This window comes from Lycium ferocissimum, chromosome 2 (genome assembly GCF_029784015.1).
Source record: "Lycium ferocissimum isolate CSIRO_LF1 chromosome 2, AGI_CSIRO_Lferr_CH_V1, whole genome shotgun sequence".
In the NCBI taxonomy this organism is placed as follows: Eukaryota; Viridiplantae; Streptophyta; class Magnoliopsida; order Solanales; family Solanaceae; genus Lycium; species Lycium ferocissimum.
Window position 1 is genome coordinate 41,660,753 of NC_081343.1, and position 72,089 is coordinate 41,732,841.

Consider the following 72,089-nt stretch of genomic DNA (forward strand, 5'->3'; position numbering starts at 1 on the left):
CAAAGTTAATTCCTGTTTGAGATTGCAAAGCTAGTTTAGTGAATATTAATTAGACTACAATCAAAGATTTTAAATAAGCATACGAATTTAGGTTTATAATATTTCTAAGAAGGAATATATATGAATACTGTTGAAATATTATAAAGGCAGAAGGTTTGCGTCACTAGTATCTTTCAACCAGGTACACCTGGTAATCCTATTTACCAAGATTGTGACCGAATGGAAGAAATCACCCTAATATTTTTTTTCTCCATTAGAATTTGAACCACCTTATAATTGTCAACCCACTTTATTGTCTATTGGGTCACACTCTTATGGGCAACATCTCCCACCGGATCAAAAAAGAGTCCACTTAACTATTTGTACGCCTCTTAAAAAAATACTAACTCCTAGACAAAAATAGGTAATTTGACTAAACTACCCCTAATTAAATATGCATTGAGATTTGATCATATAACACTTAATAGGAGCAGATATGGAAAAACAAGATTAATTCTTTCTTAATTTGATAAGTGGACACTTTTTTTGACCCAAAAAAGGGCTAAGTGGACACTTTTTTTTATCTGGAGGGAGTAATTGCTAAGATTTGGGCTCATGATATTACAATTTACAATGAATTACATACATTTAGTATTTGCATTGAGTTAATTTGATTTAGTTCTATTAGAAATATTAATTTCGAAGTATAGTACACAATACAATGTTATTCATTACTTTATCTTTAATGAGTGTTTTGCTTTGTGATTATTTAATGCTTTATTAATTGGAACTGATGTTGATGTTTGGTTTGGGTTCTTAGGTTTTGGTTGTTTTTGTTATTTGGCAGGTGGTGTAGATAATAAAACAACATAAGTTTTGTGTAAAAAAAAAAAAAAAAAAAAAAAAAACTATTTTCCAACTACTATAATTGAAAAATTCATCTATTTTCTGGTCGTTTGGTAATTTAAATTGACCGACTACCGTAGTCAGAAACTATTTTCCGATCTACGTTTTTTCGACTACTTGAAAATGGTCGGAAAGTAATTGGAAAACTCCAACTACTTTCCGACTGTTTTGGTAGTCCAAAAAACACAATTTTCCGATAGTACTGTCTCTTCATTTTAGTTTAAGCATATTAGTTTGATTTGACATCAGATCTAAGAATATAACGGAGACTACTAAATTTTTTTAGTGTTAAATTCCAGATGTGCTTAGCGTACACAAATACTCTTTAAATTTTGTTTTCAAAACATATCACATGGAATGTTGAAATTAAAAGTTACCAAATATTACCATAAAAAATCTATTTTTCAAAAAACAAATTAAAAAAAAAAAACATAAATTAAATCGAGGAAGGCACTATATATATTGGTCTGTCGGACAAATAGATGTCCTCTCTCGCTCTCTCTCTCTCTCTCTCACACACACTCTTTGAAGTTGTTTAGTTCTTCTTGGAAACTGAAACAGTTATCTAATTAACTGCTCGAATCAGCTTTTAAGAATCTTAATTAAGCTAATTCCACAAGTGATTATGGGAATATTACGGCCAGATGAGAGCAAAAGGATAGAGATTGAGGAATTTCGCCGCATGCTTCTTGATAATTATGTAGAGGTGCATACCAATTATAAGGCCAAATTAGTTGAGGAAGAATTTATTAATAATCAAGGAGTTGTGATGCCGGCAGTACAACAAGTTGAAGAGAAGAAAGTGTGTGTCACAAGTGGCGTATCTTTCCTTGGTATTGCTATTGTTAATCAACTCTTACTCCGAGGCTACTCTGTACGTGTTATTGTCGACAATCAAGGTGCCATTTCTGCTCTAATTTTCTTCCTTCTTCATCCGTTTGTTGTTGTTATTTTCATTTCACTGCTGCTTTGATTACTTCTTTTGGACCGGTGGATTATCGGAAATAGTCCCTCTACTCTACAAAAGTAGGAGTAAGGTCGGCATACATTCTAATTTTTCCAGACCCTACTTGTGAACTTTCACGTTGTTGTTGTCCTCGTCACCGTTTATTGCCATATTATTTAACTATCTTATCTAAAATTTAAGTTATTAAAAGACATTATATATTTTATTTATTTAATTCTATCTTCAGCCCACCCCTCAAGTGGGGGTGAGCCACGCAATCTTTTTTCTTTCTATAGTAGGTAGCAATGAGATTTGAATTCATATCTTTACCGGCTTTAATATCATATTGAATTGTATGACCTTCAAATATTAATAAGTTCAGTATAAGAAAGTACGAAGGAGGAGACGTATTAATGTCGTATTTTGATGACATTAATTAGTGGAAGAATGGTGATATTTCTACTACACTTGTTTAATTTATGATATGATTAAAAAAAAGTTATGATGAGTACTGTTGTATTTTTTTAATTACAATGAGTTACAGGGGTACGGTCAGTTTCTAGACGAATGCCCCACCGAGAAAGGTGATGGTTGGTCGTAGATCTTTGTTTTTCATTGTTAGCTTATCCTAGTGCGTTTAAAGCTACATTTTTATTTTTAAATTTTTTGTAACACTGTAGCCATTGAAAAGGGGAGAGGGGGGGGGGGGGATTTATTATAAATATACATTACTACTACTATACATGATCTTATTCGTCTAAATATTTATCCGCACTGAGTGTATACATTATTATACCACAGTAATAGTATTGATCATGATCAGTAAAAGCTGATTTTGCAGAGGATTTGGAAAAGTTAAGAGATATGGAAAATTCTGGTGAAATGAGAGAGTCCAGCAACAGCATAGAAGCAGTTATGGCAAGTCTTACACAAGTTGAAACCTTATCGGAAGCTTTCAGAGATTGCTGTGGCGTCTTCCACACCGCTGCCTTTGTCGACCCTGCTGGCCTTTCTGGTTATACTGTGAGTGTTCGTTACTTCCTCTCCCAGGCCTAGTCGATATTGCTAGAAACCCATAAACTTCAAATTCTTGATCCGTCTCTGCTCTCAATCGGATATGTTTTTGTCTGCATCGACTAAATTACAAGTTACCACTTAATATTCCACGTTACCACATAATATAGAAAGATATCACTATTTCGCTTGGTTTTTTTCCATGTGAACAAAGAGTGAGTTGTTAAAACTATATATATATATATATAGAGTGAGTTGTTAAAATCTTAATATAGGCCCCAGGCAATAACAATATGATACGGTTCTTCTTGCATGTCATTATCTAATTGCTTGGCGGATGGACCAAAAGTCCGTAACATATACGCAATTATTAACGCTTTGGTTTACCAAATATGACTATTGCGTGTATCATGTTGTTGCCGTTGAACTGATAATTTTGTTAAAACTCTTTAGAAAGTTTAGTACCAACAAACACCAAATGAGATTTGAAAAAAATTCTAGTGTAGAGCCTTACACAGTGCTTATTCAGATTTGTCGGATCCCAAAGTTAGTATTGAACATCGGATGAGAAATAAAAAGAAGATAGATATATTATTAACATCGGATGAGAAATAAAAAGAAGATAGATATATTATTCTTTTTTCATTTTTTCGTTCTTCAGTACGTGCCGAATTTTATCAGACCTTTTTCGTATAGTTCGTTATTTTGCTACATATTTAAACTCTGCAAATTATTTTGTAGAAATCAATGGCGGAAATAGAAGTTACAGTAAGCAAGAATGTAACGGAGGCATGTGCAGCTACATCTTCAGTTAGAAAATGCATCCTCACGTCTTCACTTGTAGCCTGTATATGGCAAAATATTGGCTCTAATTCACGTACAATTGATCATGATTGTTGGAGTGATGAGTCTATCTGCACAAATAAGAAGGTACGTAATACGTAGTCATCAATTACATGCTGCTCATTTTGTTTTCTAGGGTGTTTTTGGTATGAAATAAAATAATTTTGAAAAATAAGGGACTTTTATTTACTTTCTTGTGTTTTGTAAGTAAGTCAAAAATATTATATCAAGATAATTTATACCCCTCCGTTTCAATTTGTTTGTCTGGTTTTAACTTGAAACGGAATTGAAAGTAAATAAAACCTTTGAATCATATGATCTTAAATTAAAGATATTAAGAATGTACTAAAATGCCCTTTAGTCTTGTGGTCTTAAACATGTCATGTGGGAAGTTGAAATTAAAGAGTTATTAAAAAAGAAAAGATACATTCTTTTTTAAATGGACTAAAAAGGAACGTAAGACAAACAAATTGAAATATATAATCTAGGCAAATACTAAGGGATTTAATGTTACTTATGAAACTTTGTTTTGAAAATAATTTCTTCTGATTTCTGAAAACTTACTATTTTGCTAAAGACTATTTTTCAAACGGTAAAGTTGAACCAACTTTCTCAGCTGTTATACTTTTCTACATAGTAGGAATTTATTCCCGTCTCTTTCCAATTCTTCCAACAATAAATTGAAATACGTCCTTTATTCAAAAGGAGAAGTCATAACGCATCCTGATATTGATAACGGATTGGAATTGTGACTAACACCTAAATTAGTTATCATTAGCGTGGGAACACAAATGAAAACGTTATACGAGGTAGGAAAAAAAAACTATAATGATCTTATCAGTACATAACTACTACTCAAAAATTGAAAATAAAAAGCTCCTACTGTACTACTTATCCAGAGAGACTAAACAACTCATAAATAGGACTTGCATTATATCTAAGATCCTAAGCTGCTCTGTTTTCACTAATTTCTTTGCTTTTAGCGTTTGGATTTGATCACTTGGTTTAATTTAGTATTAACAAAACTAATATTCAAAAATAAAAATAAAAACATTTGCAGTTATGGTATGCTCTGGGCAAGCTGAAGGCAGAAAAAGTTGCATGGAATGTAGCTGAGAAGAGTGGATTTAAGCTGGCCACCATTTGTGCTGGTCTAGTAACTGGCTCTGCATTCTTCACCAGGAATCCCACCTCTACAATAGCTTATCTTAAAGGTAATTTTGCAACTTATTTTAAATGCCTGTTGTTAATTTCACCCGTGGTGACTACTTTTTTTGTCAATATAATACTAAATTTACAAAATTATTCTTGAACTTTACCTATTAGAATAAAAGAATTATGGTAGTAATTTATCACATTAAAGAAATTGCACTATTGCAAGTTGCTCAGAAAAATACAAACGATTGAATTGTAAATTTTTTAGCATAGAAAATAAAAATGATGGAAAACATTAAATAAATCGACCATGGGAAAACTTTTACCCCCCTATATTATGAAATAAAAAGAGTCAATGAAAAACATTTTAAATGAAACAAGAAAATAATAATAATAATAATAACCCACTACCTGGTGCTTTGACCTACCAGTCATTGGCACACATTTTTGTTATTTTAATACAAAATCTTTTATGACATCATTGTTATAGTGTGTAAAGTTAAGTTATTGTAAGGTAACAAAAAATATTTTTATGACTTTACTGTTATAGTAAAAAGAAAAAATAGTTACTTTGAGTCAAATTAGACCCCTGAACCAAGATGAATCTTTTCTTTTTCTTTCTGATTGCAATAAGATGGATTCTGATTTCCTAATATGTGAACAAATACAGGAGCTCAAGAAATGTTCAAAAATGGACTACTGGCGGCAGTTGATGTCAACAGATTAGCCAAGGCACATGTAATGGTGTTTGAAGAAATGAACAAAACAGCTTTTGGGAGATATGTCAGCTTTGATAAAGTAATTAAGAGTGAGGATGAATTTGAAAAATTAGCAAGAGAGACGGGTATAGAAATTGGGGTAAACTCCTTCACAGTCACTAGAAATGATATTAAGTTGTCAAATGTTAAGCTTTCCCGTTTAATGTCCACAACATTTAGGTGTATTAGTGAGCACTAGCTCGTAGCTCCTATAGAAGGAAAAAAACTCGTTGAATTTGCCTCTAGTGAATTTATAGTCTTTTTTTTCCGTAGTGAATTTATAGTCTTTAAGTTACAAAATTTTGCACTACTAAGTTTAAAATGTCATAGCAGGTTAATTATCATTTTAATTACATTACCAATTTTCTTTATGATAAAGTTTTATATATAACTACCTTACAGGTGAATTAATTGTATAACTATGTTTACATTACGTATTAATTGATGCTTAGAACACAAACTAAGATATATAAACCAATGTCCATAGTTGCGAGAAGTATTCCTTAACGTCATTTACCACTACAATCAACAAATTATTTATTTAGTAGGCGTTTGAACATGAGCTTACAATCATGATTTGAAATTATTGATTTGGACAGAGGTTAGTTTGAAGTTGATTTTTTTTTTTTGGACAAGCAATTTGAGTTTTAAAGGTTGTACATTTTATTATAAACATGAAAACCCACAATTTGGGAGAACTATCAAAATCGAAAAATGAACGAATATTCCAACCCAACAACAAATCGATGAAAAACATGAAAAATGAATAAATAGTTCAAGCCAACAACGAAATCGTTTAAATGAAGAACGAAAAAAAAATTGGCACTACAACACGAAATTGATGAAGAATTAATGAAGATTTCTTAGCCGAGAAAAGAAAATATAGAGATTTCGGGACTAGATTTGAGGAAAGCGATTGGATTAAATTTTCAGAAGAGATAGGGAATTTAAAAATTTAATGATATTTTAACAGAAGATTTTTCAGTTATGAGATATAAATTCTGCAGCCTAAAACGTGGGTATGCAGTACCGGGAGCCTTATTTGTTATCTTGGGCTGTTTTATGCCAATGGACCAACTTGTACATTTTTTTGCGCGGAGTGCCCTTCGTTTGGGGTGGTCTTTAAATTTTGCCCTCATATTTAAAATCTTTAAAATTTCTTCTTCGGCTAACACCCATAGGTTCCGGTTCAACCTATCACGCGCGGTAAAATTTTAAAAAAAAATTCGCAAGGCAAGTTTAAATTTCGCTTATGCCGGACTCCGCATACATTTTTGTTAAGGAATTAGTAAAATGTTAGGTTGACCAGATACTTATGCCTTGTGGGCGACTTGGCTAGATAGACATGGGGTCCTGTATAACTTTGATAATTCTTCACAAAGTTATGCCGGTCCCAGATAAAAGTTTGCCCATTGTGTATGCCCCCACCGCATAACTTTTAGAAGGAATTATCCGTTATGCACGGACTCGCATACACATGCCGAGGGCGCACTTGGCATAATACGGGGTCCCGAGATAACTTTGATAATTCCTTCACAAAGTTACGGTCCCCGTATAAAAGTTTGCTCATTAAAAGTATGCGCCCCCCCCACCCATAACTTTGTGAAGGAATTATCAAAGTTATGTCAATCTCGCATACTTATGCCAAGTCCGGGCGCAATAAGGCGTAGTATGCCGGTCCGCATAAATGTAATTCCTTCAATGTCAGACAAGTTTTCGCAACATAGCGAAATTTAAACCGTCTTGCGAATTTTTTTTAAAATTTTGATCGCGCGTGGGTTCGAACCGGAACCTATGGGTGTTAGCCGAAGGGCAAAATTTAAACATTTCAAATATGAAAGAAAATTTAAAGTTAACCACCCCAAAGAAGTGGCACCCGCGAATTGCCCCAACTTGTATACAGTGCTAAAGTATAGGCCGGCCCATAAAAGAGGTTTGCGTTATGCCACGAGGCTACGGGCCATTTTTCTTGATTAAAAAAGACATCTAAAGTATTTGTCTATATATTTTTCTCTTCCTTGGATACAAAAGATATTTAGAATAATATAAAGCATATCACATATATTGTAACTTATTACCTTCAATAATGAAGGCATAATAAATAAAAAGCCCTCAAACTTGGCCTCGCTAGCTGAGTGGCTTAACACACTATGCCGAGGGTGTTCATCCGAACCCCGTCAAAAACATCGTTTTACAAGGTTAAAAAATTATTTCTTATGTATATATAGTAGATGTTGACACCCTTAGGCTTCTTCGTATGTTTATTTTTTAATATTTTGAACCTGGAGGTCGGCTCCGCCCATTAGAATAGCATTAACATGTCTTGGATTAAGTTGAAAGCGGTTGTGAAATGGAATTTCTTCTTTGAATTGAAAATACATCATTGGAATTGAAAATACTTTCGATTTTGGCACTATTAGGCTCAATAGATAGAGTCCCTCTCTACTTCACCAAAAGCTTGAGGACTCTTCATTGAAAGGTCTCGCAACAAACATCCAGTTGTGAATAGGACATCATATGGCTTGGACACAAAATTTGACGGACCGACAGTGAGATTATACGCAAATCAGCACGAAGCACATCGATTATGACATGACACGGTAAGATAGAGACACTCCTATGTGAGTCATACTTACCTTGAAAGAATTAGGCAAATTGATATTCAAAGGCATAGGAGAGGAATTAAAAATAGGAAAGAATTGGGATCAAAACACATGTGTTACCAAGCTCTGAATCAATGATCCAAGTATTTTGTTTAAGGCTAGTGAACACGTAACTTGAGTATTTAAGAATGGTACCGATACGCATTTGCATTGATTCCCATTTTTCAAGCTTGTGTCAATTTACTTTGCTTGTACGTTTGCATCATTTAACATTTCCTTGCTAAATTGCTCTTGAAAATTGCCATCATTGACTCCAAAATCTTGTCCTCCCATGTTTTCCTCTGCCTCGTAGTTAGACTTGCATTTGCTTTAATCCTGGCCGATAGTTCTGGGATTAGTGAACTCAAAATCTGCAGGAAATCCGCGATTCGTAGCAATCATCATGCACATGTCCTATTTTTCCCTGATATGTGCAAGATACATTTGGATCATATTTCTTCTTGCCTCTAAATTTGTTACTGTGGCTTGGCGGTCCTGCGATTTGAGTTATTATATTTACGATATGTGCTTGGCCTCTCATTGCTTGACTTTTAAATTTATGTGCATTTCTTCCACGTCCTCCATTAGCCATGAATGCCGCAACTCGGCAAATAATATGTTGTTTGGTTGTTTTGCTTGTCCAAGCGCCATAAATGATCCGGAATCGAGGAGGTGAAGTGTGCATTTGCATATACTTCCCTCTGGTTCTCATCCTGCAAAAGCAAGGAATATGCAACATCTATTCCAGGCAAAGGATTCATCATAAGTATGTTTCCCCTTGCCTGAGCATACACATCATTTAGTCCCATTAGGAATTGAATTAACCTCTGATCTTCCAGGGATTTTGTTAATTTTGCTTTCCCCTCACAAGTGCATTCACATGAACAAGAAACAATCACATTTATCCCATCTAATTCATCCCATAATCTCTTAAGTTTGGTGAAGTACCCGGCAATGTCCTATTACCTTGTACCAGTCTGTCAATTCCTTTTGTAGATGGTAGAGTTTGGCACCTTTGACTTGCCAAATCTCTCGTTGCTCAGCTCGTCCCAAAGTTCTTTTGCGGTCTTGGAATTCATCACACCGTCCGCAATATCTTTAGATAATGCATTTGATATCTGAGATATAACCATATCATTGACACAACCTAATCGCTCAAATTCTGTAGACTTCGTATCCGGTGCTTTACAAGCTCTGATTGATAAAACCAAGTTCCTCTTGGGCGTAGAGAGAGGAGGATAGATCTCTTCCAACCCGGGTATCCCCTTCCATCAAAAACGGTGTTGACTAGAGAGTCATACTGTGTGAATGCAATTGTTTAGGTGATAAGGATGTCCATTTTCATATGTGATTCCTTTCTCTCCATTGCACGATTCCTCGTTTCATTTTGTTTCGTGCATTTTGGTTTACCCAAAATTTGAAGATGGTTTTGATGTTTTGACACAGATCTGGATTGAGAGCTTAGAGATGCTCTGATACCATGTTAGAAATTGAAGATGAAGACACTGTATTTGGGAATTTTCTCTGTGTGATTTATTCATCAGTCTATACATCTATTTATATACAATGCTATGTAATAGAAACAAGAAGGAAATGGACAAAACTAATTACACTTGTCCTATTCTAACTTGTCCAATATGTAACAAACTTTGATTCTTTCACGTGTTGGTCACATGACCAGATTTGAATCTGTTATAATTTTAATCTAATGGTGGAGAATTAATCTATCAAGTGTGTGTGTTGTGTGGCTGAGATGAATCCGGTGGAAATTTGATCATTTTTTGTTTCTTGTTTCAGTCAAAGTAAGAGTTGAATCCCTTATTTTCAAAGCAACACCAACACACACATCCGTCTTCTTCCTTCTCTCTCTCTTTACCCTTGTGTTTGCAAGTCGTCTTAACCTTCATTGCTCTTTCTCTTTCCCCTTGTGTTTTCATGGGGGTTACGTATCCAACATCCCCCTCAAGTTGGAGGGAGGGTCAGCGGCCCCAACTTGTTCAAAATCGTCCGTGAGAAACCCCGAAAGAGCTTAGTAAATAGATACGCAAGTGCATCTTTAGATGGAACAAATGAAAGAGTAATCGAAATAGGATTGGAATTGTTGGCGCACAAAATGACGGTCAATTCGACATGTTTGGTGCGTTCGAAGACCGGATTACGGGCTATATGGATGGGACTTGCTATACGAGTGAGCGGAATGGGGAGTGAAATCGGAGCGAAGGTCCTCGAAGAAGACGAGTGTCGTAAGCTCAGCAGTAACACGACGCATGGACCGATATTCCGCCTCCGCGGAAGACAAAGAGATCGAGATTTGTTTCTTCGATTTCCACGAGATCGGAGCACCGCCAAGGGTAATGAAAAACCCACTAACCGACTTGCGAGAATCTTTACACGATGCCCAGTCCGCATCGCAAAAAAAAGATAAAGAAAGATGGATCGGAAGATAGTAAGATGCCTTGACTCGGATCTCGAGCTCGCATCGTAAAATTAAAAGCAATAAAAAATGTGACAAACAAGGTCGCTAACATGTATCGACATCGGCAAGAACTAAGAAAGGATAGATCTGGGCGAGTATTGGTCAAATAATTCAACTTTCCGACCAAGTGACGACGAAGCATGGGTTATCATTGCGAGGACCGGCTATCCGCTCGAAGTTTGGAAGAGGGATCCAACGGAGAGCCAACCTTGAGTAAAATGAGAAACATCGAATTCGAGAAGCTGTATCCGAGGCAAACTTTCTTTGATTAACAATAAAACCATGTTCTTCTCGTAAAATTTCCATACCAAGTTAAAATAGTCAGGAATTTCCTCTCAAGTTCTTAACTTTAAACTCGTATTGAGAAACATTTCGATATTCTCGAGTTCACTCAAATCATCCCTGTTAGAGAATATCGTCGACATAAAATGCTGTGGATGGAAATTAGTGGCCCGTTTGCTTAAAAACGAGAATAGTCGTTTAAGGAAGAGGAATAACCTTTTAAAAACTCAATGCTCCTCGCAAGCCGAGAATACCATTGTCGCGAAGCTTGCTTCTAAACTACGTAGAGATTTTCTTAGAGACAGATATGATTAGGACTAGGAGGTATCATTCTTACTGGAAATTTCATAAAAACTCTTCTGGAGGTCACCATGCAAAAACGCATTATTGACATCTAGTTGTAGAAACCGCACCACTTCTTCTTAGCCGCAATGGTAAATAGACGTGATAGTGGTCATTTTCACAACAAAGAAAATGTTTCTCCATAGTCTATACCCTCTCTTTGGATATTCCCCCTCACTACAAGCCTTGCCTTAAGTCTCTCTATATCGGCCATTCGAAGAAGCTTTTACCTTGTAAACCCATTTGCAAGGTAAAAGCTCTCTTCCCACTGAGCAACATCACAACTTTCCATTTACCCAGGTAAAGCTCTCTTCCCTTAGGCAACATCACAACTTCCTGTGTCCGATTGTTTTCTAAGGCCTAAATTCTACGTAGTTCATGGCCTCTCTCCACCGCGCTGAAGCTCGGTCAGTAGCAATCCAGTTCGGCATTGGCTAGAAAGTGAACCGAGAAGTCATGATCATACGTATGCTTAAGAGAAAGCATAACTCCTAGGCTTAGCGAGGGTGATCAAAGCAAGTTTTCCCTTGAACAACAAGATCACACTATCGCAAATGTAGTCCTTTAGATAAACAAAAGTTCACGAGAGATCCCGCTAGACCCTTCGTGGATTTGTTGCGAATGTATATGTATGGAGAAATCAAAGGGTAGGAGAACCCGGGGCAAGTAGCTCAAGTCGTGGTAATAGAGGCTGGTCTTCTGCATCCATTTGGCGAGGAGAACTTAAGGGTGATGAGAGAGAGTGTAGAATCAAAACTTCTCCAATGATCAAGCAGTACGCAGGTCGAGGGTGCAACTTGGGTGAAAAGGATCATTAACTGTGCGGCGTCGATTGAATCGAAACGGAAAATCGTAATGATCATCTAAGGAAGAAGGGGAATTGAGAAAATAAAGGTGAGTTATCGTATGAGCTGAAAGGAAAGTGTGATTCATGAAATCTCACATCTCTCGAATACAAACACTTTCTTTGTATCAAGGGGACAATAATTTTTTATATCCTTTCGTCGTAAAGGATAGCCTAGTAAAACACAAGCGTAGCTCTTTCATCAAACTTGTTCCTTCCTCGTCTAGGGGTGGGCGCATAGCACAAACACCCAAAATTCCTCAAATGATCATGGGCAGGCTTTTGTCTAAACACCATAAGGTGTTTGCCCCCGAGCACACTCGTACGGCGTCGTATTAATAACGCGTGTAACATTTATCGTACTCTCAGACATAGGCAATTTGGATTGGAGCATCAATCCCTTCTAGCAATCTCTAAAAGGTGTTTATGCTTCCTCTCAACAATTCCATTTTGTTTAGGGCAGCCACACAAGACAACTGATGCAAAATCCTCATGAGGCAGAAAAGCTTTATTCGCGTGCCTTTTTCCCAACCTCCAAGGCATTGGCCGACCTCGATCATTTTAACTCTCACATTGAATTGTCTTCTACCATATGAAAGCTCTTTAAGACAGAAAACATTACTCTTAGTGCTTAGTAAGAATGTCCATGTTCCTCTCGAAATCATCTACTATGCAGGTTAACTCCGAATCCATTATATATTACACTTGTGGTCTCCAAGCGCCTATACGGACGAGATTGCACGGTGTGGACTTTATGCTACTAGTAGAAAAAGGTTGTCAGCTTGTTTAGCTCTGTGTGATGACATCACAAATAAAATCGAATTGAAATCACAAGGAAGAAAACTTAAATGTTTCATTTGGTCTGAAACAAGGCGTATAACCTAACCTTACGCCAAAGCTTTACATTAGGAATAGCATTAACATGTAGACTGATTAAGTCGCAAATCGATCGTGAAACGGAATTTCTTCCTTTTGGAATTGAAAATACATCATCGGAATTGAAAATACTTCTAGATTTGGCAATTTATTAGGCTCCAATGTCAGTGCAGTCCCTCTCTAACTTCACCAAAAGCTTCGAGGACTCTTTCATTGAAAGGTCCCGCAACAAACATCCGGTGCGAATTATGAATGGGGACATCATATTGAAACTAGACACAAAAATTGTGGACCGACAGGAGATTATACTTAAAAATCTGCACTAAGCACATCAGCTATGACATGACTCGGTAAGACAGAGACACTCCCTATGTGAGTCACACTTTCACTGTTAATTAGGCAAATCGATATTCAAAGGCATGGACATAGAATTAAAAATAGAAAGAATCGGGATAAAAAACACACGTTGTTTCGAAGCTCCCGAATCATCAATGATCCAAGTATTTTGTTTAAGGCTAGTGAAACACGTAACTTGAGTATTTAAGAATGGTACCACCATCGCATTTGCATTGATTCCCATTTTTCCCGCTTTGTGTCAATTTACTTTGCTTGTACATTTGCATCATTTCTCGCAACTGCTCCTTGCTAAATTGCTCTTGAAAATTGCCATCATTGACTCCAAAATCTTGTCCTCCCATGTTTTCTCCCTTCGCCACGAGTTAGACTTCACATTTGCTTTAATCGGGGCCGATAGTTCCGGGGATTAGTGAACTCAAAATCTACAGGAAATCCATGTACCGTAGCAATCATCACATATGTCCTATTTTTCCACAATATGTGAAAGACACATTTGGATCATATTTCTTCTTGCCTCTAAATTTGTTCTCGTGGCTCCCTTCCGATTTGAGTTATTATATTTCCGATACGTGCTTGGCCCTCTCATTGCTTGACTTTTAAATCGTGCATTTCTTCCCCGTCCATTAGCTACGAATGGCCGTAAACTCGCAAATAATGTGTTGTTTGGTGGATTTGCTCGTCCAACCGCCATAAATGATCCGTAATCGTAGTGATGCGTGCATTTGCACATACTTCTCCCCTGGTTCTCATCCCGCAAAAGCAAGGAATATGCAACATCTATTCCGTGCAAAGGATTCATCATAAGTATGTTTCCCCTCGCTCGAGCATACACATCATTTAGTCCCATTAGGAACCGAATTAACCTCCGATCTTCCAAAGATTTTGTTAATTTCGCTTTTCCCTCACAAGTGCATTCACAACAAGAAACAATCACATTTATCCCATCTAATTCATCCCATAATCTCTTAAGTTTGGTGAAGTACCTTAATGTCACTATTACCTTGTACTAGTCTTGTCAATTCCTTTTGTAGATGGTAAAAGTTCGGGCACCATTCGACTTACAAATCTCTCGTTCTAGACCGTCCCAAAGCTCTTTTGCTCTTGAATTCATCAATCGTCACAATATCTTTAGATAATGCATTTGATATCCAAAGATATAACCATATCATCGACACAACTCCATTGCTCAAATTCTCAGACTTCGCATCCTGGGTGCTTTACAAGCTCCATTGATAAAGCCAAGTTTCCTCTTGGTCGATATTGTGGGGAGATAGGCAGGATAGATCTCCTCCAACTCCGGTATCCTCTTCCATCAAAAACAAAGTGTCGACTGTAGAGTCATACCAGAATCCAATTGTTTGCAGTGATAAGGATGTCCATTTTCATATGTGATTCCTTTCTCTCCATTGCCCGATCTCTGTTTATTTGTTTCGTGCATTTTTGGTTTACCCAAACCTCTAAGATGGTTTTGATGTTTTGACACGTATCCGGATCGAGAGCCAGAGACGCTCCGATACCATGTTAGAAATCAAGACGAAGACACCGAGATTTGGGAATTTTCCTGTGATTTATTCATCGCCCATACATCTATTTATATACAATGCTATGTAATAGAAACAAGAAGGAAATGGGCAAAACTAATTACACTCGTCCTATTCTAACTTGTCTCAATATGTAACAAACTTCGATTCTTTCACGTGTTGGTCATAGCATGACCGATTTGAACTGCTATAATTTTAATCTAATGGTGGAGAATTAATCTATCAAGTCGTGTGCTGCATATGTGGCCGAGATGAATCCAAATTGGCCGATCATTTTTGTTTCTTGTTTCTTACCAAAGAAGAGTTGAATTTTTATTTTCAAAGCAACACCAACACACACATCCGTCTTCTTCACTTCTCTCTCTCTTTACCCTTGTGTTTGCAAGTCGTCTTCTTCATTGCTCTTTCTCTTTTCCTTTGTGTTTTCATGGGGGTTCTGTACTCCAACATATGAATGTGTATGTGTGTACTCACGAGGATGTATATATACTTTTCATGATGAGTCACGTAGTTGATGTGAAGTGGGGTGGAGGTGTCAAACAATATAAGTCATTGCCGACTCTACATGTGATTTATAATCCTTCACGTCACGTGGGGATATTTTACATTGGTTGATTTTCACCATTAGAAACATGTGCGTAAAATAAACGAGTGGCCCAAAAATTGAGGGAGTTTGTTTCGTATAACTGTTTTCCTATGAAAGTGCATACGTATTTTCCATTTTTTATTTTTTCCCCCTCTGCAAAGTCCTTTCAAGATTCCTAACCTTTCTAACTCTTCGAATTCGTACATCCCTCTTTTGTTAGTGTGTGTGTGTCAGTGTGTGTCTCTATGTTTTTCTGCTGTGAGCTTAGATTTGGTTTTGGATAATTGTTAGAAGGGATTTCGGCATACTCCCTCCGTATCAATTTATGTGGCAGTTTTCTCTTTTAGAGAGTTAAATTTGATTAAATTTTAATGCTAAATTGGATAAGATTAACTCAATATTTTAACATTAAAATTTATATATTCAAAAATTACATGAGAAGTAATATAAGTTACAATTTTTCTCATATCAATTTGGAGAAAAAATACATCTTAAAATGTCAAGCAAAATTCATGCAGTTGGTACCCCGAAAAGCAGGAATAGAGGAGGCACATGGCAAGTCGGGATATTCTACGTTTAATGATGAACTCAAGCTAGCAAAAAACTGCCTGAAAAAGGAATTGCAATGATCTTGAATAGGGATCCTATAGTGATAAATAGAATCCCCTTAAAAATATCACTAGATCGAGCACGACCGTCGTGTAACTCCTCGAGAATTATGTCATTCACTTGCCACGTGTTACCACCAGAGTCATAAATACTTTAGATGAGCTAACTGGGCCGACTAAAGATGGGCCAAGTCAAACTTGGATCGGGTTGGATGTGTTATCTTTTCATGTGCTAATTTTTCACGCTTAGTATCACTGCAATAATTATTACCTAATTATAAACATTTTATAAAAATGGGGTTTCCTCAATTATTAGCCCAGCCTACAAGTTATTAATTAACGCTTATTATCACATTTATCATTAATTACATTATAATTAAATTTACATAAAACATCCATATATGGTGGAAGGGAATCCACAAATCAAATTCAGCTTCTACTACCAGCCATCCAATATAATTCTGATAGCTCTACACCTATTGACAATAATGACAAAAGCAATTAAAGAACTTTAGACAATTGTCCAACAACGAAATCTGTTTACAATATTGCATCACACGAGACAATGACATAACATGGTAACGATACCTGGCCTTCCTAAACGAGGGTCATGGCCTAACACTATGTTTATGAAATGCTAAATTAGGGTTGTTTTGAAAATTGATTCTTTGCTCGCAAGTAACTCACACTAAGGGAAATAAAGTACTCCATAATTAAAAAGATGAATTAATTAATATGATGAAAAAGGTGGAAGTGTATTGATAGGGACCATGTGGAGACTTCCCTAGGGGGACTCAAGAGTTGGGCTTACGTCGAACATCAAACATGCAACGCCATGCACAAATATAGTTAAATATGGAAAGCAACACTTAAATTTTCCAAAAATAGATATACTGCCTTTCCATGTGTCCAATTTCCATTAATTTAGTTCGGTATATGCCGGAAGATGAATATTTGATTCGTATTTTATTATCTATCACTATGTGCATGCCTCATATTCTCGTCATGCATGTCCCATATATATCTTTTTCGGAAAAGGCTCAAATATGCCATCCAACTATCTAAATTGCTCATTTTTTTCATTTATGATGCATTTACTTATCGAACTATAGGAAATGGCTCATTTACGCCACTCATTAATATTTTTGAAATTTAATCTTTGTTATCTAAAATGACTATCCATGCCATTTTTTATTAACGCCTGCTTATAATACCGTATATGATACGCTTCCAACTAGATTAAAAAGTATGGGTTTGATTTTTATTAATTTGGTATTTAAAATTGGTCAACTATTAGACCTCTAATTGGAGGCCACGTGTCATATCTAGTATTATAAAATCTGCAAGTAATAAAAATGGCATGATGAGTCATTTTATAGATAAATGAGTCAAAATATTGATGAGTTGCATAAATGACACTGCATATAAAAGTAAACTATGTGGCATAAATGAGCCATTTCCGATAGTTGATAAGATATTTGAGCCTTTTCCGTATCTTTTTCATGATGCATTCCAGTGTAAAAAATCATTTATATTATCGAGTCATATTAAAAGTAATTAAAGATAACTATTAACACTAAATGAAATGAATAATATGAAAGATCAGACAAGTAATAAAACGAGTTAAATTGCACTGATTGTATAAAATTAAAATTCATTTACTAATAGTGGATTATTAGATAACGAAAAATTTGCATTGACCCGAAAAGTTAATCTTATAGGATACGCATGGAAGATTAATGTTCCAATAAATTGTGAAAGTACCAAATTCCTTAATACGATGTAGCACTTCAATTGTCTAATCACATTGGTGTCTTTGTCAAACTGACTTAATTCCCATCTACAAAGTACTTAACTTAATTGGATGAGTGGTTGGTGAGATGCACTTTCCTCAAATGATTAACTGCAAGTACAGTAACTTTTTTAAGTCGGCTAACATCGGATTATATGTTAGAAAGCAGATTAAGACACATAATCATTTGCTTGACCACGACTTTGTTTTAGTACACTAACTAGAAAGCTTTGAAAAGTGCTTATTCGATGGATGATTAGGTAAGTGTCATCTCTCCTTAATTAGTTGAATTCGGCATTTTCACTGCGCATATATTCGTGAATTTATTTTTAGATATATATTGATTGTTGATTCCAATAATACAACGGAAACTTCTAGTACTATAGTAGTAATTAAAAAATTTAAAATATAATTCTAGGTCATGTGTTCGAGTAGCAGAATGACTCGACTATATATGTTCATAGAATCATAGGCACCTCCATGCACATCTATATATATATATATTAATAATATGAACAGGGTTATATTAAGAGTTCGTCATATTACACATTGAACACTTAGGAACCAGCATATGGGAGGATATATCATGCGGAATTTTTAGCACTATATATATATATATATATATATGGTAGCTGTATATCTAGCAGCTTAGTTTTTATAGCACTTACTAAGTGGGTTCAATCTAAGGTTTAATTACTCAAATAAAAATTCCAACATACTTAGTCTCCATTGAGCAATTGCATAGACCAGATATCCTCCATGCTCCAAATGTTGTCATTTGTTTCAGGGAGAAAATTAGGGGCTTGAAAATTGGTGTCCATATTTCCTACATTGTATGAAGTTGGAGAGTAAGTCTCTATGGTATCTGTTACACCAGCAGAGGACATTTGGCTACTGCTTCCTTCTTGATGATCCATATTTTGCTCTGAAGATCCTTGTCCATTCATGTTTTCTCCTTGCTTAATGTGCTTCTGAATCCTAGTCCTCCAATAGTTCTTTATCTCATTATCTGTTCTTCCAGGCAAATGCTTCGCAATTTTTGACCACCTATATCAAAAACGAATTTAGAATTTAGTTAGTGAATTTATAATGAATGTCATCTATCTAATATATATATATATATATATATATATATATTTTTGTGTATGTATGTCTCCATAACCAAATAAAAGTAATAGCTTAAGTTAATCCGACCTAAATCTGTATCACCATCTATAAGAACACTAGAGTTGTAAACACTAAGCATAATGTTATAACATACTACACCAATAATGAGATAATGTAAAGTAGTTGTTCCCTGAGATACTGGTAAGTGTATCAATATGGTGATGGCCCACGGAAGTTAGATTACAGGTTTTATTCACAATTGAAAGTATTTCAATCACGTTTTGTAGTTGAAAAAGATGCTTGCCACGTTCTATGGTTGTAATTCAAAGTCCCATTTGCTTCCTTCTCCTATTTATTTAAACTCAACTTCCAAGACGTTGAAACTAGAGAAGCTCCTCCAATTATACACACTTACTTCCAATACTCACCAATATAATGTCTCCAAAAGAGCTACAAGTTGCAAGAGACCACCAATAGAGTAAGCTGAAGATAGTGAGCCATGCAGTAAGAATTCAGAAATCTTTGCAATGCTCAATCGACGGCAACTAATGTTTGGTAGCGGTGTATCACTAGCAACATTATATGGTACGTTTTATTGTTACACCTATATAAGCTATTGCTCCAATATCATAAAAAGATTTTCAATTTTGATAATCGTCACATTTGTATACTCAGTCACTCATCAAAACCTCCACACACACACACACACACACACAAAAAAAAAAAAAAACAGAGGAAAAATCTCTTTTCCTTTCAGGTCTTGTAATTAGGCAGTTAGCAATTGACGAGCACTCTCAATTGATTAGCAGCTGATGACTTCATAAATAAAAAGAAGAAGAATAAAAAGAAATAATAGTTAACCACATCATTGATACATTGACATTCACTTAATAATCTCTGCTATCACTTTCGAAAATGCAATTTGTCCCCCTTGTAAAACTTCCGTGTATTATTATTTAGTGAATAATTTTGTGCGCGAAACTAGCCAGTGTCTTCTTTTTGTTTATAATTCACAACCAAAAAAAGCATGCACATATAAGAAGGGAAAGTGCAATGTGTTTTTAACTTTAATTGCTTGAGGAGTCTAAAACCCCACAAATTGTAACTTTCAACCTCCACAAATTATATTTTTTTGAGTTATGCCCCTCACGATTTTGGGTTTAGCATGCACAAGTAAGAAGGGAAAGTGGTTATAGCTTTTCCTGAAATGTGAGATTATCTCATCTAAAATTTTAGATTGAGCATATTTTTGCTGAGTTATGCCCCTCACGTGTGGGTTTACTCTCTTTTTATGAGTCAATCACGTGATTTTTTTTTAAAATTTCATATAAAAGGTGACAGTGACTTATTTTCAACCCAAAACGGTTGTCTGTTCTAATTTTTGTTAAAACACTGATGATCATCTAACAGAATAATTTTTAAACTATCAAAGTACTTACACGTTTGTTTTCACATATTATATCTTTAATGATCTTAATTAATAATATTTAAATTGTCATATAAAGTACGCTGTTAATTGCTATATTTTCAACACCGAATAACGGTATCTCACTGGGTTCTAATTTTTGTTAAAACACTGATGATCATGCTTTAACAGAATAATTTTTAGTTACTCATGTAGTAATAAGTATTATATACGGTTAATATTATTGTACGGAAAGGGGCCCATAGTGCAGAAAGAAAAATAAGGTGGCTGTCCATTTCAAAAGCAAGTTGGAGGTGGGATAACAAAAGGCATTGACATGTGACTGAAATGAAATCGGTTCTCCTTAAAATGGAAACTTCTATCTTTCTAGCTCTCTTTGACAACGTGTTTTATATCCCACTGCTATCATGTAATACCGAATCCTTGTCTCACCACTGTCCTTTTTCTTCTTAGTTTGGAGAACGAATGAACATGCTTTCTTTGCTTTCTAATAATTGTGGAAGTGACTTTGTTATCACTTTATACAAGTTAATCAACATCATCAGACCACCTTTAATGTGATAATTAGTATAAAGATATCTTAGATTGTCAAACTCAAGTAATAAACCCCAAAAATGGTTTCAAAAGATAATTTTCGTCACCTAAAGATAGAAACTAAACAGAAAACATACCTTATCTTTAATATAAAAAATATTTGAACATGATTTGCTTCTTGTATGAGAGATAAATTATCGGTAAACTAAAGATAATTTCCGTCACCTAAAGATAGAAACTAAACAGAAACATACCTTATCTCTAAGATAAAAAATATTTGAACATGATTTGCCTCTTGTATGAGAGATAAATTATCGGAAAACTATATTCCTTATTATAAGGGTAGTTTCTTTACTATATAGCTAGATAAGTGATCTGAAAAATAGTTTAAGAAAAGGAAAAATATTCTTTAAAATTTTATTCATGGAAGAAATAAAGAAGATGAGAGGTTTTGGAAGAAGAATTTAAAAAAAAAAAAAAAAAAAAAAATCAAACTTGTTTGGAACACAAATTAAGCTGCCGTAGCAGCTATAGATTATATTCCTCACGTTTCAATTCTAAGATCCTCTTCAGTACGTGCCATACTATCACGTTTTAAATGTTCCTTGTTATCTCTCATTCCAAATCTAGTACTATGAACAGATATGGAGCGGCTCTCTTTGTCCATTCAACAATAAAACACATAGGAGAATCCAATACTTGATGGAGAAGATTGCACACCAATTTGTCCTATTTTCTCTTGCAATGAATATTACTTTAATTTATTATGTGTACTTTTTAGAATAATACTCACCTGTTTCCCCACTTAGCATGCAGTTCCATAATCAAAAGTTGTTCTTCAGGTGTAATATTGCCCCTCCGGACATCAGGCCGGAGATAATTAAGCCAACGGAGTCTACAACTTTTTCCGGTACGTTTGAGACCTAAAGAAAGAAGAGAGAGAGAGAGTTAATATTTAAGAAAAATGTTTGAACATATAACAAAAATGATGTATACAGGGGTTGAGGGCTAGTTCACTTGGTGAACTCTCGATCTTTCACAGTTGAGATGAAATGCTCAAACCCTATTAGTAGCGTAGCATCTCATCCCTTTTCCCCTCTCCTTCTCTTTTAATGTAATAAATATAATTTTTAATTAAAAAAAAAAAAGTTTATATCTAGGGTTTCACTTACAAAGGGAAGAAAAATTACCAGCAGATTTAGCTAGGGAGTTCCAAACACCTTCACCATGATTAGCAATGTAGTTAATGAGAATCAAATCTTCTTCCATAGTCCAAGGTCCTTTCCTCACTTCAGCATCTTGAGAGTTGCATGGTTTTTTATCCATCTTTTTTTTTTTTTTTTTTTTAAAATAAAAAATAAAATAAAAGGGAGATAAAGAGAGAGAACAAAAAAAAAAGGAGAGAGGAAGATGAGATTGGGATAGGAGTGAAGATATGTGGTACTTTGTGACAAGGAACTAATGTGGTTGGCCAGATATTTATAGGGGTTGGCTAAAATAAAATTTGCTACTAGTAATTTAGTCGTTAAGCACTGCGACATTTGAGAGCTTTCAACCTAACTTACTTTATTATAAAATCATACTAATATTCATACTCCTTAATGAAAACTTGTAATAGCCTTAAAACTATATATGCGGCCATACATGACAGCTATTGATGTGCCCATGCATGTTCACGTTATGTACCTTCGCCAGCAGTGCATCTAGAACAATACTCCCTTAATTAGTCCTATTTTATTTAATTTCATTTGACTAGGTACCACATTTGAAATCAGTTTGTTTAATTGCATATATAAGTAATTCTCCCCGTTTAGTTTATGTGCCATTATTTTTTACTTCCTCGTTCACTTTTACTTATTCCCTTTTGACTTTGCATGACACTTAAGAATTAATAAATAAATTATATATTTTATCATAATACCCATATTAATTGGAGCATAGTGTCAATAGATCTGGAAAATGAGTAATTAATGTTAGGGTAAAACAAGAAAAAAAGATTATCTTGTCTTGATATGCTACAGCGGACAAGTAAAAATTGAAAAATTATTTTTATTATAGTGGACAAGTAAAAGTGAACGGATGGAGTATTAGTCCGTTAAAAATAATATATTTTTAAATTTAAAAATATTTTAACTGGAAATTCCCATTTATCCTTAATTAGAAGTTTTTGTAGCCACACACATATTATGATAATATTCAAAACCACATGTTTCAAAGCTGTATAACCACACAAATATTATGGTATGTTTAAGACAACAAGCTTCAAAAGTCTTCAAGTCTTTTAAACTTTGTACCAAGTCAAATTATGTCACCCAAGTTAAAACGGAGAGACTAATACATAATAGTAAAATTTAAAAATAGGAAAGTTAAATGAGAATATGATTCTTAAAAGCTGTATATAAAGTAATATTCTCCCTATTCCTTTTATGTAACAACTTACCATGTTGAGGGGTCAAAATATTTTTTCTTGACAACGATTGATTTTTCGTAAATTATTTTTAATATTTTAGATCATTAACTATGATGATTTATCATTGTATTTTTTTCAAATATGTAAAATTTTGTTTCAGAAATTTTGAAAAATATATGCCTTATTTTTTTTTATTTTTAGAAAAGTGCTTTAACTTTCGCATTCCGAATTCTTCACATAAAATTGTACAAATTAAAGGGAGTACTATTATAGTAGAATGATTCTTACATGTTAAAATAGAAAGAGTATCATATAAATTGAGATTAAGGACATACAAAAAAATAAAATAATAAAGCCTCCCCTTCACTCCCTCATTTTCCTTTGATTGGTTTATTAATCTGTTTTGCATACAAGGAATATAGGGTACCATTTTATTATTCCGCCGGACAAAAGAAGTTTATTATTCCGTATCAATTTAGGAATAAAGCACACCATCCACATCTCACGTGCAAGCTGCATATGCATGTAGATCGTACGGATAAATATAAAGCCAATAACTTCGTGTACGTTGTAGCTATTGAAGGGAATTGTGTGCGACCACGATTTCGTTCAATATGATCCGTTATCCAATATATGTCATGAAAATCCACATCCACCAAGAACTAAAAGAAAGAGAGAATTTGGAAATGCAAATATTGCGTAAGCTCATATTATATGGCAGTGCGCCTGAAATAAGATCCATCCTGTCTCATACTCTTTATTTTTTCTTATGTTATAATATGACTCTCTAGTTAATTGAAAGAAAAATAATATGTCTCAGACTGCTTTATCATGACTTTGTCGCTTTCGTTAGTTTCATTTTCATATCACTACAAGAAAGTATAGAAATGACAATAAAAAATTTAATATTTGGCTACAACTTAGTTTTCTTGTTGGCAAATGAACTTTTTTGTTGCCAAAGAATTTAATTTTGTTGGTTACAAGATTGATTATTGTTGCAAAAAGTACTTTTAGCAATAATAAAAAAGTCATTACTTGTCACAATAACAAGCTTAGAAAATATGCAACAAAAAAAAAATGTTGCCAAAAGTACTTTTGCAACGATAATCAATCTATGGCAACAAAAAAAAAATTGTTGCCAAATATTTTTTTTTTTTGTAGTGTATTACTTTGAACTATTTGTGCTTATCTGACCTTTTCTCGTCATGTTTTCTCTTGAGCCGAGAGTCTTTCGGAAACAACCTCCCTATCTTTCGAGATAAGAGTAAGGTCTACACTTTACCCTCCATAGACCCCCATATTGTGGGATTTCATAGGGTATGTTGTTGTTGTTATGTTCATTTCTAAGTAAGGAGGTTTCTGTACGTAACAAAAATGTTTGTTAAACAGTACATACATACATGTATATATATACATACATGAATATATATATATATATATATATATATATATATATATATATATATATATATAATATATATATATATATATATATAATTGATGTGAATAAGCTATTCTTTTATTTAGTTTGACTCTTCATAGTAGCCGTCCAATTCAATTTACAGGCGGTCATAGTGTTAGAAAAGATTGAAATGATTTATAATGACTATGGACTTAGCAAATTAATGGTTCAATGAACTCCAAAATTTGCTTAAACGATCTCTTAGAAATCTTCTTTTAGCAATCTCGTCGAAGAGAAATAAAAAAAAACACAGGGAGGTTACATCTTAGAAGAGATGTTTTCGAGTAGATAAACAAATAAATTAGATATGGTGGCTAATTTGACTTATAAACCAACGTATGTAAAACGGCAACAAGCTGTCATCACTGTTGAAGAAGAAGAAGTTATGGGGTTTTCAAGATTTCAAGTGAGGAAAGCGAGTTATAGAACCTCCACATAAAAATTTCTCTCTCTAAAAATAGATTTACTCTCCGTACAAAAGGCCGTTAACAACATAACGTTCACTTTTTCATAGTGTCTCTGGGAGATCGGAGCTCCGGCTCTCGCTTATGGGGACGCCGGTGGCCATACCTCCGGTGCCTCACGTAAAATAGCAATTCTCCTGGGAAAACTGACACTGGTGATAACAATCAACAGAAATTGACCTACTCTTTTGCGGTGAAATCCCCGACAAATCCAAATCCTATCCCCACCCCTAATCCTATACGATATGGGAACCCTGAAGTCAAAGCCAGACGATCCAACCATAACGGAATTCCGGCGGTGATTTTCAAGAAAAGGGATTTTTATGGAGTGATGGCGGAAGATTACCGACTAACCCTAGTCGGCAAATTCCTGAAGACACGACCACAAATTGAGAGAATCAGATCCAAATTCGCAGAAAAAATCACAGTAAGAGGTACTTGTAAAATAGGAGTTTATGATTATAGAACTGTTATGCTTGATTTTGATAACGAAGATGACTTTAAAAACACTTGGTTCAGAAGGTCCATAGAAATTCATGGACAGGTGATGTGGCTTGAAAAGTGGTCTCCGGATTTTAGACCGGATGTAGATTCCCCCATTGTTCCGGTGTGGGTTTTGCTACCAGCTCTACCTATACATTGTCATTCTTGGCACTATGTCAAGCAAATTGTAGGAGCTGTTGGTACCCCTCTTTCTATGGATATGGCCACCGAAACTGGGACTAGACCGAGTATGGCAAAGGTTAGAGTGGAAGTTGATCTAAATAAGCCAAAAATTGACTCTGTTTGGATTGGTATAGAAGATGAGGATAGTCCGTTGAAAGGTTTCACTCAAAAATTTGAGTATGAGAATGTACCAAAGTTTTGTAGACACTGCAAATTAATTGGTCATACTATTTTACAATGTAGACATCGAAAAAAAAAGCAATTCGAGGCTAAAGATAAACAAAAAGTCAAGAGGTAAAAGAGGATGGGGAAAAAAGAGAACGATAGCCACGGTGAGATTCAACGGTCAAGGACAGTATCAAGGACAATGCACAGGTGAAAAATGATGGAAGGAAAAATGTGGAAAACAAAAATCAAAGGGAAGAAATCACAGAGAATGGACAACAGACAAAGGAGAGGGAGGAAGCTCTTACCATTAATGAGAGGATCAAAACCAAGAAGAAGAAAAAGAAGTTTAAAAAGAAGAAGAAAAATAAGGTGCATTTCAAAAACATTACTGGGAGATCCCATAAAAAGGAGCAGGGGAATAACAAAGAAGAGAATGGAAAAGAGGATATTACTACGAGATAATGAGGAGGAGGACTTTGAAAATGAAGAGCAACAAAAGGAAGAAGAATATCAAGGCAAAGAGCATGAGAAGGAAAATGAGAATAGCAACAAGGAAATGGTTGAACATAACAAACCAAGTCATAACAAAAAGGATAAAGACAATACCGAGAACAACGAAGACCAAAGGTTCGAGGAAGCAAGGTCTAAAAATCAGACACTCATGAAGGAAAGGAAAATGGAAAACAAATGTCTCAAGAAAGTAAAGTGAAGGAAAACAAAGATGAGAATGACAAGCATTGATCAAAGATCTCAAGAAAGAAATGGGACTCGATAACAAAGAAGAAGAGGAGGAAATTTCGACTAGCTTAAGTTCCGTACTCAAAGATTGCGAGGGCATAAACGGGTGGTAGATCTAAACTGCGAAAATGATAAACAAAAAGATGATTTTGAAGGCAACTCGATGATGAAGTGGCGCAAAGCCTAATTCAATTTTTTGCCCCAAACATTGTCCGTGACAAGGAAGAAGGGGAAGTCGATGAAGACCAGAAGAATGTACACGTGAAAGTCACTTGAAGGAAGTGATTGAAAAGCAAGGATTGTCTCCAAGAAAAGGGGAAGAGGCAAACATAACGGAAAAAGCAAGAAACTTAAAGATGCAAGAGCTAAAATCGTGCCCCGGAAAAGGGAAAGAGTTTAGAATAGTCTCACCCTCATATTTTCCATGATCGGACAATTTTTTTGGAATATAAGGGGTGTTAGATCCAAAAAGTCTATTCATAGATTGAAAAATCTTATCGTAATTAACAACAATGTTGACTTTGTAGCCATTATGGAGCCATTAGTCAACAAAAACAAGATTGAAGGTTATAAGAGATATTTGGGTTTTAATGAATGTATCACCACCGAGAATGGCAAGCTATGGTGCTTTTGGAGCAAAACCTTGAAGTGGTGGATAACATCCATGATGAACAACATTACCCTCAAATTTAAACAAAATGTTAGAGATCGCTTGTGTACATCACCGCCGTCTATGCCAAGTGTACTTCTACCGAAAGAAAAGATCTATGGGATAGCCTAGCCAATGTTAGTGCCAATATTGATGCGCCATGGTGCATTGGTGGTGATTTTAATGTTATAATGGATTCGATGAAAAGATGGGTGGCTTACCACATAGAGCTTATAAAAGTATCGACTTTATTAGCCGTATGGATCAATGTGGGGTAATCGATATTGGTTTTGTGGGTTCTAAGTATACTTGGTGCAACAATCGGGAGCCTAGATACAAAATTTGGAAGAGATTAGATAGAATTTTAGTGAATGATCAATGGGAAACGTAAATTTGCAATAATGTGGTTAAGCACTTCGCCGTGAATCGGTTCTCGACCATGCACTTGTTATTAAAGTGTCGGGATACTTCTAACAATTTTATTAGCTATTTTAGATTCCTAAATTTTTGGACGTAACAGAAGATTTCTTGGATGTGGTTCAAAATGTGTGGGATGAGAATATTCCACGGTAATGCTATGTGGAGGCTTCATCAAAAATTAAAGTTGCTTAGTAAGAGACTCGAGACCGGTCTAGGATCACAATTGGCAATGTTTTTGACCGTGTTAAGGAATGGGAGGAAAAAGTACAAGCTTTAGAAGATCCGGAACCGATTGATAATAGTGACCAAGTAAGAGAGATCTAAACAGACTCATGCGTAATACACCGATGGCAATCCATGCAAGATTCATTACTCAAACAAAAGTCCCAAATGAAGTGGTTTGAAGAAGGTGATAGTAATACTAGGTACTTCCATAGTGTCGTCGTAGAGAGAGAAAAGAAGAAGGCTGCATATCCATAGAATCAAGAAAGTAAAGGTAAATGGATGCATAGTGAAGGCAAGATTGGTAAATCGCCGTGAGACATTTCAAGAGGTTGTTTTGCAATCAGAAGAGGAATGTTGATAATGAGCTGCTTAATGTGATACCAAGAATCATCACTGAGAATGATAATGAGATGCTTAGTGAATGATAATGAGATGCTTAGTGCTTTACCAGAGGAAGAGGAAATTCATAAAGCTATCTTTAGCATGAGCCCCACAAGTTCAGCAGGACCAGATGGATACACAGGAAGATTTTATCAAAAATGTGGCAAATCATCAAAAGGGAAGTTATTGAATTTGTCCAAGAATTTTTTAAGGGCCCAATCTCAAGATATTTTACTCATACATGTTTAGCTCTAATCCCTAAAGTGAACCCCCCTACTACTTTCTCAGAAGTAAGACCTATCAGTCTTAGTAATTTTTCCATTAAAATTATTACTAAAATTTTATCTATAAGAGTTATTAGGTTACTTCCAAAACTTATTTTTAAAATCAAAGTGGTTTTGTCAAAGGTAGGATGATTTGACAATGTTTTGCTTGCTCAAGAGATTATTCAAGGAATCTCTAATCCTAATAAAGGGGTAATGTAGTAATCAAACTAGACATGGCTAAAGCCTATGATAGATTATCTTAGGATTTCCGATTGTCGTTCTACATAAGTTTGGTTTCTCTAATCATTTACAAAATTAATTGAAGTTCTGCACAGTGTGTATGGTACTCTATCATCATTAATGGAACCAGGATGTAGATTTTTCAATTCGAAGCGGGGCTTGAAACAGGGGGACCCTCTTTCCCTTCTTTATTCATCATTGCTTCGAAGTTTTTTCTAGAAAGCTTAATAGTCTTAATATTGTAGATGAGTTTATTCCTTTCTCTATGAATCATAAAGGGCCTTTTATAAATCATCTTGCCTATGCCGATGATGTTATCATTTTCAAAGTGGCAATTCTAAATCTATTAAGCTTATCATGAAAATTATTAGAAGTTATGAAAAGAGCTCGCCAATTAGTTAACAAGCAAAAACGTTTTTTCCTCACTTCTCCTAAGCCCTCCACCTATAGAATTAACGTAATCGAAGTCTATTACGTGCTTCATGGATAAACCTTTTCCTTTCACCTATCTTGGGTGTCCTTTGTATATTGGTAGAAAGAAAATTTGTTACTTTGATGATATGATATCTAAAATTGTTAACAAAGTTGAGAGGATGGCAAGGTAAGTTATTATCTCATGGTGGGAGAATGATTCTTATTAAGCATGTTTTGCAAGCTATTCCTACTCACATTCTAGCTACTATGTGTCCTCCTAAAGGTACTATAACACTAATGGAAAAGTATTTCAACAGTTCTTTTGGGGATCCTCAAGTGAAAAAACCAAACATCATTGGGTATCATGGGACAACATGAGTTACCCTACAGATGAAGGAGGAGTAGGATCAAGAAAAATGCAGGATGTGTGCAATACACTCGCTATGAAAAGATGGTGGAACTTTGAGAACCAGTGACTCGTTATGGGCCAAGTTTCAAGGCAAAATCGTATATAAGGGGCCATGTGGTTTCAAAAAAATGGAGATCTGGTCAATCACATGATTGGCAAAAATTGATGCAAATCAAACTAGAAGTGAAAAATAATATTCACGGGGAAATTCATAAAGGAGATATTAGTTTTCGGTGGGATAATGGACGGGGGCTAGGCCCATTGTCCGATTACATTTTGAAAACATTACCAATTCTGGAAAATTAAAAGTGGGGGCATTTATTTCTAATGGAAGATGGGACATTCATAAACCGAATGGATTACTTCGTAGACTTAGTACACCACATAATTTTCGTAAAGATTGGTAATAGAGAAGTTAATGATACCCCTATATGGAATATTACTAATGATGGCATTTTTTCTAACGATCAAAGATGGGAAAGTAGCCGGATAAAGAAGGGAGAAGGACAACTTCATGAAGAAATCCGGAGCAAAGTAATTCCTTTTAAAGTATCCTTCATTACATGGAGGGCTATCAAAGGAAAATTGCCATTTGAAGAGGCTATGGTCGGACTCGGAATTCGTGAGAGGGTGAGGAAGATGCTAATTGTTGTTGTTGCACAAGCCCCAAAACATAGACAATCCAAAGCATGTTTTCTTGGAAAGTGATGTTGCAACCAAGATCCGGAGGATGTTTGGAGGTGCACTAGGCATCAACAACCAATGGAACTCCATCAAAAGCTTTCTAAGTAATGGTGGAGCACCAATACCAAGAATCGATTCATAAATTAGTGGTACAAATTACTCCTTGTTTTGTGCTATGGGAAATATGGAAGAGTGTGTGTGCTCAGTAAATATGGAGATCAAAAAAAAATTTTGTATAGTAGAATGATTCACCAAATCGTGGAATATAAGAGTCGCTATAGGAGTGGTGTACCCTAATCGTGACTTGGCAATGCCTTGGCCTAGGCTTTGTGAAACCTTAGAGAGGATGAAACCAATACAAAGATGGAAAAGAATTTCCGGGAAAAACCACATCAAGGACAAATAAAAATGAATACGGATGGGAGCTATATTAAAGAGGGCCGGAGAGCGGGGAATTGGAGGAATAGCTAGAGATGATCAAGGCAGCTTTCATCATGGATTTCTCCTTTCATCATGGCTTTCTCCTTAAACATCGATGCAAAAGCAATAATGAAGCGATGATTCACGAGGCGAGCGAGCGGACATGGAGCAATATGGTGTAAAGCGGAATGGATACACTAATTTCACATTGGAGCCGGACTCTCTTATTATCAAAGAGATGATTGAGAAACAACAAGAGAGAAACAACCGTAAACTCAAGAGTATCATTGAAGACATTTCTCAAATCCTAGGCCAAGCAAATTCTAAGGTAACTCACATTATAGGGAAGCCAATCGCAGCGTACGTCTTAGCCAAAAATGCTTCGTAAAAGGTGAATCCTTCATTTTTTGTAATTACCGTAACTTACCAAGAGAGGCAAAAGGTCCTTTTCGTTAGACAAGAGCCAACCGCCTAGTCTCGGGATAAGATATGATAAGGCTAATTTTTTTGTTAGTTAAAAAGTGTTGATAGAAGGAGAATTGTTGGTATGATTCAACAACATCCTCCACCGAGGATACTATAATCCTACTTTTTGTAATGGAGGTAAGGCCTTAAGTCCCCCTCCTTATGTTTTGCCTGGAAGGAATAAAAGCACACCCAAGCTTCGATGGGTGATTATAATTAAAAAAAAAAAAAATTTGTTTTCCTTTCTTCTTCTTCTTCTTCTTAGCTTCTTCTTCCTTCTTCTTCTTCTTCTTCTTCTTCTTCTTCTTCTTCTTCTTTATTTTTTTATTTTTTTATTTTTTCAAACAATAACCGGTTTTAATTGTTCCGTGGGAAAGATATCAAAACATTTGAGATGAACATGCATTAATCTTATACTCCGTCGTCTTTGGCGCTTCTCATGTTGATGACACAATTATCTACGTCCGAATGGGATATGGCTGTTCATTTCCGTTGTCTCCATTTTTTTAAATTCTTATTTGGACGAGAGATACATGACATGAGTTAAAATTAATAGTTAAGATTTAATTAACTAAACCAAGGTTTTAACTATGGTTTGAAATTTGAATAATAAATATATTGCGCAAAGGTATAAATATACCCCTCAACTTTGCAATTTTAAGCAGATATAGCTCTCATTAAAAAAAGTAGTGTATATATACTCCTGCGATTACACAAATGGGGCAAATATACTCTTTTCGCTTACGAATTTTTTTTTAAAATCATTTAGCTTATTTTTAAATTAAAAAAATAAGTCTACTCATTTTTTAAATGAACCAGACCCAGCCCACCAGAAAAAAATTACCACGTGGCTTTAAAAAAATAAGTCTACTTAAACAAATGGATAGACTTATTTTTTAAAGTCACGCAACATTTTTTTAATTTTAAAACAAGCTAAATAATTTTTAAAAAATTCCGTCAGCAAAAAAGATATATTTGCACCATTTGTGTAACGGCAGGAGTATATATGTACTATTTTTTTAACGAGATGTATACAACAACAACATACCCAGTAGATTCCCACAATATGGGGTCTGAGGAGGGTAGAGTTTACGTAGACCTTACCCCCACCTTGAAAGGTAGGGAGACTATTTCCGAAAGACCCTCGGCTCAAGAGAGAACAAGACAAAAAGGTCAAATAAGGACAAGCATATCAAAACAATATGAAACGAGAAAAAACAAAAGCAAGAGAGTCATGATAAAATAGTAGCTACCACAGATAAATAGGATAATCGAAGTACAAGACCCAACAATATAAGCAGAAATCAAATGGCAATAAACGAATGAGCAAAACTACAACTACTAGGACGAAAGAATAAGCGAGACTACCTCCTAGCCTTCTATCCTAATCTGAGTCCTCCACAACCTCCTATCTAAGATCATGTCCTTGGTAAGCTGAAACTGCGCCATGTCCTGTCTAATCAACTCTCCCCAATACTTCTTAGGCCTACCTCTACCACTCCTGAAACCATCCATAGCCAACCTCTCACACCTCCGCACTGGGGCATCTGTGGCTCTCCTCTTCACATGTCCAAACTATCTCAGCCTCGCTTCCCGCATCTTGTCCTCCACCGATGCCACTCCTACCTTGCCCCGGATATCTTCATTTCTAATCCTATCCTTCCTAGTGTGCCCACATATCCACCGCAGCATTCGCATTTCCGCGACTTTCATCTTCTGAACGTGAGAGTTCTTGACTAGCCAACACTCCGCCCTGTACAATAAAGTCGGTCTAACCACCATTTAACGAGATGTATATTTGCTCTAAATCGCAAAGTTGAGAAGGTATAATATTTGCACCTTCTCCCATAAATATTTCATATATTTGCTTCCTAAATTTTTAGTAATCCCACAATTATAGCTACATATTATTTTATCCATAAATATATTAGAAAAACATCTCTCTCCCCCAACGTTGTTTGTTTCCCATTTTCATACTTCCTCACAATCTATCTTCCAATTTCTCTTTCAGTTAATCTTTTGATTTCATTTTAACCATTACGCATTTTCTCTTTAAAATTAGCTATCAGTAGGGATAACAAACTATGTTCTTTTTAATTATGCTGATGGATTTTTTTAAAGCGATATCGATGATCGACGCTCATTGTGTCATTATAATTTGCTAGAATTATAGATTCATATTCATGAAAAGAAATTTCTCTGTACTTATGATTTTTGATGTTAGCCAAAAAATTTACAGCAAATATTGTTTTGCACGTAGAGGAGAAAAAAAGATGAAATTGTGGAAGTTAAGAAATCTGCAAAAGGAGAAATAATCAGAATGTTTTTAAACTGATAAGGACATCCAAACCATAGTTAGGATTTTGCTTTGGTTAATCAAAATCCTAATCATTAATTTTAACCTATGCCATGTGTCTTCCATTTAGTAAGAATTTGGGGAAAATGGAAACAATGAAAATGGAGAGGAGCCCCATACATGATCACACAACTTAAAATGATATCAGAGTAGGCTAAGGTAGTAGATTCGAATCTCATCACCACTGCTTATTAGTTAAAAGAATTTTTACGTGCTTGTTCCATAAAAAGAAAAGAGTGTGTTGAAGATATTATAAAGAATTTAAATATTTCCTTAATATTTATACTCTTAAATGAGATGATCATACAATTTAATGATCATAAAGTTCAACAATGAGAGCACTTTCTTGGCATATTAATAAAGATCTTCTTAGTTATATGGACCTTCAATGAAGATTCGTAAAAAAAATAACATAAGAGAATGGTAAATAAATTACAAGAAAACTTTATGGGATCATTGCTTTCATTCAAATTGTAATTGATAATAGGAGAGATCATTTCCTCTCATTCAACATCCCATGATAGATAACATTTTGGACATGCATACACTTATGTATCTACTTTTAAAATTTTGAGTGGATGTAATTAAGAGACGGGGGATAGGAATTAAGCTCACTATGGAAAAAACAAACTAAAATTAATTCCGTAATTTGTCGCTAATCCGTCGTTAAATTGCTCACAGTTGACAGAATTTTTTGCTAATTCATTGCTAAATAGAATTAGCAACGAATTTGCTGTTTACCTTCGGAATATTTCCGGTGCTAATTCCTATTTTTTTTTAAACAATGAAGACTGAAGAGGATGAATAAGAAAGAATATTGAGAACCTTAACTTCATGCATCTGTAGGAGGTAAGTTGTCGATAAACTAGCAATCAAATTAAAATTCCATTAGCACAAATTACATACTTGTTCATAAAGTATTCATGATTTTGACCTAGCTTATCTGGTATCCCCTGTTAATTATTGCCGGCTTGATAATATATTTGAAGTCACTAGATTATTAATCACTTTATCCATGCTTACTTAAATAAGTATCACATTCGTGGAGGATGTTCGAAGAAATCATAATTGAAACTCCTCAATGGGTCAACGAGGACAAGAAAAGCTATAGATTAAATTAGGTAGGGACAATCCTTTTAAAAGTTTGATAGAAGTAAAAGAACAAAATTATTAGAGATATAAAGGGATCCACTGTGAATAGTATAGATTAAACGAAAAGGGTCAAAAAAATACCTTTGCGATTTTGTTTTATATTTTCCCTTCGTTAACTTATAAATGTCCCCAAAGTTATTTTTTTATCTCAAATATACCCTTGAACAATTAAAAAGATCTAAATATGTCCCTCGCACTAATGGTGTAAACTACACAAGATTGGACTTTTTCAATTACTTAAGTGCAAGCTTCAAATTATTGTATTTACAATTAAATATATACGATTTATCTTAAAATACACAATATTTTTTCTCATAATTCATTCACTGTATAAGTAATAAATGATATAGTACTAGAAACACTCATTAAGAGAGACAAACTTCCCTAATAAACAAGGGGAAGCGATAAATTTAATTAGAACGCAGCAAAACTAACGGAACATGTCGGTAATTTGGACTGTGCTCAGTTCTTTCCCTAAACTAATTTTTCCAATTTATATTGCTTCCATCATTAATAGAGAAAATTGGTTTAAGAAAATGAGCTAAGCATTGTCCAAGAGGGTGTAATAGCAAATACAATAATTTGAAGCATACACTTGAGATTAAAAAGGTCTAAATATATTCCTAAATAATTTTAAAAATCTTAATATTTCAGGAACGATTAAAAGGTCCAAATATACCTTACGTGGCTTCCACCGCTAATGCGAGGGAATATTTGGACTTTTTTAATTCTCCAAGAGTATATTTAAGACAAAACATAACGAAGGATATTTATGAATCGATAGGTTAACAAAGGACAAATATAAAACAAATCGTTAAGAACATTTTGACCCTTCTCTGTATATTAGAAGAAGAAGAAGAAGAAGAAGAAGAAGAAGGAGTATAGTGACGAAATTAGAAATGTTACTAAAAAATTTAAGACTATATATATATTGAACTTAGAGTCAATTCCTCAAATGGTCATTAAACTTGTAAAAAAGTCCTACTAAGGTAACTTTTGATATTTTTTGGACAATAAGGTCATCAAACTATGCCCCTGTTTTCAATAAAGTAAAACAATCCATTTTTGGGCATAATCCCCTTAACCCATTTTTAAATTACAAAATTCATAATCTAGGCACAATTTTTCGGTACTCCGAAATTCTTGTTCAAATAATATTTTCATGTTTTAATAATAAAAAATCAAAGTATTATTTCAAGTTATAAGAATAAAAAAATATCACAATTCAAACTTTAAGTATGCTATAAGATTTTCTTTGTTATATCAACTTCTTTTGAACTATTTTAATATTTTTCCATTGCTCAGAGCAGAAAGTTAAACATTTTACTGAATGAAAATGCTTGGACATAATTGAAACACATGAGACATATAGATGCATGATGCATGTATAATATTTGGATCAATTTTCTCAAAGAAAAAATCGTGTTGGATAACTACTTCGTAAAAATGAAAACATTTTTACAATTAGGTGTATATATGCTTTCTAAAAATATAAAATATTTATATTAATTGTAATCCACTTATTTGTAGTAGTTAAATAGAATCAAAATATTACAAGTTCAGCTCCAAGAAAATAAAAATAGTAAATATTTTTTTTGATAATCGAAAAGTTTATATATCAGGAAAAATTATTTATAATCAATTAAAAAATCTACAATTAAGCGTCGTGCTTAATTCTACTATCATTCAACTATATCCTTTTATTTTCTACTTTAGACACAATTTGCAACATTCTAAAAATTTTGTTTGAATTAATATTTTTCACATTTTGAAAATAAAATAAAACTATTCAAATGGGTTATATAATTTAAAAATAAGTCAAGGGGGCTTATGTCCAAAAATGGAATGTTTTACCTTTTTGGAAATATGTGCATAGTTTGATGACCTTATTGTCTAAAAAAATTCAAAAGTTACTTTAGTAGGACTTTTCTACAAGTTCAATGACCATTTAAGGAATTGACTCTTGAACTTAATATAAGTTCATACAATAAAAAAAAAATCACTAAAAAAATTCAACTAATCGCCATTTGGTTTATATATGGCTCCGCGAACCACCATAGGAGTAATATTCTCTGCGTCACAAGTTATGTGCAAAAGTCCGGATTTTCTATAAATTTACTCTAGTACGACGCATTCTTTGAAAGATGAAGAATATCAAGAAATTCAAGAAAATCAAGAAACACAAGACTGAAATTCAAGAAAAAGAAAAGTCCAAGAAGCTCAAGTTTGAAGATTATTTCCCATTCTTGTTTCTTGAATCCTTTTCTAAATAGGTTTCTTATTTCTTGATTTATATTATAGTAGGATTAAATTTCCTATCATTAGTAGGATCTTTATCCTAGTTCTAGTAGGATTTAGTTTTCTTTATTCTTTTCCTTGTAGCATAGAGATTTTACTTTCCTTGTTTTTAGTTATTTCCTTTCTAGAGTAGAATAGAGATTTGTAGTCATAAAAGAAGAGACCTTAGGCCTATATAAAGGGTTTCGTGCACGTAGAATATACTATTCACGTTTTTGAGCTTAAACCCTAGGTTGCAATAGAGTTATTTTCTCTATTTGGTGTCCTTTATCCTTGTTTTTGGTTCCAAGCAAGGTGGCCATAGTCTTTATCTTGTTTTCAATAGCGTGTGGTGTTTCTTTATCACGTAAGTTGATTTCAAGTGGTAACTTGGGAACTTTGTTGGTTCTTGCGCATTTCTTGACAACAATTTCGTTCTATTTCATACCCAAAACCCTAATTTTCTTTCCATCATTGTACCCCCAATATTTACTTGTTTTAAAAGATTCAAGAGCCATTTTTATAGCTCGAATTGTCATCTTTCTCCGCGTCTTCGAAATCGCATAATTTAGAAGTATAGCCCAATTTCGTCGTTTCTTGAATTACGCCCATCGATCGTCGAAAGTAGGTAAGCATCTCGATCGATTGGTTCTTTGTTAACTCGAAAAATCACATCACGCATTATTGCACATCTTTGTCTACTTCAGGAAGTGAGTAGGCACTGATTACCTATTGACTCGTTGTTCAATTTAAACCTTAAAGATGAGGTAAGTTACTGTAGCTTTGATTAGCATATTGTCCTTTGAGTACTTAAGTCGGCATAAAGGTCAAAATCAACACTTGAAGAGTGCGGTACGTCTTTTCTCGTTCCTTTCCTTTTTGATATATCCATGCGCTGTACTGGGAGTTGAACCAAAAGTATCAGTCGTTCCTTATTCCTTGCTTACTCTCTCAATCCCCAAAAAATAGTATATTTTTTTATATTTAGTAAATTAACAATTCAAACATCTTACATGATAAATTTATAATTACTAAAATTAAAGAATATTTTAGTACATTAAACACATCTTTAATTTAGGACCACATGATTCAAAAGTCTCTCTTTATTTCTTAAATTCCGTACCTAGTCAAACTAATTAGACACTTAGAGTTCGTTTGGTACTCGGGATAAGGTGGGATATCCCAAGATTAAGTTTGGAATAAAATTTACGGAAAAGGGTTAAATATACCCTTGTACTATTAGAAAAGAATCAAATATACCCCTCGTTATACTTTGGATGCAAATATGCCCCTACCGTTACTTTGAGCACAAATATACCTTCCATCATTAAAGTTGACCAAATTGAACATGTGGCGATGACATTTTGGTGAGGTGGCATGCCATGTCACTACGCCCCTCAAAGGCTTAAACTAGCTTCACCATCTCTGCCACCGGTACTACCACCCATCTCCGCCATACAATGACTACTACAAGGTGCTTGGGGTGGACAGAAATGCGAAAGAAGATGACTTGGAAAAAGCGTATAGGAAACCGGCAATAAATGTCATCCAGATATGAACCCCAACAATAAGAAAGATGTTGAATCCAAATTCAAACATATCTCAAGCCTACGATGTGCGTATTTCCTACTTTAAACCCCCCCCCCCCCCTCCCCAACCATTTTGTAACCTATATCATATTTACATAAATTTGTAGTAGTTAATTTTGAACAAAAAAACAAAGATACAGATCTCTGAATTCTACCTTGTATAGGTGACCCCAGTAACCTCAATTTTCATAGGTTTCGATTTATTTTTCCTAACAACGACAGCGGGGGTTGACATTGTATGGCGGAGATGGTGAAGATGTGAGGGGAGAAACTAAAATGGGCTGGGGCTGTGAGGTGGCATGCCACATGGCGTCCACCTCACCAAGATGTCAATGCCACATGTCCAATTTGGTCAAGTTTAACGGTGGAGAGATATATTTGTGCCCAAAATATAGCGATAGCCGATAGGGCATATTTGCACCCAAAGTATAAAGAGAGATATATCTGTCCCTTTTTCAATAGTACAGGGGTATATTTAACCCTTTTCCGTAAAATGTATAACTTGTTTGGTTGTAGGTATAAATTGGTATAAATTTATACCTTCAACCAAACAAGGTATAAAATTTATCCCAAACTTAGTCCTGGATACCCATCTAATCCCATCAACCTTGGTATTATCAGGTGGAATAAATTAGTCCAGAGATTATAATCTCAAAACTACAATCTTGGAATAACTTAATCCATGTACCAAAAGACCCTTAAGTTGGAACAGAGTGAGTATTAAAGTACATTACTACTAAAAAACTAGTGGTCACTCTTAATTACCTGGACTTCATATCTACTTCATGCTTTATTAAATAATACCATCATTCACTTTTTGTTATTTTTTTTATTTTCCTTCTTTTATAGCTTAACCGTTAAGCACTAGCCTGATAAATCTAGATTCATGTCATTAAGCTCGCAAGCGGGGTAAAACTTTATACCAAAAGGTTCTCCGTTGCCTAGAGGAGGACAGGGATCAATCTCAATCATCTCGTCAAAATTAATCCTCCGCGATTATTTTATCATTCAATATAAAAGATCGCCTTGTAAGAAATTAAGATTAATTCAAGAGAGACCAAGACTAATAGAGGACTAATCCAAATTTAAAGATCTGTTGAGCAGTCTAGTCCTAGGAAAGTGAATTGTGGAATTAGGTGTAAAGAGTTGTTATCCACTCAAAATGTTATCAAAGAAAGACAATAAGGGACAAATTGACCTATTATAGTGAGAGGTATGGTTTAGGCTAAAATATTATTGGATCTTCCTCCTTACATGACTGATTCCTAACAAAGCTAGGGCACCAACCCCGACTCTAGGACCCTTACCCTCCGTTTAGATGTTGACATTCATCATCAACCACTTAATACTCTAAAGGTTATCATCCACTTGTCTTCTTAATTTTCCTATTCACAACTGTATAGAATTTGACATTTCCTTTCTAAACTTCATTGGAAATAATACTACTTTCGGCAAACACCCCCTCCTATTTCTTTCTTTCTTTCTTTTATGTGGTCATAAGTTAATGTTATCTGGATAAGATATAATGTCCATAAACTAAGGGCGATAAATGAACGATCTGTGTAGAATTTGGGGTGTTAAAATGAGTTCAATGAATAAATAGGCTGTTGTTGAACTCTGTCTAAAAGTTAATTGGATTGAGATAAGCTAGATTGAAATGGGCTTAATTTAAATTTAAACAATAGATTATTAAACCAACCTGTTCAACTTTATCATTTTCTTTGTTTTCTTATAATTTATTTAATTATCACACAAAATTTATTTTTTATTTTATATATTTTTACAAGGTTTCTCCTAGATAAATTTATGCTATATATTTTGTCCAAATCAGCACAACTTTTAGATCAGCTGAATTTTTCGAGGTCAAGAACTCAAGATGTACTGAGATACTAAATGGCAGGTCATTAATCCGCTGAAACATAAGCAAGTTGGACAAATTATATTTCCATGCGATATTTTTGAATACCCACAATAAAACACGATAATTACCTAGATAGTCTAATTTTTTAATTTGACTATGATATATTCAAACAAAATTTAATAATTATGACTATAAGAAGTTATAATTTGTAATACTAACTATATGCACAGATCCCCCAACGGTTATATTACACTGCCAGTGTTTTTTTGTTTTTTTTGTTGGGTAATTAACCAATTTCCATTAACCACCAAAAGAGAATTTTTACAAAGCGCAACAGATTACCACAATCTGCTTAATCTCCATAGTCAGTGAATTTAACATGTTATAACAAACTAGTTATTATTTTTATCAGAATATCAATTAATATAGAAGAAAAAAATATTTACTTGTAATTAGCTATTTCCTTTGTCTCATATTATGTAACACACTTTTCTTTTTAGTTTGTCGCAAAAAGAATGATACCTTTATATATTTAGAAATAAATTTAACTTAAAACTTCCCCTTTTACCCTGAATGAAATGATTTAGAGTCATACAAATATCTATGCCTTGTTTTAGACCACATGTTTCAAAAGTCTTCATTTCTTTCTTAAACTCCGTGTCAAGTTAAACTATATCACATAAATTGGGGCGGAGGGAGTACTATGTAGCCGAATGTGTAGATATGTTTACCCCTTCCATATGTAAACTATAGTTATGACTCGTTAGAAGCGTCCACACTAAACCGCATTTACGTAGTTACTACTATATAAAACACTATGACACGATCCTAATTACTGGTCGTGCGAACATCCTACCTTATTATCACTAGTAGGCGAACCCTTACCCGTTAACCCATAAATCACTAGTCAATTCAACTTCTTTAATCATTTATACTCTAACAATCAATAAATAAGTGAATAAATAAATAGTCTAACCAATGCATAAATGATAAATAATATAAGTGCGGAAGTCTAACTATTAAATTCCTAAAATATGAAAGTCATCGTACAAGGACTCTAACCACCAATGTCTAAAGAATGAAATACATGTCAAATATAATGATAAATAATGTACGGAATGAAAGTAGACATCTGGAAAGAAAAGATCTTCACTTATTTGACATGGCATGGATAGGCGCTCGCCCTCGGATCGATCAGCAAAACCGACAAGCTGAGATGTGATGCGAGTGAAATCTACGAAACACAATACGCACTAAAAAAAGGTGCAACAAGGTAGTATCGGTACAAATACTGTATATGTAGGTAAGCATCATAGGCCGACTAAGATTAGTTCACGCATATAAGCATAAAATTAATAAGATAAACAAATAGGCACATAATACTCAAATCCAAGTCACAGAATATCCAATAACTAAATCACAACCTAAGATGAAGCTTAAAACCACAAGTAAATCGATCTCGATAATCTCACCCGATAATCACAAGTCCAAGTTCCGACCCAAAGTCACTAATCCACAATTTTCACTCGATTAATGATCATATCTATACCACAATAGCCGTTTCAACAAACCATACCAAAATCAGAACTAAACGAGCCATATAATAATGCAGAATAAAATGTAATGTAATAAAGTGCAATGCAAAATATAATGATGTGCAATGTAATTGCACTGGTCAAATCCTCCAAACCTGTGCACACATGCTAAATGGTAATGTTTTCCCCAAATAGTCATAGGTAGCCGGGAACCCATGGTGTCATATACCACTGCTTAGAACGAACCTCGGATCACGAGCTCACGACTAGGCCACGTCGTCACCCCCTGTCAAATGTACCTTAATAAATGTATATGTTCCATCTTAAAATCTCATCAATAATGCCTCATGATCGAATCACAATGAATAACTCAAGAACACATATCAAGGCTAGAAACAATGAAGTACAGTCATAGTAACACAAGTCATAACAAGACTCACCAATAACTCTACTCAACCATAGCCTAATTATACAGCTATCTCAATCAATAAGTGAAGGGTATATATGAACACCTTTCTTTCAACAATTCCAAACCATTTCCATAATGTATGAATGTATGAATGCAGAAATGGGTGTAAATATGGTAAATCAGTGCACTAAAATAACAATGAAGTACAAGAAGTCATAATGTCATAAGTCATATCAAGACTTAGATAAATCGACTCAACTATCGAATGAATAATACAAACGTCTCGATCAACATAAAGAGTCTATGTCCTCTTTTACTTCCAAATATAATGAGTACACTTTCACAACTAAGTCTTGTATCACCAAGGTGCTCCATTTCTCATATATCATCATCAATACCAAGTCATAATTCAATATCAATATACATATGAAATGAGAATGCATGCTAAGTATAATATCACCATCAACCGTAATCCCGTATCAAGTTTTCATCTGCATATTATGATAAGTTTATATCACAATTCAAGTCTAAACTCATTATCCTTCCTTTCTTCGATGATATGTGTCACAATAAAAGAGAATTGGGTACAACACGTATCACAACACATCCATTCAGATAGTAAGTCTAATCACAATAACAGGGCAGCAAGCCACCATCAACAACAACCAAACTAATAGAATTCCATCCCGAATCGCCACGGTATGAATATAACTACACTTTCACGATGTGTAAATAACGGCGACAAGCCCACATAACCAGAAGTCATACCAACCTAGCTAATATTCAACCAAACACCATGTTCGAAGACTTAATCATGCTTTCTCCTGTCAATTCTACACAACATATACATTTCGCTAATCAAAGTCTAACTAAAGTAAGTCATAACCTATCTCGAATGCAGAACAAGAGCCGCGAACTATTCCACACGAGCCTTCTGTTTTCGAAACGCCTTAGAACGGTCAAAGTCTAGCAATATAATGCTAAGTAAGCGATAAACCTTCAAATCAAACAAGAACAACAATTGGGGAAGAAGACCTGATTACTTCTACCCTTTTCGATTGGATGAAACCACCTTTAATGGTAAATTTATCATAACTTCTATCTTTACAATCATACTATTCCAATTCATGGGTTTTCTATTCAATTTAACCCCTTTCAAACATATTTTAGGCCAAAGTTCGTTTTTATTAGAACCCTAAGTTTCAATATACAATTCTCATAATTAATAATGAAATTCCCATCTAGAAATTGATAGCACACTCACTGAATGTTTAAAGCAACAACAAAACCAACAATCCATTAATTATTTAAGGGTTTATTAATTCTAGGGTTCTAGGATTTTCACCCTCCATTAATGGACCTTAAACTAACCTTGGAACTTGAAGAAGAAAGGTAAAGAAACAAATAAAGGTGGAGACTTACCCTCCAATATGCTTTCACCAATGAATGGAATAAAATCCGCCTCTTTCTCTCTTCAAAACTGTGTTGGGGTTTTGTGGGTAATGACTTCGAAATTTCAATATAAAAATATAGGGTTCGCCGAAACTTCGTTGCGGTGGTCCCGGCATTGGGAGGATTCGCCCTACGGCGGTCACGAGTTTCGACTGCGGCGGTCCCAAGCTTCGGCAGCAACGACTGGCTGAGTACCGGCCGCGCGAAAATGACCATAACTTCCTCATATGGAGGCGAAATGCGATGATTCTTTTTGTTGTAGCTTCGTAATTATGATACGGATCTAATGGTTCAATCGAAATACAAAACAAAGGTCGTTTAATCAATCTGGAGCCGTTATCCCAAAGGAACTATGGTGTAAGAATCGAATACAAGCGCGACACAACCCAAATCCATCTGAAACTCTTCAGAATCTCACCAAAACTTGTGGAAAATCCTAAATCATCATACAAACTTGTTGGAACTTTCAAAATATTGACACGGCCACCTTAACTCGATGTTGACCGTGGTCAACTCTAACTCGTTAACTTAACTAGTCCCCCTACCAATGACTCAAATCACACTCAAACCTTTCGGGAACCAAACCAATGACTTCACTAGGTCATAAATCATACTAAAGGGACCCGGAGAAGGATCAATAAGGGTAAATGGGTCAAAAACAGTATAACGACCAAGCAGGTCGTTACACACTAATGCAATATTATGAGTTTGAAATAACACCAAAAGATAAATGCATTAAATCTCATATTTCGAATTACGTCTTCTACTTTAGAACGGAAACAAGTAATAACAAATTATATTCGTCATAAACAAGAGTTTGTGAACAATTCATAGCATACAAACGTAGTGTTGAGTTCTCCCACCATAAGTGGTCCTTGGTGACCTTATATGGCTTAAGTAATCCTCCTCTATTTGAGCTAGCTTTTGGAATTGAGTTGGGCCCAAAATCCATTTTCTTATATGGTATCAGAGTCAGGTCCGTCCCAATTCATTGTTGTCGTTTTTGTGCCCCTTGTCTTATATTTTTCACACTCCAGATAGCCAGTCCTGGGCGTGTAGCGGTATTGAGTTCTCCCACATCCGTGAGATAAGTGGTCATTGGTCTCTTTATATGACTTGGACAATCCTCTTCCCTTTGAGCTAGCTTTCAGGTTTAAGTTAGTCTCAAGATTCATTATTTACATGCCATCTACAGGAACCTGACCGCGTCTACTAACTTTTACTGCTCGATCTTATTTTTCCAATAACAAATTGATTTGTTCAAAAGCATATTTGGCCTCGAATTTCGAATAAAGAGATAAAAACTTTAAAGAAATTGTTTGTTTAATTTTTATTTTTAAAGAAAAGAAATTACGTCTGCCAATACATTAAGATTTTTTCGAGTAACAAAATGACAAAATTTCGACAAGCCAAAAAGATGAATAATTCTTGAAAGGACATTACAAAGAGTGCTTTTCTTCGAATAAGTTAAGTTGAAGTGACCTCCTCATCAGGACTAAGAAAGAAAACACAAATGAAATGGTACTGTACACTGCCATATGGACCATCCAAATTGCTGCCACATGTACTGTTTTCAATTAAGGCTACACTTCAACGTTATTACTACGTGGAACTGTTAATTACTCTTGTGATTTTAAGCCATTAAGTACAAATCGGCATGTTCTTTGTGGAAATTTGCTAGCTTTCTTTCTGAAAATGGTGAAAAAGACCATGACTTAAAGCAAAGCCAATGGATAATAATTTCAAAGAATTCGTTGATCATTCGATAATGGCTTCAACTTTATGACACGACCTTTGCAATAACTAAGACTTTAATACCAACCTCATATTCATGTTGTGGCCAATATATGCTTGACACGTATACAGAATATGAGATCGGGACTAGAAACCATGAACTAAAAGGACTCCTTAATTAATCTAGCAGCATTTTGCTGGTTGATACTAAAATGTCAATTGCAACTTCATATTTAGTACTGAGATTTCAATATCATACCTTAATTGTTTTGTTCTCTAGGGGATGTAGTATTTTGGACCACGAAGCTAGTCGCAGTGTTTAACTTGAAATTACTTACAAAATTAAAGGATGTATACATAATGGCTACATGCACAAAGCAAGCTCACAACTACTTTCACGAAGTAATAGTGAGTTATATCTTGTTTTACTTATAATCATTTCCTCATATTGTTCCTCGGAAAAACTGGATTTCGTAATTTCAGCTAGTATATAATATTTAGTATATATGCTGTTATATCTTTCGATTAAAAGCAAGGAAGCGAAAAATATTTTAGTACTGAATTTCAATTATTTTCTATGATTAGTTTTCTTTAATATTGATCGTGCATTACGGGCTTTAATGCTAGTTAGGTCTAAAAGGTAAGACGGTACGGTCAAATTTTATTTAGTTTAACACAATTGTAGCATAAGATAAGTTTTGGGTAAATTCCAATTTTGGATTACAATTACCGTTGATTTGTCGATATTTAGCTAATATCATATTGTTACATTTAAACATGAGTTAGTTCAGTGTCAACATAAGTTTTTTCAAATGTCACTGACATAGAAAACAACTTCAGAGACTCCGCTTAAAGAGAAATGCTATTTTGTCCACGTATTTTAACATTATGTATTTTCAGTAAAAGTGACTTCACAGTTCACAGTAAGAGAACCAATTTTTTTCTGCAAATCTTTCCTAAGTTTGGTGTTGTCCGGCAGTCCAGGGGTAAGTGATGTGTGTCTATCATGTTCTTCAGTTTTGTGATGCTTCTTTTTTCTTTCTTTTATTTTTGTGTATTTTGGTTATTATCTAAGGAGCTTCATTTCAACCTTTTCCCCATGTAAAATTGGAGTAGTTCTATAATTCTATATTATTTGCTAGCTCCAAAAAGCAACAAAAGCTATACCAATTCAGAAAGTTCAAACATGACTATGTTTTCTGTGGCGTGTAGTATATTAGGCAGTTTATGTAAATTATACTAGGTAGAACTTGCCGTGAGCAAAAATGTAGGTAGACTTAAAATTAATTAAATGAATGAAAATTGTCTCAAACGGCTTACCATACAAAAATTGACTAAAGACGGAGCTTAATAAAATAAATAAATATAGATGATATCTACTAGTTGGGAATAAATATTTAGTTTCGTTAATACGTAGATTTTGGACCTATTGCTTTTCTAAGAGTAGTTTGACCTTATCATATATTCATATGCCAGTAAAAATATAGAGGGTTTTTAATATTATTATTATTAACTTTTATATGTAACTTACTTTTCATGTTCATTTTTATTTGGTATGATCAACGGCGGACTCATAATTTAAATTTTATGAACGGAAAAGGGCCAAATATACCATTCTACTATAAGAAAAGGGTTAAATATACCCTTCGTTATACTTTGGGGCTATGTATACCCCTACTGTTATACTTTGGGCATAAATATACCCTCCTTAGAGTTAATGGAATGACACGTGCCAAGCCAGGTTTGAAGCAAACAAAAGACTCGTCCCCAATTAATTTAGCGACCTGTCATACTTTTATTTTAACCAGGTCAAAATAGTTTATAACATCCGGGTAATTAAAGTTAATTAAAGTTAAGGAGTCGCCACTAATTATTTACGGTGAATTAGGGCACCAAGTAATTAAAGTAATTATCTAAAGTTGATTTTATTTTAAAGTCTACGAAACCAAAAGATACGGAGTAAGGGTTCAACTAACCTAGAGGAAGGTATTAGGCATCCTCTAAGTTCCATTAACAATGGTTAACCTAACCGGACTCAAATTTAATTAGGCTAAGTGTAAATATAATATTGTAGAAAAAATAACTTTATAAGTGTTGTTAAAATTATAAATATAGTAATATCGTTTAAAGTAGGACTTGTAGGAAAATGGTTGTATACCCCAAAAGGAAATAATTGACTTTGGTGTAAAGACTCAGGAAAGTTTGGTAGTGTTTCATTAAATTCTAGCAACTTTAGATCCTAGAAATAATAAATATTAATGTGTAAACTAAAATGTACGAAATCCTTTTTGAAAGCTTAGCTGATTGAAAATGCATCTTAACTCATGCAACTCTAATTGTTTAACATGATTTTAATGTTCTAGTTACTGCTGTTGGGGACGTGTATTGCTATATATGTTAAAACTACTTCCTTAATTACTAGTTATAGATGGAATTTAGCATGACTAAATAAAACCAATTGCTGGTCTTCTTGTTCAACAAATAGCACATAAGCAAATAGAGTCAAACGAACCAAACAAATGGAACAAATTAATGGAACAATTAGCCAAATTCCATGGCCTTTTATACAGCCTGAACATGGAAACAAACAGTGGCGCACAGCAACTGATGGCAAGCAGTAGCTTAGGCCTCAAACATGTCGAATGTTGGCCTAAGAGACGGGGCAATTTGTCACAGAGAAACAACGGCGATAGCGACATTATCTCGTGAGTGTGGCAGCAAGATCGTCGAGCAACTCGAGGATGTTTGGGATTCGAAATTCCCAGTTCATGCAAAGTAAGAAAAGAAAAGAGGAGGAGTTAGAAACGCTTGAATACATCTTAATAATGAAGGAAACATGTAAGCAAATATCGTAATCACATCATCATTCAACACATAAATGAGAGTAATAGAATTTAGAGGAACGCACTAAGCTTCCACCATTCTTTTAAGCAACACAGTGAGAAAGAAAGAAAAAAAAACGAAAAAAGAGGTACTGATCGGGTTGGTTGTACTCGTACTGGTCAGGTATAAAAATCGTTCCTTGATTGAATCATATGCATGTTTACTTGCTATATAGTCTTGATATTTAATTATGTGGTATATATTGGTATGAGGTTAGTTTAAATGGACTAATGTGGTAACTGATACCAACTATATAAGACCAAGGCATAGTTTTCTATTGTTATAGTCTGCTAGTTTCCAGATACTTCCAAGCATGTGAAGGCTTATATGTTTCATATCTTTACATGAGCAACGATGGCATCAACAGTTCAAGACATGAGAGATGCAGCACACACAACCTAAAGACTACAGGGGAAAAGATATCCATCATACTTTCTGGACACAAAGCAGGCAAACCAGCAGATTAGCTTCAACATAAATAAAAAATGACCACTGACAGACATATCCTAACCAGTAGATTAGCTTCAACGTAGATCTTCAATAATCTTATCCGACTTGAACAAATAGCAGTCGAGCCAAATATGCTCACTTGACCAACATGTCATGTAAAGTAGCATTTCACCACATACCTAACTAATCGATAAATACATCGCAAACAGACACACCAATCTTTTGATAGTAACAACAGGAAAACATCACACTATTACAAACTTAGTGAAAATATAAACACAATTAGCAACATAACCAAACAGAAACCAACTAAAATAACTAAAGGAGGGAAAGTCACCTTTGTTGGGTACAGTGAAGTGGGGCGTCAAGGTCTCGAATCTAACTCTCGTCTTGATGGATTCGAGGCAATAATAGAGTAATACAGAGTAAAGTCTTGTATTTTCAAATCGATGCCAGAAGTAAAGTGAAACCCTTTTGTATTTCTTTTTTTTTCCAGTCTCCCCTTTCGGCTGAAGGTATAAGGCATTTTTATAGGTGACAGAGGCTAGGGTTTTGTTTTGAACCTCGAGATTTTGGCTCCAAACCAAAGTTGAAATAGCCGTTTGAATCAACATGTGAACGAACCTTTTCTCGATCTCGAAAAGTTTTCTTGGCTTCTTGATATATATCTGTTGGAGATTAGTCTCTATCTCTTACCAATTGATTTTCAGAAAAGTATTTTGTCTCGTTGTGTTGACACAATTGTTGAAAATAGGAGGGAAATGAGACTTGTATGGAAATGGCAAACACAATCTGCCATGGCTGAAAAGAAATTGAAACTTTGTCCAAAACAAGAAAGAAATGAGAGAGAAGGAGGAAAGGGAAAAGCGTTGCACGAGAATGGGGTGGCAAAAATCTGTGGGGGTGAAAGGGGTCTGAAGTTTTGCTAAATGGAGGGGAGAGAGGGAGGAGACGAGAGAGAAAGGACAAGAAAGCAGCAGCGTTGCACGAAAATGGAACATCTCAATCTGCCATTGTTGAAGAAAAAATGGAGCTTTGTCCAAAAGAGAAAGAGATGAGAGAGAGAGGGCAAGGGTTGCGGCTAGGAGGATGATTGAATTAGGTTTAGGGATTTTGTTTAGCTGATGAGGATATGGAGGTTGGGCCGGATCGGGTGGAAGGCGGGTGACGTGGGTCGGGTAAGTGTTAAAGGATGTGGGTTGCTCTGGTTGGGCCATTAATCGGTCAAATTCCTTCTTCATATAAATTCCATGGTTTCTAATTTAATAACTAGTACAATATATACTATGTAAAGACGATTAATAGTTAGTATATAGGAAATAAATGATTTAATAAAGTAAAATTAATTTAACGAGTACAAATCTAAAAAAATGAAACGATGACGAACCATTTAAAATTTGTGATAAAGTAATGCTAATAATATTGAAAGTAACGATATAGAAAGTAGTAGAAACTAAAAATAGTAGTGAAAACAAAGTATTTAGTTCGTTAATAATTTTAGAAGCCTAAGGAAATATATTAGAATGAAGGAGGGACAAAATTGGGTGTCAACAGACCCATACATACATACAACATACCCAGCTTCCGAATTCTCGCCAGCGATAAGAATCTTGTTGTCATCTCCGGCGACTTGCCGTTCATCAACTCCCAAACGGCCCGACATAACACGGTAGCATAGTCGTGTCAAGATTTAAGCTTGGGAGTTGATGAACGGCAAGTCGCTGGAGATGACAGCCGGATTCCCGTCGCCGACGAGAATTCAGAAGCTGGGTATGTTGTATGTATGTATGGGTTGAGTTAAATTAATTGGGTCGGGTTAAATAATTAAGGATGGGTCTATTTGTTTCAGGCTTGACACGGTCATTCCGTTAACTCTAACCCACTATTTGGATGGTTGTTTCCCATGGTTCATTATTGTATTATATTTTTATGAAACCATGTTTGTTTCAATTGTTTTTAAAATTATGTTGTATGGTGTTGTAAACTCGTGGTTATATAATAATGAAAAAGTCTAATTTTTATAACCACAGATTTGGTGATTTTTGCGTGGTTACGTATTCCATTTCACCATTATACCCTCCTCCATCACACCCAAACCCACCCCACTCCAGCCCTCACCAACCCCTACCCTCCACCAACCACTTCACCCCCACCCTACCACCCCACCTCACCCCTTCACCCCACTCCATCCACCTCCACCCAACCCCCAACATCACCCCCACCCTACCACGGACGCCTAACCCCACCAACCCCAACCTCTCGCCACCCACCCCACCCTACCACCCACCTCCACCATCCCAACCCCTACCCCCACCCTACCACACCACTACCTCCAACCCTACCCTACAACCACCCACCCCACATTACCTACCCCTCCACCACTCCTACCCACCACCTATTTATTTTTTAAAGTTTATGTTTTATCCTTTACCTTAGTTATATATATATATATATATATATATATATATATATATATATACACACACACACACACACACGAGTTTGTAATTAAGGGTTAAGGATATTTTAGTAAACTTACTTGTCATTATACGGTACTATACAAACCAAACCAAATAATAAAATGTTATTAAACCATAACAAACAGTCCATCCAAACACTGTATTCTATTAGTAAAATACAATACCATACTGTACATTGTGAGACCATGAGTAATGATCATCCAAACAGAAGCTAAGGAGGGTATATTTATGCCCAAAGTATAACGATAGGGGTATATTTTACCCCAAAGTACAACGAAGGGTATATTTAACCCTTTTCTGATAGCATAAGTGTATATTTGGCCTTTTTCCGTTTTATGAATTGAGATGCGAAATTCTAGTACATTCCATCTAATATACCGATTTTGAAATGATGATTTATTATATGTACTTATTTCGTGGATTTTTTAAACACATACAAGCTAAAACTACTGGTTTTAAATGAATCTACATGCTGCAGCTCATTCGCTAGGTCTGTTCTTGGGTATGTTAATGATATGAGTTGAAGTTAAAAGAAAAAATATGGTTACTAATTGTTCATACAACCAACGGCAAATTATTTGGAACTGATGCGTGGTTGTTGCTATATACGATGCTCACCTCTTGGATTCAAACAGTCAAGCCTGTAATACTCTATTGGCAAAAAAATATCTCGAATATGTTAATGTAGAACAACATATAATTGCTGCCATAAAAGAACGAATGGCAGGAGAAGTACTGTCACGAACCAATTCATGAAGCGTGAGGGCACCCACGACATCCCTTCCCCCCCGGTGGGCGAACCCTTCCCTTACTTAATTTATTCAACGGAAATCATGCGGAAGTTAAGATGATTACTAAGCAGTCTCGATATATATAAATATTGAAATAAAGTGCGGAATACAACAACTACCCCAAAGATTTGGTTTGAGCCAGTACAAGCGTCACTAATCATTAAAAGCAAGTCCAAAGATTACTAAGTCTTAAAATATATAAACACAATCTGTATGTGGAATCAACTAGACAGATAAATAAGGAAGGGGATTTCGGGCTGCGATCTTAGTGGTGCTCACCTTGGAATCACCTAGCAAAGGGCCTCGGGGTCACCTACGAGGCTAAGAAGCCGATCCTATAACAAACTCTGCACTCAAAGAAAGAGTACAGGAAGAGTGGTATCAGTTTAACACTAGTACTGGAAAACATCATGGGCCGACTAACATTAGTTCAAGCATATGAAAATACAGAATCAACAGGTCAACATATAGTCACACAATAACCATCAAAAGTTAATAACTATCAAAAAACCAAGTCATAGCCTAAGGTTAAGCTTCTATACCTTAAGTCTGCCAAATCCTCAGTAAATCCTTAAGTAAGCCACAACATGAGTACCAACCAACGAATCAAATGGATAAATGTATGATATGATAATGAGAAATACAATGCAATGAGATGAAATGCCATGCAATGCAATGGCTAATAACTCAAACCTGTACATACATTATAAGGACCGAAATATCGACGTCTCAATAGTCATGACCCATGGGGGACCCGCAGCATCCACGTACTAGTCACTTCGTACAAAGCCCATAGGTGACTTTACGACTATACGTCCGTGCATACCTCGAATCGATAGCAATAACAATATAACTTTCAATATATTAGCCACTCCGCACAAAGCCTAGAAGTGAATCTGCCACTATATGTCCGCACATACCTCGGATCGATAGCACTAACAATATAACTTTCATCTTTCTTTTTCTTTCCTTTTCAAAACGTTTCCATAACTTTCGCATCAAACTGCTTCCACAACTCTTTCATCAGTGAGTGAATGTATGAATGCAAGAATGAGGAACTAAATGCAATCAATGCCAATGAATATGATATGGAGATCACAAAGCACCATAAGCCAATTCAATTCTTACATGAATTATCAAACCATCATGGAAACGTATCAAATATTCAATTCTAACACTATAATGCATCTAGACCACAATCACGAAATCAAGTACATTGCATGTCAATAATCACGAAATTAACGGCGATAAGCCCACATAATCAGAAATCATAGCAACCTAATTGGATCACCACTCCACACCATGCCCAAAGGCCTATCATGCTTTCTTACTCAATACTACGTAACACATGCAAATCGATAATCAAAATCTTAACAAAGGTAAGTTGTAACATACCTCAATGCCGAGTGAGTGCCACGAACCCTCACACTAAAGCTTTACACTTCCGAAGTATTGAAGTCTAACAAGAATAAGTTTCTATATTAAAATATGAATCTAGGGTTACTCAATATGAAATAAAAGGATTCGGGCCCAAAAAATCCACCTTAAAGCCCAAATCCCAAACCCGAAGATCCAAAAGAGTAAAAGGGTCATTTATTGTGATATTGCACTCAATAAGATCAAATTGGTGGTCTACACGGTCATACGAACCTATAAATACTGATACGAATCGAATTGGGGAAAGAATCCAATTCAATCCAAAACGCGAAAATTAAGGGCATACGAAGAAAAAAGGGATGAGAAGGGAGGGATAAAAACAAAACCTCTAGATAATGACTCTATGGACAAATTTGGATATGTTAAATCCAAACCCTCCCAACTGGAATCAAACCTAAAAACCTATACTATTTGAAATCAAGGCAAGAGAAGATTCAATTGAATCCACAAATGAACAATCTCTTCATGAAATCAATGGAAACAAAGGTTCAAGACCATTTAATGGAATTCACCATCACAATAGTTAACTAAGCTAAACCCTAACTACAAACTATCAACTCACAAGAGTCTCTCATATCATCATTCATAAAACTAAGTTTTAAAATGAGTTAACTCTAATATTTATACTCCTAGAAATAAAAGACAACTAGCTATTACATATTTGTTCTTAATGAGGCAAGGGCCTTCTTTGGCTAGTTGGGATGTTGGCTCGGAATTCAAAATGTCTCTTCTTTGCACAACTAACCCTTATCCAGTCCACAAAGTTTGCAATTGTGACCATTTGCATTTATGCCTCTTGACTTGCATGTCCGGCCACTTTTGCGTTTCTACCCTTTTGCGCTTCTAGCCACTTTTGATTGTTGGCCTTCTTTCTTGTAGCCTTATCTTCAAGCCTCGCCCAAGCCATCTCCCACACATCATAGGCCTCATTGTGGGGCTTGTATGGGCCTCCAAAGGCCTTCAACACCATCCTTATCATCCATGCCGCTTGTAGAGCTTGAAGTTCCATATCTTGGCCTTGGATGTAAGTTTTGAAATGAGGTGTGCCAAGTAGGATCATATCAAATACCCATATTGCTATGCTTTAGTTGAAGCCCAAAAATGGACCTAAATTACCAAACTCGAGTCCTAAGTGAAAAATTGAAATTCAAGTATATAATAATGTTACCCCTAGTCTAGGTAGTAAGAGTCTCAAAAATCTTTGAAATTCATATATAAATCGACCTTCAATTTGATAATTTACTTGAAAACCCATTTCCATGAAAAAATCCAATTTTCTAAGTTCAAATCATGATTTCTATGATGAAAATCCATAATAATCAAAGGTAGAAGAGTAAACAGAAGTGTTAGAATCTTACCCCCGCGAAGAATCTTGAAGAACACCCCTAAAACAACCAAATCAGAGTTCTCGAGCTCCAAAAATCGAAATATGAACAATGAAATACGAAATAGGTTTTTATTTTGTCCAGGCAGAATTTACACTTCGCGAATGCGACCCTTCTGCCAAGTACTCTTCGTGAAACTCACAAAAGAACACAAATACCCAAAAGTCAACTATGGGTCAACACTTTTTCACTTATTCAACTTAAGGGTTTCTAAACTCCTCAAACCAATCCTGATAACCTTGGGAACAACGCTACCCATCCCCACGAGTCGAAACCACTCTAATGAAGCTGGAGAAAGGGTCAACAAGGGTAAAAAATGCAAAATATCTAAAACGACCAGACGGGTCGTTACATCATATACAAATCAAACAATCGTTCATCCTCGAACGAAAAAAAAAAAGAGTACAAAAACAGACGAAAGACCAAGGAATCCCCATTATAACCTCAAGGAAGCCTCCACAGGCAAGAAGTACACCGATAGTACCGATAGTTCACCTTATCAATCAAAACCACCCTTAACTTAGCTCAAATACCCAAATTTTCCATTCTTTCATACCCAAAATTTCTTTCCCAATTGATCCTCAAATATACTGACAGCCTCCACTCGAATTACATGATTCTGACTATAACCATACCACTGAATGAACTGGTTGATCCCATAATAGCACCGCAGATACCACAACCCTCTAACTGTCGTCGCAATCCATCGCCAAAATCGAACCACTAGAGTACTCTTATTTTACTAATCCTTCCTTTACATCTTCCAAGCCGTCATCATCCCCAAGACTCCTTAGAACCACATTGGCACATGCCACGAATCTAAATTCTAAGTATTTCCATCACAATCGATCTTATACAGAGCTTATTGCGCTAATTCCAATCTCGTTAGTTCAGTCTCACGAAGTTGGGACCACTTAGTCAAAACCCATCGGCCAATCCTTCTCAAATTTCCAAATCATCAAACTATTGCATACCTACTAATTACTTTGCCGAGCCAAATCCGTAGAAAACCATGTGTTCACGCTAAGGCTTCCTATAACCATTTGAACCTCTTCAATACGCCGCCTATATCAGGGTAAACCATTAGAACTGCCTGAATAGTTCCCATCAGTAAAACATCATTAACCCCTATTGCCAACTTCAATGAGACCCGGTAACACTGCCATACCTCAATTTTAAACTGAAATCCATCATCCCCATGAAGGTGATTTACTAGATTACCCATAAGTCCTTCTGGTATTATAAGCATAGTCCCCCGGCTCTAGTTGAATAATTCTGACCATGAAGTAAATGCACAACTCCCCGAATATCCCCAATAGTCATCTGAACTGACTCCAAACCTTCACGAACCAATCATAGTCCTCTCCTACATCAGTGGCGACTGATACTAATCCCTCTTCTCATAAACAAACCATTCTGAGACCCCACAATATTCATAGTAGGCCTCTCATACATCTGCGGTAACCTCTTCCACCTCTTTTCTGATGACTAATCAACCCTGTGCCGTCACCGTCGAATCCAGAAGTTGAATCCTACTCACGTCATCAACTTAAATTGAATATCTATACCTTATGATTGTAATCCTCATATTTCTCAACTTCCACCCGATACACAAATCTGATATAACCCTATGATCTCTTAGTACATCGAGTCCATCTCGTGCTTAGTTTTAACTCTAATCTTGCTGTCTATAGTCTGCGATAACGGGTGATTCGGTTATTTAATTGACGAGTAAATTTTAGAATATATGTATTTAATGCGTGTGAATAGTTTATTTATAGAAATATTATTTGCACACATATAAGGTGTAAGTGGGTAAATATGGTATTTGACGGAGTGAATAATTTTTAAATAAAACAAAATGGTTGAGTAAAAAGATTATTTTGGACAATGATTTTAGTTGGGAGTAATAGGACAAGCCCATAATTAATTATGTGAGTAGGGATTAAATATTGATTCTAGTGGGAGATCAGAAGATTAATTAGTGGATAATTGTTGGTATGGACATCAATCCACGTATAGCTGCAAAGAATGACTAAGTATCATAAGTTATAGGTGCCTCTTGGGAGTTTTAGGGGTTTTATTAGGTGAAATCCTTTTAGGGGGCCCACATTCCATTATATGGAATCCAAATTCCTTATCTAACTAAAGTAGTCATATTATTTTAAAAAGGAGTAGGATGCTTCAGTAGCAATACATACTTATGAACAGTGTATTCCACTTTGGATAGAAAATTTACTATTAAATTGACATAAAGTCTTGGATGGAGGCAAATGGAGATAGCAACGTGATATTTTTTTTGTGTGTAGCGTAGCACCCAGGAATTATTTGTAGGAGCAGCAACTATTTTCCATATGGTAGCATTCTTTTGTAAGGTAATAAAAACTAAGGGTCAGATCTATCGGCTATGGAAATTTTCAGCGGAGAGTGAGCTTGGAGAAGGGAGAATTAAAGTGTTGAGGTGCTTTGAACATTCAAAGGATTAGCAATATTAGGGAGCCAAACTTGTCAAGGTATGATTTGATATTTTTTTTACACGTTTTGAAGGATTCTAAGTTTGTATAGTTTAATAAATGTATGTTGAAAATGAAAGATTATGTATGTTGATATTCGAATTCATGTTGAGCCGTGTAGTAGGATTTTGTGGAGTAAGGATGGTGAATTAATTTTAAATTGTATTACGGATGTCGTTATCATAGATTATATAGTAGAAGAATGAAAGAATTAGATAGTTAAATTTAATTATCCCTAACATGTTATAGAAATGGTTAGTCTTTGTATGAATTAGCGGGTGTGGAATTAATTGCTTGAACCGTGTATGGGCTGTTTTAAGCTAGAAAGGATGGGTTAATTTTAATTGATATTTTGGTTGTTGTTGTCATGGACTATGTGATAAGAATGAAGGAATTAAATGGTTAAAGTTGAAGTTGTAATTGTTTGTGGACTATTTGGAATATTGTACGGGCTGTTCGGAGTGTTCTCGAGTCTTGTCTTGAATAGCCTCAATATAGTAATTGAACACATAATTATTGATGTTGGATTGGTTGTATGTAGTTGGTTTAGATACAAGAGAAAACGTCGCCTAAACATCTAGAAAGGAGTTACTAACGTTAGAATACGTTTGAATCTCCCCGTAGCTTAACCATAGTTGTTGGCGTCTTAATATAGGTTGAAGTATTATTGGGCAGCGTACCCATATTGTGTGACAAATAAGCACTAAAGACCTTGTCCGTTCGGAAGCACTTCAGAAGGAAAAAGCTTTGGCGTGAAAGTTCGTGACACACGTTCGGCATTGAGGTAGGTTACGGTTTACTTTATGTCTAGACTTGGTTAGCGAAACGTATGTAAATAGTAGTGATTGACGGGGAAAGCATGATAGGCCTTCGGGCATGGTGTGGAGGTAAATTCCATCTAGGTTGGTATTGCCAGCCGTTATGTGGGCTTGTCGCCATTATTACGATATTGTTATGTGAGCTGTCATTGTATTGTGATTTCATGTATTTGATATAATTCTCTCTCTCTTGTTATCCCACTGGTCATATGGAAGAGGAAGGTTATTACTGAGAATTGAATATTGAATTGCAATTCCTAGTATGAATCTATGGAACCTATGATTGCGGTGATTATTGAGGTTGATTCCATGGAGATGCATCCCATATTCTATGTGCTATGTGATGTAATTATCCCTAGTTGTATCTTTATCACATACTAGCTCCCTAGCCTTATGAAAGGGAAGGGTAATATTGATGATTGAGCCGTGGGCAATAATATGACTTGTACTTGTTTATTGATATTGGTGATATAATTTATATCATTACATGCTTTCATATTACTCTTATGTTGTTATAATGGTGAGGAGAGTGATTGAGAGACTGCGAGGTTTTTTGCACGGAGATGAGAGTGACGAGAGAGACTCCGAGGTCTTTGCGGAGAGGGGAGAGACTCCGAGGAGAGATTGTGAGTGTTTGTTGCCCGAGGTTTCTTGCGGGAACGATGGAGTGTCCGATGCCGAGGTCTTTGCCGGGATCGTGAGAGTGTGCTCGTGATCCGAGGTTATATTCGGAGCGAGTGGTACATGGACTTCGCGGGTCCCCCCATGGGTCATGACTATGAGGCATTGCCATAGCATGTGTGTACGGGAGTGGAGTGTGAGAGGACGCATTGCATAACATTTGCATAGCACGACATTGCATTGCATAGCACTCCATTTGAATGGTCATTCATTATATTGCATGGCACATTCTCGATTGATTCTTGATTTGTGAATTCGAGTTGTTGTTTGTGAGTATTTATTTTAAAGGTTGGATGGAATCGAGGTTTATAGAATTCTCCCTAGGCTTATAATGCGAGATATTGAGATCTGTGACTATCGTTAATGCAAGACTTTCTGACTGCTAGATGTGTGTTGTGTTTGATTACTTATATGCTTACTTGTTAGTTGCTTCTTGTTTATATGCGTGAACTAACCATTGTCGGCCTATGATACCTACGAGCCTAGTGTTGTGCTCATACTACTCTTGCTACACTCCTTCTGGAGTGTAGAATTATTTTCAGGTGATGTTCGGAGTCTCACGACCGTTTCGAGGCATTCGTCAAAGACGTTTGGGTGAGCTATTGCAACCCAGAGTCTCTCCTTAGATTTCTGTTGTTCTCTATCCTTAACCGAAGTCGTATCCATTAGTCCGTTATCTATTCAAATTGTAAACTTCTTAGAAGCTCTTGTATGAGTCTAGACCAGATTTTGGGAATTTCTTATAATAAAGCATTTATTCCGCATGTTGTATCAAATTAAGGTAGTTATACGAAGGGTTCGCCCACCGGGGAGGTTAGTGTGGGTGCCGCATGATCCATGATTTGGGTCGTGACAAGTTGGTATCGAGCCTAGGTTACCCGTGCCTATAAGTACAAGAGCAATGTCTAGTAGAGTCCTACTTATGGGTGTGTTGCGCGCCACACTTATAATTGGGAGGCTATGGGACATCTAGGAAAATTGATTCTTTCATTATTTCGTGCTACTTCATTCAAATTGGTATCTAGTTGATCCCAATTGGTATCCGAACTTCTGTTTTACCTTCTTCCGGATGATGAGAGTTCGTCCTTAAATTCTTGTGCGAACGGTTGTTTCGACATGTTGTAGTACAATACGAGTTGTGTTGTCCTAATTTAGATGCGTGACTAAGTTCGGTTTCTAGCTATGACCGAAGTTTCAGCTGTGTGGAGTCGCGGTTAGGCTCGTTATCGTAAGGATGGTTGAAGGAGATGGGAAAGGTGATTCATAGGGTCACAAGGACCTCCATATTTATAGTATTGGATTTTCTCGAAAGAGGCAATGCATTTATGGCTTAATAAGAGCGATTGGTTTCGATGGTATGATCGGTTTTAGGAAGCGTATAGCAAAGTAAGAGTTCTTATGGTATAGATGAAGGATTATCGGGTGCTGCATCTAAGTTTTCGAATGAGAATTATGGAAAAGTTGTGAAATGGCTACTGAAATTCGTATTAAAAATCTGCATTCTTTCCAAAACTTGAAACCACCATATCTCATTCATTATAAGGTCAAATTGAGTGATTCAAAAGCCTAATTTGAGTGAAATTTCACAAGGAATCCGTTGGAAGCATCAAAAGCGAGTTTTGGGATCCGTTGGCACGAGAAACGAGACTGAACAGCTGGGCATTTTTGTTATTAATGTTGGATTGTAGTGGGGATAAAAGATAAAAATAATTTGATCAATGGATTAGTGCTATGACTTTTCCTTTCTAAAGGTTGGTGGCAGTGGAACATAATTATGAAAAGGTGGGAATAGGGTATAGATGGTAGTGGAGTGGTCATTTAACAAACAAATTAATTCTAAATTGTTGGATAATAATTAGTGGATGAAACATTATAAGAAGTTGGGCAATAGCTTTAATTGAGTAAGCAGCCACGTTATATATATATATAAAAACATATATATATATCTACTCCCTTCTCAACGGGTGAAGGGAGGAGTAGTTCTTGGCATTATTAGGACAAGTATATTATTTGGTGACTAATTATGATATAAAGTGGTAGTGGTGGAATATCATGGACAAGTATAAGTGTGTCTCCATATGATGATTACGTGTAAAAAGGAAGAGGTTGGCCTTTAACTACACTTTGTTGAACTTTGGAATACATATCATTATGGATGATGAATAATTTTCAGCAAACAAACAAAGAATACCAAGGAATATGTAAAGACTTATATATCTATATTTAAGGCAACGTTGTTTTATCTTCTTAGAGATTAACTGCAAAGTTATGGAAATTTAATTAAGGATTTAATATATGAAATTGTGTATGAATTAGTGGAGTAAATAAGTGGGCCAAGGTCACTACCCTTGTTTTGTGCACATTATGTTCCAAAAGAAAGATGAAAAAGTAGAAGGAAATTAAATAATTATAACTAGAATGGTAACTTGTTGTCAACCACACCTACACGTGAAATTAAAGGAAATGGGCAACAAAGTGGGACTAAGTACTTATAGTGGTGTAGTGGCAGTGATTACAAGTCATTATGTAAATATATACAAGTAGTTATCATTAGGATAGGTATAGAGTATAGTAAAGTAATGGCTATGATGTTTAGCTCACGGTCCATTACATGGAGCCCAATTCTTTATCTAACAAATGGGAGTTGTTTATTTTAAGAGGAGTAGAAACGTTGGCAGCAACATCTTTAGCTTTGGAAAACGTTCCAACAAGAATTCTAGGAACTCAACTGTGCTAGTAAGGATTTCTTCCAATTATTGATTCTTGGTGTAATATAATTAACCCTCCATGTTCTTAGTGGTTAGGTTATAGTGCTCATGTCAAAGATGATATTAGTAATGATTGTGGGTTCAATTTGCTTTTTTATGAATATGGAGAATTTTATTTAGATCTGTTCATAGCTTTTCTTGGCAAAGCGGATAACTCCCTTTTCTTGTCCATTTATCTTTTCATATAACCATTAATATAGTATCAAGCCTTGTAGAATTTTTCATTTTGTAATTATGTCATGTGCTACAGGTCAACTTTAATATTTCCATGAATGACATAAAATAAGTGTTCTAATTTACCATTTTGATTGATTAATTGTCTAAGTGGTGGACGTGGGCCAAATAAAACCAAGTGTAAAGTGGATTCCATCATTATCTTTATTTCCACGTTTTTTTGGTATAATGAGAGGAATAGTGGCCAGCTTGATGAAAAAAAAAAAGGGGCCACAACGTGTTGCTGTGTTTTGTTGGCAGCCTTAAGTGATTATAATTTAAGAGATTGTGGTCAAGGAATTATATAATTATATATATACAAATATATATATATATGTACGAATCTGGTGGCAATAACTAGTGGCATATGTGTCATATTCATGTAGGTGACATATTTAGATGAGAGGGCTATTATTGAAGTTAATGATGGAAGTGGACCCCAAGATCCAATATGGAAGGATTCATATTTATAAAAGAAAGACATTTACTTATGAAAGGAATATGCAGCAACGTTTTGTCTTCATTTTAATGGAACATAGTTCCACAAATGGGGACCACTTTCCAATAAGGTAAAGGAGAATATTCAAAACAAAATAAAAAATAAAAAATAAAAAAAAAGTAAAAAAAAAAAAAAAAAAAAAAAAAAAAAAAAAAAAAAATAAAAAAAAAAAATACATGGTTGGATGATATATTTCTATCTATAGGGAAGGAATTAATATGACCTGCCAAGTCAATTCCCAAAGCAGAATGGTAACGTCATCGAATACTTTACCGGTTCGAGTGGGAGGTTTGTGTCTTAATCTAAGGTTGGTGTGGTTCTAAGAAAAATTCTGCAGGCCTATCTATAACGTTCATAGGTTTGGTTATATAGGATTAGAGCATTTTGACAAAAGCAGTGCTTATATTCGGAAACCGAGGATGGGGGGGAATTTAAATTTGGAAATATGAAAATTAGATCTTTTATCTAAGTTAGAGGGGTTAGGCTAGTAAGGGAGAGAGAAATGTTTATGGCGTAATCCGTAGAGGTTTCCCGCAGTGTCCTATTAAAGATTCTTTAGTTACCATCAGGGTTCATTCTCTCTTGTCGCTCGAGGACGAGCGATTGTTTAATTGGTATCTGATGTAACGACCCATTTGGTCGTTTAGCACTTTTAAGCCTAACATCCCTAAAACATCCTTTTGTGGTCTTATTTTTGTGTCTATAGCTTGCGATAACGGGTGATTCGGTTATTTAATTGACGAGTAAATTTTAGAATATATGTATTTAATGCGTGTGAATAGTTTATTTATAGAAATATTATTTGCACACATATAAGGTGTAAGTGGGTAAATATGGTATTTGACGGAGTGAAAATTTTTTAAATAAAACAAAATGGTTGAGTAAAAAGATTATTTTGGACAATGATTTTAGTTGGGGAGTAATAGGACAAGCCCATAATTAATTATGTGAGTAGGGATTAAATATTGATTCTAGTGGGAGATCAGAAGATTAATTAGTGGATAATTGTTGGTATGGACATCAATCCACGTATAGCTGCAAAGAATGACTAAGTATCATAAGTTATAGGTGCCTCTTGGGAGTTTTAGGGGTTTTATTAGGTGAAATCCTTTTAGGGGGCCCACATTCCATTATATGGAATCCAAATTCCTTATCTAACTAAAGTAGTCATATTATTTTAAAAAGGAGTAGGATGCTTCAGTAGCAATACATACTTATGAACAGTGTATTCCACTTTGGATAGAAAATTTACTATTAAATTGACATAAAGTCTTGGATGGAGGCAAATGGAGATAGCAACGTGATATTTTTTTGTGTGTAGCGTAGCACCCAGGAATTATTTGTAGGAGCAGCAACTATTTTCCATATGGTAGCATTCTTTTGTAAGGTAATAAAAACTAAGGGTCAGATCTATCGGCTATGGAAATTTTCAGCGGAGAGTGAGCTTGGAGAAGGGAGAATTAAAGTGTTGAGGTGCTTTGAACATTCAAAGGATTAGCAATATTAGGGAGCCAAACTTGTCAAGGTATGATTTGATATTTTTTTTACACGTTTTGAAGGATTCTAAGTTTGTATAGTTTAATAAATGTATGTTGAAAATGAAAGATTATGTATGTTGATATTCGAATTCATGTTGAGCCGTGTAGTAGGATTTTGTGGAGTAAGGATGGTGAATTAATTTTAAATTGTATTACGGATGTCGTTATCATAGATTATATAGTAGAAGAATGAAAGAATTAGATAGTTAAATTTAATTATCCCTAACATGTTATAGAAATGGTTAGTCTTTGTATGAATTAGCGGGTGTGGAATTAATTGCTTGAACCGTGTATGGGCTGTTTTAAGCTAGAAAGGATGGGTTAATTTTAATTGATATTTTGGTTGTTGTTGTCATGGACTATGTGATAAGAATGAAGGAATTAAATGGTTAAAGTTGAAGTTGTAATTGTTTGTGGACTATTTGGAATATTGTACGGTGTTCGGAGTGTTCTCGAGTCTTGTCTTGAATAGCCTCGATATAGTAATTGAACACATAATTATTGATGTTGGATTGGTTGTATGTAGTTGGTTTAGATACAAGAGAAAACGTCGCCTAAACATCTAGAAAGGAGTTACTAACGTTAGAATACGTTTGAATCTCCCCGTAGCTTAACCATAGTTGTTGGCGTCTTAATATAGGTTGAAGTATTATTGGGCAGCGTACCCATATTGTGTGACAAATAAGCACTAAAGACCTTGTCCGTTCGGAAGCACTTCAGAAGGAAAAAGCTTTGGCGTGAAAGTTCGTGACACCTGTTCGGCATTGAGGTAGGTTACGGTTTACTTTATGTCTAGACTCCGGTTAGCGAAACGTATGTAAATAGTAGTGATTGACGGGGAAAGCATGATAGGCCTTCGGGCATGGTGTGGAGGTAAATTCCATCTAGGTTGGTATTGCCGGCCGTTATGTATGCTTGGGGGCTTGTCGCCATTATTACGATATTGTTATGCGAATTTGTCATTGTATTGTGATTTCATGTATTTGATATAATTCTCTCTCTCTTGTTATTTTGGTCATATGGAAAAGGAAGGTTATTACTGAGAATTGAATATTGAATTGCAATTCCTAGTATGAATCTATGGAACCTATGATTGCGGTGATTATTGAGGTTGATTCCACGCGAGGCATGCATCCCATATTCTATGTGCTATGTGATGTAATTATCACCTAGTTGTATCTTTATCACATACTAGCTCCCTCGGATATGAAAGGAATTGGTAATATTGATGATTGAGCCGTGGGCAATAATATGACTTGTACTTGTTTATTGCATATTGGTGATATAATTGAGACCGATATCATGCATGACATGCTTTCATATTACTCTTATGTTGTTATAATGGTGAGAGAGAGTGATTGAGAGACTCGAGGTTTTTGCCGGAGATTGAGAGTGAGAGAGAGAGGTTTTCTGTTTTGCGATGCGGAGATTGTGAGTGTTTGTTGCCCGAGGTTTCTTCTTGCGGAACGATAGAGTGTCCGATGCCCGAGGGTCTTTGCGGGATCGTGAGAGTGTGCTCGTGATCCGAGGTTATATTCGGAGCGAGTGGTACATGGACTTCGCGGGTCCCCCATGGGTCATGACTATGAGGCATTGCCATAGCATGTGTGTACGGGAGTGGAGTGTGAGAGGTGACTCGCATTGCATAACATTTGCATAGCACGACATTGCATTGCATAGCACTCCATTTGAATGGTCATTATGTCATTGCGGCACGTTCTGCGATTGATTCTTGATTTGTGAATTACCGAGTTGTTGTTTGTGAGTATTTATTTTAAAGGTTGGATGGAATCGAGGTTTATAGAATTCTCCTAGGCTTATAATCCGAGATATTGAGATCCTGTGACTATCGTTAATGCAAGACTTTCTCGTGCTAGATGTGTGTTGTGTTTGATTACTTTTTACTTGTTAGTTGCTTCTTGTTTATATGCGTGAACTAACCATTGTCGGCCTATGATACCTACGAGCCTAGTGTTGTGCTCATACTACTCTTGCTACACTCCTTACGGAGTGTAGAATTATTTTCGGGTGATGTTCGGAGTCTCACGACCGTTTCGAGGCATTCGTCAAAGACGTTTGGGTGAGCTATTGCAACCCGAGTCTCTCCTTAGATTCTCGTTGTTCTCTATCCTTAACGAAGTCGTATCCGGTTTACTTAATTCACTACGACGAATACGTCCTATCTTCGAAATGTAGCCTTAACCTCAAACTAAGCGATTCTCAAGATTCTTTTCAACATACTTCTAGACCTTATTTAAAAATGTCGCGAGATTACCTATCCCGATACAATACAACTCACCGTCAAACTCACCACGCTCAGAATCTAAAAATATGCATCCCTACCGTCACTTATCCTAAAGTTCTATAGCACTTGTCATAATTTCAAGTCAACTATCACAGACTCCCTTCCTCACTCATACTTATCATTTTTTCACCCTATCTAAAAGCTATAATATAAGGTAGCCATAACCCATCCCTGATTCAAATAGTCAAGTTGATATAAGCTCGAAACCTTTCCTTTTCTACAGATGTACCTTTCTTCCTCCAATTCAAGATTACCTATGCCTTACCTTAACTTCTCACTTCCCATATTCCATTTCAAAGTCATAATCACCGCCACCGACCGAACGTCGCTCAAACCCACTCGCAGTGTCAGCAATATCATAAGTCTTGCAAATCCGCTGAGTCAATCTTGGAGATAGTAGTGTGCCACATGCTCGAACAACTGAGAGTTCCCTTATCTCATTCGACTTCAAAACTGATTTTTTCTCTAACCCGTCGCACCACATATACAAACCTTCATATGGCCTCTCCGCTAGAAAATACCAACCAACTCTGGTTATCCAAATAAGAATCCATCATTGTTGATGCAATACCTCAAACCATCAGTGAACTAATTCAAAATCCTTAATTACCATACATAAAATCCTACTAACGTCCTCATATAACTTCGCCGAAGTACCCTTGCCAAAATCTGTTAACGGGAGAACCCTTCTTTTAACTTGGTTCAAGAGATTACGAACCCTACATCGATTCCGGGCAAATGCAGGTTGAACTCGCCTTTCGCATCAACCGCATCGCCGATCCTTAATTTAATTGCATGGAAAAGCCACAACCTGAATTAGCTCAAAACCATCATCAATCTACCACTTAAAATGTCCCTTACCACCAATCCTCCCATAAGTGTCCTTGATCGATGCTTACCCGCGAAGACTCACTTCTGGCCTTACCCTGCTGAACCCGAACACCTCTAACGATAATGTGATTTTTCCTCTTATTCGATCAACTCCACAAGTCACGACACCAGTAATTGTAGATCTCTTCACATATTAGCCTTTATATAACATGCCCACAAATCTTATCCAGGACTAGATGCAGCACCCAGTAATTCCTTAGAAATAAAAACTCTACCCCTGTCCCCCGCTCGAGTTATCCCCATTAGCCTATAACTTAATCGACCTACCAATCTATCTATGAACCCTTAAACCCACTCTTCATTGAAAAACCGTAACATAATTCTCAAATCACAAGCTCTTGGTTTAATCGGTTCCCTTTTTTATCTCTAACCTCGAAATACCACGACCATACGAACACACCTTTTATTAAAAAATCATCGCTATTTATTCTCTTAAATTTCAATTGTCATAGATAACATTGCTACCAGACCTAGAACAGATAGTCATTTCCTAAAGGAACCCTCAAACCACTAGTTACTACACCACCACTACAATTCTGTCATAACGAAGCCCAAGTTAACATTTTATAACCTTATACGACATTCACCCTGGCATATCTGGCAACCTTATCCTGACGAGTACGCGAAATACCAATCGTTCCCTTCATATAGCGGAGATTGATCCATCCAAATTCTCTTCCTTACGCCTCCGTCCCATAGGATAATGAAGTACTCTTACCATCACACCTCAAGAAATCTTACTTCCCACACCTTAACACACAAGTCGCCCCTCACGTCCTTAGTCTCAACTTTTCTTCCTCATTACACACAGTCAGTATCCTTTTGCCAAATCCGATGATCCTTACTAAACTAACACTCGTTTTCAATAATCGACATCTCTACTCTGCTACGGCTGAATCATTGACTTTCCATTGGTACACTCATGTCACACAACTATCATAATAAACTCTGGCGATATTGAAACTTTCCCAAACCAATCACACCTCGAGCAAAACATTAATTGAACTTCTGCGACTTCTGAGCAACCTAACGCTGAAAACATGGAAATCATGTGTCCTCTGTACTATCTCTCCCATTTCTCAAGAAAGCCCCCACAATAAAATAGTCTTAGCCACAATCCCACACAATTGAATCTTCAAGCCATATCTGGAAACAGAACTTGATCACGCATCCGAATCAGGATGACACATCTCGCACCATACCACGTCACGCATATCACCCGTTTATTTACGAATTTAAGAACGTGTTCTCACCATCAGTGAGAGAATAGAAGGTAAAGTCAGATACCAATCTGGACTAACCAGATACCAATTCGAATAAAGTAGCATGAAAGAAGTGAAACAGATAGAAGTTTCATAAATGTCTTATAGCCTCTCACAAATAAGTACGAAACTTTTCGGACCGATCCGCGAGAATCTACTAGACATTCTCTTGTACTTTAAGACCGGATAACCTAAAGGCTCTGATACCAACTTGTCACGACCCAATTCGTGAATCGTGAGGGAACCCACGCCATCCCCCCTCGGTGGGCGAACCCTTACCTTACGTAATTTATTCAACAGAAATCATGCGGAATAGGAAAATGATTACTAAGCAGTCTCGATATATAAAAATACTAAAATAAAGTGCGGAATATAACAACCACCCCAAAAATCTGGTCTGAGCCATAGTCCAAGAGTCACTAATCATTAAAAGAAAGTCTAAAGATTACTAAGTCTTAAAATACATAAAAAGAATCTATTTGTGGAATCAAATAGACAGATAAGCAAGGAATGGGTTCCGAGCTACGAATCTAGCAGTGCTCACCCTGGAATCTCCTAACAATAGGTATCGGGGTCACCCACGAGGCTGAGACGCGGATCCTGTAACAAACTCTGCACTCAAAGAAAGAGTACAACAAGAGTAGTATCAGTACAACACTAGTACTGAAAAGTATCATCATCCGACCAAGATTAGTTCACGCATAAGAAAACACAGAATCAACAAGTCAACATATAGTCACACAATAACCAACAAAAGTTACAAAACATCACAAAACCAAGTCATAGCCTAAGTTTAAGCTTATATACCACAAGTCTGCCAAATCCTCACTAAATCCTCAAGTAAGCCACAACATGAGTGCAAATCAACGAATCAAATGGAACAATGTATGATGTGATAATAAGGCATGCAATGCAATGAGATGAAATGTCATGCAATGTGATGGACAATAACCCAAACCTGTACACACATGATAAGGACGTAAATATCGACTTCTCAATAGTCATGACCTATGGGGGACCCGCAGCGTCTATGTACTAGTCACTCCGCACAAAGCCCATAGGTTACTCTACGACTATACGTCCGCACATGCCTCGGATCGATAGCAATAACAATATACCTTTAAATGTACTAGTCACTCGTTATCAAAGCCCGTATATGACTCTCGCCACTATATGTTCGCACATACCGTGACGATAGCACTAACAATATAACTTTCATCTTTCTTTCTTTCTTTTCAAAACGTTTTCCATAACTTTCGCATCAACCGTTTCCACAACTCTTTCATCAAAATGAGTGAACGTATGAATGCAAAATTGAGGAATCGAATGCAATCAATGCCAATGAATATGATATGGAGATTACAAAGCACCATAAGCCAATTCAATTCTTGCATGAATTATTAAACCATCATGGAAACGTATCAAATATTCAATTTTAATACTACAATACATCTAGCATATCCCACAACACCACAATTACGAAATCAAGTACACCGCATGTCAATAATTACGAAATTAACGGCGACAAGCCCACATAATCAGAAATCATACCAACCTAATTGGATCACCACTCCACACCGTGCCCGAAGGCCTATCATGATTTCCCCCGTCAATACTACGCAACACATGCAAATCGCTAATCAAAGTTTAACAAAGGTAAGCTATAACCTACCTCAATGCCGAGCGGGTGCCACAAACCCAAACGCCAAAGCTTTACCCTTCTGAAGTGCTTCTAAATAGTTGAAGTCTAACAAGCATAAATTTTTATATTAAAATATGAATCTAGGGTTACTCAATATGAAATAAAAGGATTCGGGTCCAAAAAATCCACCCTAAAGCCCAAATAAAAAAAACCCGAAGATCCAAAAGGGTAAAAGGGTCATTTATTGCCATATTGCACTTAACAAGATCAAATTGGTTGTCTACACTACGAACCTATCAATACCCATATTGCTATGCTTTAGTTGAAACCAAAAACTGGACCCAAATTACCAAACCCGAGCCCTAAGGGCAAAATTATAATTTAAGTATAAAATAATGTTACCCATAGTCTAGTTAGTAAGAATCTCAAAAATCTTTGAAATCCAGACATCATTCGACCTTCAATTTGATAATTTACTTGAAAACCCATTTCCATGAAAAACTACAATTTTCTAAGTTCAAATCATGATTTCTATGATGAAAACCCGTAATAATCGAAGGTAGAATGGTAAAAAGAAGTGTTAGAATCTTACCCAATATTGAAGAACGCCCCTAAAAACACCCAAATTTGAGCTCCCAAGCTCCAAAAATCTAAATATGAACAATGAAATACGAAATGGGGATTTATTCTGTCCAGGCAGAATTTACCCTATGCGAACGCGATAGCCCATCGCGAACGGGTAGGGTCGCCCTGACCCGGGCCCATCGCAAACGTGACCCCTCTGCAATAGTACTCTTCGCGGATGTGGCCTAGCCCCGCAAACCTGAAGAACAAACTCAACAATTGATTTCTCAAACTTGGAACCGACACCCGAAACCACCCCGGAACCCCCCGGACACAAACCAAATATGTCAATCCGTCATAAAATACGCTACGAACTCACCCGCGCACTCGAAATTTCAAAAAGAGGTCATCTTGACCCGGTCAACCCCCGAAACCCCAAAAACAAGGTTCCCATCCAATAGCCCAAAACACTCCCGAGTGCTTCGGTAACCAAACCAACCACCCTCACAAGTGATAATCAACCACCCGAGCCTAATGGAACCGACGAAACTCACAAAAGAACACAAATACCCAAAAGTCAACTATGGGTCAATACTTTTTCGCTTATTCAACTTAAGGGCTTCCAAACTCCTCAAACCAATCTCGTTCACCTTGGGAACTGCGCTACCCATCCCCACGATTCGAAATCACTCTAATGAATCCGAAGAAAGGGTCAACAAGGATAAAAGAGGTAAAATACATAAAATGACCAAATAGGTCGTTACAAGTACGCCCTCGGTAAATAGCACACGCGACAACTCAAATCTTGTTCATTTCACACAAAAAAGATGTATTGTACTTACAAGTGTCACAATCAGGAGATTGTACACACTACTTAAAAAGTAGGAAATATCAACTTGATAAATTTTGCAGTTAAAACAAAAAATTAATTACTAATTCTATTTAGCGACGGATAATCAAAAAGTTTTGTTAATCACGGACAATTTATCGACGAAATTCATAGCTAATTTGAACTTTTATTTTTATAATGATGATTTATCATCTCTTACAAAAGAATGACTATAGCTTAAGCTAGGATCAAATCAGGAAAGTCTTGTGGCAAGAACTTC

At 35.6% G+C, this 72,089-nt stretch overlaps 2 protein-coding genes across 2 annotated transcripts; one reads left to right on the forward strand and one right to left on the reverse strand.

Annotated features, from left to right (window-relative positions):
• The first annotated feature begins 1,363 nt into the window (after nucleotides 1-1,363).
• LOC132048059 (cinnamoyl-CoA reductase-like SNL6) lies at nucleotides 1,364-5,970 on the forward strand. Its single transcript, XM_059439001.1, has 5 exons — nucleotides 1,364-1,784; nucleotides 2,673-2,854; nucleotides 3,587-3,775; nucleotides 4,749-4,902; nucleotides 5,514-5,970. The coding sequence occupies exons 1-5, from the start codon at nucleotides 1,511-1,513 to the stop codon at nucleotides 5,798-5,800; spliced, it is 1,086 nt and encodes a 361-aa protein (XP_059294984.1). The 5' UTR covers nucleotides 1,364-1,510; the 3' UTR covers nucleotides 5,801-5,970.
• Nucleotides 5,971-18,426: 12,456 nt separating this feature from the next.
• Nucleotides 18,427-22,738, reverse strand: LOC132037918 (MYB-like transcription factor EOBII). Its single transcript, XM_059428571.1, has 3 exons — nucleotides 22,205-22,738; nucleotides 21,808-21,937; nucleotides 18,427-18,994 (listed from the first exon to the last, which is right to left on the reverse strand). Exons 1-3 carry the CDS (start codon nucleotides 22,338-22,340, stop codon nucleotides 18,667-18,669), a joined length of 594 nt encoding a protein of 197 aa, XP_059284554.1. The 5' UTR covers nucleotides 22,341-22,738; the 3' UTR covers nucleotides 18,427-18,666.
• Nucleotides 22,739-72,089: the final 49,351 nt, after the last annotated feature.

Coding starts and splice junctions, on each gene's coding strand:
- LOC132048059 (XM_059439001.1), top strand. CDS start 1,511: ATGGGAATATTACGGCCAGATGAGAGCAAAAGGATAGAGATTGAGGAA. Junction 1,785..2,672: donor TGTTATTGTCGACAATCAAG/GTGCCATTTCTG, acceptor CTGATTTTGCAG/AGGATTTGGAAAAGTTAAGA. Junction 2,855..3,586: donor CTGGCCTTTCTGGTTATACT/GTGAGTGTTCGT, acceptor ATTATTTTGTAG/AAATCAATGGCGGAAATAGA.
- LOC132037918 (XM_059428571.1), bottom strand. CDS start 22,340: ATGGATAAAAAACCATGCAACTCTCAAGATGCTGAAGTGAGGAAAGGA. Junction 21,938..22,204: donor CTCCCTAGCTAAATCTGCTG/GTAATTTTTCTT, acceptor TTCTTTCTTTAG/GTCTCAAACGTACCGGAAAA. Junction 18,995..21,807: donor CATGCTAAGTGGGGAAACAG/GTGAGTATTATT, acceptor TTTTTGATATAG/GTGGTCAAAAATTGCGAAGC.